Source organism: Rattus norvegicus, chromosome 9 (genome assembly GCF_021556685.1).
Source record: "Rattus norvegicus strain SHRSP/BbbUtx chromosome 9, alternate assembly SHRSP_T2T, whole genome shotgun sequence".
NCBI classification, from domain to species: domain Eukaryota; kingdom Metazoa; phylum Chordata; class Mammalia; order Rodentia; family Muridae; genus Rattus; species Rattus norvegicus.
The window spans coordinates 19305460-19377548 of record NC_141542.1 but is presented as its reverse complement, the minus strand read 5'-3'; the positions used below and the strand labels follow the sequence as shown (position 1 = coordinate 19377548).

The 72089-nt window shown below is 41.8% G+C and overlaps 2 protein-coding genes across 4 annotated transcripts in view; both read left to right on the top strand.

Moving 5' to 3' along the window:
* LOC148003412 (uncharacterized) overlaps nucleotides 1-3448 on the top strand; it is an 18884-nt gene extending 15436 nt beyond the window's left edge. For all 3 annotated transcript variants that reach the window (XM_087568638.1, XM_087568637.1, XM_087568639.1), the window contains exon 5: nucleotides 3015-3448. In XM_087568638.1, the coding sequence (XP_087424764.1) occupies nucleotides 3015-3020 (6 nt within the window). In that variant the 3' untranslated portion in view covers nucleotides 3021-3448. The remainder of the gene's footprint in view (nucleotides 1-3014) is intronic.
* Nucleotides 3449-41139: 37691 nt separating this feature from the next.
* On the top strand, nucleotides 41140-49043 carry LOC148003411 (disks large homolog 5-like). Its single transcript, XM_087568634.1, has 5 exons — nucleotides 41140-41289; nucleotides 42009-42168; nucleotides 43494-43625; nucleotides 44294-44477; nucleotides 48252-49043. The coding sequence occupies exons 1-5, from the start codon at nucleotides 41160-41162 to the stop codon at nucleotides 48255-48257; spliced, it is 612 nt and encodes a 203-aa protein (XP_087424760.1). The 5' UTR covers nucleotides 41140-41159; the 3' UTR covers nucleotides 48258-49043.
* The last annotated feature ends 23046 nt before the right edge of the window (nucleotides 49044-72089 follow it).

The following is a 72089-nucleotide window of genomic DNA, read 5'->3' as shown; positions in this document are numbered from 1 at the left end:
TATTGTACACAGTGCTGCATTTCAGAAAATTCACTGTATGTTATTTATTTAGCCTTTTACTGACTGACATTGAGGTTGTTTTTATATCACAGGAACTCTAATGTGATCAAATGTTCCTCGGAACTGACCATGAGTTACTGTCTTCTCTGGTGCTTCCAAAGACTTCTATGAAGGAAACAGGGTAGTTTTAGTGAGGGGCCTATGATGAGTCAGCATAGAGCTTGATGGAGTCTTTTCCTAGAAATTTCTCTCTTGGGGATTTGATGTTGTGTTGTTTAGGCTATCTGTGCAGAACATGTAACTTACTTATCGGACCAGCAAGTATCTGCATAGAAAGGTTTCCTGAAGTGGAAATGAGTACAGGTCAGGGCAGCACATATTGCTTGAGTCTAAGAGACTTGTACACAGCATTGTTCCCACTAATTCCTCACTCAACAGGAAATGTGCTGCATAAGAGCAAAGTTTTCATTTGTGCATGTGAGTGTGTATCTGGGTGTCTGTGTTTGTGTGTGTTTGTGTGTGTGTGTGTCTGTGTGGTGTGTGTGTGTGGGTATATGTGTGTGTGTGTGTGTGTTTGCAGTAGTGAACGTGTGTTTCCCTCTATTTCCAAGTTTCATGAGAAAAGTACTCTAAGCGTTCACTTTACATCCATGAAACATGAAATAGAGCTGCCCAGTCATTTGGCATCTCCATCTAGCTCTGTACAAGAAAAGGACACTTAAATTACTAATTTATTGTTTCCAAAAATTTCAGAACAGAATTATCTTGTGAAGTCTGGGGGAGGACTGGAAATATGTTCAAGTGAGTCATGTTTCACAGGAGTAACAAATGGTACAGGCGTAGAGCTTGCAGGTCCCTTTTTGTTATGGTGTAGAAGCAGGACAATAAAATCCTTTAGAAATGCAACCCCCAAAACGAGGACACAAAAACACCTGTAAAGTTAGATTTTCAAGTGATTAGGGGCAAAACTACTGATCTGCATTGAAATCCTTTGGAGCACATCAAAGGAATGGAGTACTGGGAGGTAAGGGCAAGGCTTCTCTAGAAAAATCCATGAGTTTATTCTGCTTCTCTGTTCTTTGTGAATTGTGAAAGCCCATTGGAAGGTTATGTCACTCACTGTGTCTTCTCCAAGGTTGCTTTTCACATTGCCTGCTACCATTTCTTTCGAGCTACCTTGGCACACTACAACTTCCCCTGGGAGTTTGGCTTGGATTTTATTCATTGAGAATTTGAGTTGCTTGGAATTGTATCGTCATCCAGAAAAAGCCCAATAGCTATGCTGTGGTGCAAGAACAGGGCAGTTTCAGGGACCCCTTTAGGTGCACAGATAATCCAAAGCGCTCCTCTATGTTATCTGTGTAGCATTCTGCAAGTGCTGTCAATCAACATCATTTTCTCTCAGTTAATTTCAGCCTCAATGGGTTAGGAGAAATGATGAGCTTCAAATGGGTCTGACAGTGTAAGAACAGGTAGCCCTATGAGAAGCCATGTTCAGAAAGTGGAACAGAAGTTTTAGTTAACCCAGTGATTCCACAACAAGGAGTAGGTATTGCCATTGCAACTGGGAGCATCAATGTTGTAGTGGTCCCAGAGTAACCTTGAAGGAGAATCTATCCAGACGTCCATCAGCCAAGGAGTAAAAGTGTACCATACGATGGAGCCCTTCCATAGATTCTGATTCAGTGTGAGATAATCCATGCAAGCTTTTACTTACTTATTCAAATTATCTTTGGAGCAATCACATTACGGGGAGAAAATTTGTTGATTTGGATCCTGGTTATGGAGATTTCCTATGATTCTAGCTTTGGGCATGAAGTCACTCAGGCTATGGTAAAGACAGCTCCGATTAGAAGAAGTTGCACACTTTGGGGAAAGTCTGAAAGAGTGAACAAGAACAAGAGTCTAGTCCACCACCAATATATGATCCTTTGCTGAGCAACAAGACAGCTCTACACAGCCTTTGGGACTTGCTAAGCCAGATTGTTAATGGAAAAAGAACCCTGACTCTATGACGGTTTATGGGAGGACAGCACATCACTGACTGAGCTGTCTATAGGCTCTGGCCACTATGTACATATCCCACTCAACATTTTTTTTTATGCCTCCAGCGAATCCTGGGGAATCTTTACATTAAGCATTAATGTTCAGGTAGGAACACAGGCTGGAAGAAGCCATTTGAATATCCTTCCCTATATAAATACCCTTTTTGGGTGGATGACCACCCCACCTGGATTTCAGCCTCAGGCAGTTAAAGATCTACTCAGAGTATTGTTCTGGTACAGTTCATGTGAATTTTGCCCATGAAACAATATATATGATCCTCTGGATTTCTTGCTATGTTCTACTCCTTTCTTCCTGTGATCTCTCCGGAAAGATCTGAGGACATTTTCTCTTCTGTCCTCTCACAAATTGCCTTACACTAGCCATAGACTTACTGGGGTGCTGTTCTGTTTCTACATCACAATCACCTTTAATGTCCATGTGTACGCTGGGAAGATTTGCATGGAGCACATTCTCAGTGATTACAGGATCTATGCAATTCCCATGGATTTGATGTGAGATGGCTTCCCTGTGTATTTGCAGACTCTGTGGTTACAAATAGAAACTAGACGGGTTCCTTCAGTGCTAACATAATCAGAAATTTCACCTCAATTCTGGGCATGTTCTCCAGAAGGAATCCACATGGTATTCTAGGTTGCTCATACCTCTCTTGAACTCAGATTCAGACATAGCTACAATGTTATTATTCAATGTCATATACCTGGACCAGTGGGAAAAAAATGCTCATTTTTCTCTTAATCCCAGTACAGTGCATAGTCCACAGTTCAAATTCTAACAGTTTGAAAGGTGAGATATAAATCCAAGCGCAGGTACTCTAGGACACTTGGGGATGCAGGGACTGACCTCAGCTGACAGGTCATGCTGGATTGTCCAACTGAATAGAGCTGATATATGAGGGAGAGCCGAATTGACAACCACTCACTAAACCTTTTTTTCCCTTGCTCTGCTAGGTCTGAAATTCTCCAGCAGAAACTCGAACATGACACAGTCCAGGACAAGATCTCCCTTGGAGAGAAGAGCTACAGGAGGAGAACTAAGTGTGCACAGCAAATACACCACTATTGCATCTCACCTGTAATGTCCATAGCAACTGTGGACTGCATTTTCCTCCTGTAGTTTGATTTCTTTGGATTGAATACACTGTATTTTCACCATGCCTCTCTCCAGCAAGTGTACACTTTTTGAGGGACTCAGAGAAGTGCTGATGCACATCAATCAAGAGCTGCTGGTCATCCAGAAAGACTGTGCACATGTAAATTTGTACTTGTCCTTGTGGGTCATCCAGAAGAGTTTCATGGAGATCAGTTCACAATATTGGACAGAATTGGGACAAAGTCTGTAATATAATTTCTACTCAGTGTTGGATGGCTTTTTCCTTAATACCCCCACTCCAACAAAACAGACCTACATCCACTCCTCTTGAAAAGATTATTACCATCACTAACTGCTTGTCTACTATGTCTCCAAGGCAAGCCACAGGCTATAAGTCTATTCTGCAAAAGGAGCAGCAAAAAATGCTTAGTGCAATTCCTCTATTTAAAGTTTGGTTAATTTTTAATTGTTTTGGTTATTTGGTTTTCCTTCTATTCATTTGAAGATTTGTTATTTATCTGTTGTTGTTGTTTTCTTCATTTGCTTTTCTATTTTGATAAGGATATAGACTGTATATATTGACTACCTGCATCTGGTTACTATCAAGTAAATTGGATGTATTCTGGTCAATAAAGGAGTAATCTCAAACTCTTCACTCTTAAGAACCTTCTTTATTGATCATTAGTGTCAACATCTGAAGTCCCACAGCTATCAGGGAGGGATGGATCTCTGCATTCTCATGGGGACTGGGCATCAAATCACTTCCCAGTCAGACTGAGATTCACAGGCATTTATACAGTCACTGTGCACTGTGTTTCCAACTCTGAATTTCAACTTCATCATGCATACATTACCCACTGTGTATGCTTGCTGTCAAATATATAGTTACCTCTAAATTATACTCTGTCGATGAGAGTTTTGACCAAATTAATAGGATAAACATTAATTTTTCTGTAACACCTCCCAGGACATATAAACATGGTATAAGGGAGTTTAAAGCCATCGGGAATCCTGCACCCAAATCCCGGGGCAGAAAATGCTGATCACCCAGGAATGCAGATAATCCTGAGACCACAGGAAAGAAAGCCACTTCTGACCAGCTCTGCCCACATCTCTGGCCCAATATTAATCTGCATGATGCCTCTGGAAACAGGAATAGAGGAGAAGTCAGTGGCAGGAACCTGCTTGGTTCAGCCTGGGCCCAGAACCTACCTGGGCCCTGAGCATATTTGAAGAAAACCAGAAGCATACAATTCTCTGTTTCCTGACTGTGGCTTTTTTTGATTCGAAGCTCAAAATACCATTTTGTTGTTGTTGATTTTTAGTTGGATATTTTTCATTTCGAATTCAAATGTTATTCCTTCCTTGTTTTCCAGAAATAAGTCTGAATACCATTGCCCTCCACCTCTGCTATAAAAGTATTCCCTTCACCAGCCATCTACTTTCCCAGCCTAGGACCAAGGGCTGCTCATTCCATTTGTGCCCAAGAAGACCATCCTCTGATACACATGCAGATGGAGCCATGGCACAGTCCCTGTATAGTGATTGGTATTGGTTTAGTCTCTGGAAACTCTGCTTGGCAGGCATGGTTGTCCTTATGGGGTTGCAAGTCCCTTCAGCTCTTTCAATCTTTCTGTAATTCCTCCAACTGAGGTCCAGTTCTCAGATCAATGGTTTGCTGCTAGCATTTGCCATTGTATTTGACATGATCTGGCTGTGCCTCTCAGGAGACATCTATATCCAGTTCCTATCAGCCTGCACTTCTTAGCTTCATCCACCTTATCTAGTTTGAGGCTGAATATGTATAGGCCACTCGTGGGGTAGACTCTGAATGGCCATTCCTCCAGGCTCTGTTCTAAACTTTGCCTCCCTATCCCTTCAATAGGGATTCTTCTTCTCCTTAAAGGAAGGAGTGAAGAATCAGCATTTTGGTCATCCTTCCTGAATTTCATTTGGTCTGTGAATCTTGGAGAACTTGAGCAATTGGGCTAAATTCCACTTATCAGTGAGTGCATACCATGTGTGTGTTTTTGTGATTGGGTTAACTCACTCAGGATGATATTTTCTGGTTCATTCTCTTTGCCTATGAATTTCATGAAGTCATTGTTTTTGATATCTCTGTAGTACTCCATTGTGTAGATGTACCACACTTTCTGTTCCCATTCCTCTGTTGAAGGGCATTTGGGATCTTTTCATTTTCTGACTATTATAAATAAGGCTGCTATGAACATGGTGGAGCATGTGCCCTGTTGTATGTTGGATCATCTTTTCGGTATATGTGCAAGAGAGGTATAGGTGGGTCCTCAGCTGGTGCAATGTCTAATTTTCTGAGGAACCTCCAGACTGATATCCAGAATGGTTGTACCAGTCTGCAATCTCACCAACAATGGAGGAATGTTCCTCTTTCTGACATCCGTGCAAGCATCTTCTGTCGCCTGAGTGTTTTATCTTAGCCATTCAGACTGGTGTGAGGTGGAATCTCAGGGTTGTTTGATTTGCATTTCCCACATAACTAAAGATGTTGAACATTTCTTTTGGTGCTTCTCAGCCACTCCATATTCCTCAGCTATAAATTCTTTGTTTAGCGCTGAACTGCAATTTTTAATAGGGTTATTAGTCTCCCTGCAGTCCAACTTCATGAGTTCTTTGTATATTTGGGATATTAGCCCTCTATCAGTTGTAGGATTATAAAGGTCTTTTCCCAATCTGTTGGTTGCTGTTTTGTCCTAACCACAGTGTCCTTTGTCTTACAGAAGCTTTGTAGCTTTATGAGGTCCCATTTGTCTATTCTTGATCGTAGAGCATAAGCCATTCGTGTTTTGTTCAGGAAATTTTTTCCAGTGTCCATGTGTTCAAGATTCTTCCCTGCTTTTGCTTCTATTAGTTTGAGTGATCTGGTTTGATGTAGAGGTCCTTGATCCACCTGGACTTAAGCTTTACACAGGGCAATAAGAAGGGGATGATTTGTACTCCTCCATATGCTCACCTCCATTTGAACCAGCACCCTTTGCTAAAAATACTATCCTTTTTCCACTGGATGCTTTTGTCTCCTTTGTCAAAAATTAAGGGACCATAGGTGTGCTGGTTCATTTCTCGGTCTGCAGTTCTATTCCACTAGTCTATCTTCCTGTCTCTGTACCAATACCATACAGTTTTATCACTAATGCTCTGTAAACTGCTTGAGTTCAGGGATGGTGATTCCCAGGGAAGTCCTTTTATTGTTGAGGATAGTTTTAGCTATCCTGCGTTACTTGTTATTCCAAATGAATTTGCAAATTGTTCTGTCTAACCCTATGAAGAATTGGAATCGAATTTTGATGGAGATTGCATTGCAACTGTAGGTCACTTTGGGAAAATGGCCATTTTTACTATCTTCATACTGCCAGCCATGAACATGGGAGATCTTTCCATTTTCTGAGATCTTCTTCAATTTCTTTCTTCATATCATGAAGTTCTTGTCACACAGATCTTTCACTTGTTTGATAAAAGTCACACTGAGGTATTTTTATATGATTTGGGACTACTATGTAAGGTGTCATTTCCCTTATTTCTTTCTCAGCTTGTTTATCTTTTGTGTAGAGGAAGGCTACTGATTTGTTTGAGTTAATTTTATACCCAACCACTTTGCTGAAGTTGTTTATCAGGCTTAGGAGTTCTCTGTTGTAACTTTTGGGGTGTCCCATGTATACTACCCTATCCTCTGCAACAGTGATATTTTGACTTCTTCCTTTCCAATCTGTATCCTTTTGACCTCTCTTTGTTGTCTGAGTTCTGGCTAATACTGGGGACAACATACAATGGAGACATCTCAGTAGCCCGCAGTAGCTTTTTGTAAAAACTGGTTGTTTCCATTTCTCCAAAACTTAGCCCTGGACAACGGCTGTATAGATTTCATTTGTGTGTGACTGCCTATCAGTTGGCCTTGGTGTGCACAATTATTGTATTATATCTGACTTTCCTACTTCTTTCTCCTTCTGCTCTGGTGAATTCTGTGAAACTAGATGTTCCTTGATGTTATGATTCTTAGACAATTGGAAATTGATGCATAGGGGCACAGCACAGCACAGCCCTAGTGGCCCATGTGCATACTGTGTATTCTCATCTTGAAAAAAATGTAATAACTGCAGAATTGTAGTTCTAGATTTGGGTTTTACTTGCAAAGACAGCTTGAAGAAAATGAGAGAAAATGAATTAGAGCCAACATTGGGACCCCAAGAAAGGAAAAAGTTATTGAAGTTAGGAAGTAAGTTTTACATAATATTATAGACTGGTTAAGGAAGTATAGAATATATAAAATAATATACTAGTAAACTAAGTCTAACTACTGGAACCCTTATGAGAGTCATTGTGTGCAAGGAACAGAACGCTAGTGGAATTAGTGTGCTAAGGGTTACCTTGATTCTTTCTGGCCACTGCCTGGCAGTTTTGCCTATGTCATTTATCATTAGAGTGTCACAGGAAAATGTAATTAGCTGACCTCAGAGCTTTGGACTCTGAAGTATAAAAGTAAATGGTTAAAGTTTAAATCATGATAAGTTTACAATTATTATTATTATATTGACCACAGGCCTGGGTATAGGGCAAGCCTGAAACTTTGGGGAACAGTTGTAATTCTTAGTTCTTGGTGGGATTTAGTCATTCTTTGCATTTGATTTGGCAATGATTATAAAAGCTCTTTTTTCTACCCGCTTTTGGATTATTAATAACTACAGAACATGTGAAGAGTAAATGAGAGATTGCATGAGGGAGTGAATGAGAGAGTAAATCACAGAGCAAATGTAAGAACAAATATGAGAGCCAGGGAGAGAGCATAAGAGGAGAATTTGAAAATGAGTGAGGAGAGAATGTGAGGTGTGTATGAAGATTGTGTGTGTGCGTGACAGGAGAGTGCACGTGCTGTGTGTGAGATATGTATGAGGTGTGTATGAAGATTGTGTGTGTGCGTGAAAGGAGAGTGCATGTGGTGTGTGTAAGATATGTATGAGGTGTGTATGAAGAGTGTGTGTGAGAATGAAAGAGTAATGAACAGACGTGTGAATGATTGTGGGAGTTTGAGAAAAGAAAACTGCAATAAAAAAGGCAGAGTGCACAAAAGAATGAGAGTGTGTGCAGCCTCAAGCTGAGAGAGAGAGAGAGAGAGAGAGATTGAGAGAGAGAGAGAGAGAGAGAGAGAGAGAGAGAGAGAATAACTTTAAGCCTTGAAGTTGCCTGTCAGTTTGTACCCAAAGAGTCGTCTGTGGATATGTAATATGTGCCTTCAAGATATTCCTGCTTCCAGGTGAGAACTCTGATCCTGTGAGAGGCCAGGAAAGGCTGACAGAATGGCTGCAACCCTGAGGGCAGAGGATAAAATATTTGGCCTAGATATCCTAATTTATCTTTTCACCTGAATCCTTATTATTAAATTTTCTTACAGGAATAGGACTACGATCCTGGTGAGGGTATTCTCTCTTGGATACTTAATCATTTCTTCGTTGTCACAGACTGTTTGAGCTTACTCCAGTCACTGGGAGTTACTCACACCTTCAAATTTGCTGAACTTTTCAGATTTCTAACATTTGTGGCAAACTGAGTGACAAAAGCAATGAATGTTGAGCACTTCACTGGGGTCCAGTGCATATGGAGCTATGGGTGTATGGATATGGTAAGTCCCTAGGAGTTACTCTAAGAAAGCAGGACTATGCTCTTAGGACGCCTGCGTGACCTCACTTCACTTTGCCAGCTTTGTGGGCTTCTACACTGCTGGTCTGAGGAGAACTAAAAACTAATGAAATAGATGTGTAGCCTCCCATTACCTTTGTCATTGTTAGGATATTAGTAGGAGAGGTTTGATTGAAATATACTCTCAAAAATATTAACAAAACCACTGCCTCTTGTGTACCATCTGGATGAAGTACCAAGTTCACAGACAGTTCTTCACAAATTCTCAAAGCCAGCAAACTGGAGCATGAAGAAAGCCAAGTCCAAGGCATTCAAAACCAGCATCCTCATCAATGACCCCAGGGAAGGCTTTGTTAAAAGAAGGGAGGTAGTGAGACAGTTGGCCCTCATACACTCAGAGAAGACTGTGCCAGGAGAATTGGGGAAGGATTGTGGGAGAGAGTAATTAAGTATCAGTAGTCAGTGAGCAGAACGTAAAGTGAAAAAGAAAAAATATATAAATAGAAATAAAATAAAGGTCTTTAACAAAATGGGACACAATGTATTGCTGAACTAACTCCACTGTGTTTACACTTGCACATGCTTTAACATCTAGAGAGACTAGATGTGATAAAGTAGGATGCCCTTGTCGTTTACATATACTATGTACACAGCAAAGATAAATGAAGTGGATAACATGTAGATCACAGATCCATTGTTCCCTCCCATCTATGTGACTCTGCTTCCCTTTATCAGGACTGTGGAGGCCTCCTCTCATCCAGGTCTCAGGGCTCAAGCAAAATGCAGTCCCCTATGATCTCTGGCCAAGTGCTCTTGTGTTCCCAAAATTACTCTGCCTCAGGCTGCAGAGGCACTGAAGGGCCAGCCTTCACCTTCAAGGTGCAACCACTCTTCTAGTCTTTCCAGGCTCTCTGTTACTCAACTGAAGGTTTCAGCAAGGGCCTTTCATCTCAATAACAGAAGCTTACCTAATCGAAAACATTGGGAAGCCATCCAACACTCCTGATTGCCTGCTTACCTGAGACCAAACTACATAGCTCTCTTCTTTATGCCTGTTTCCCTGATTAGAAAGTAAATATTGTGTTCATCTGTGGCATCGGTGGTAAGAATAAAATCCTTAACATGAATAACAGGACCATGCAGAGCATGGGCTTCACATTCTAGGTACAGAGTGAATAGCTAGAGGAAATTACCAAAGAAAACAATAAGAATCCTAACAACAATTACAGAAATTATGAAATGAAATAAAACAAAAACAAAAGCAAAAACAAAAATACCTTGTGGGTGCTGGTATTAAAGGCATGTATTAACTCTGACCAGCTTTTAGGTATTTCCAATAAAAAGCAAACAAACAAACAAACAAACAAACAAACAAACAGCCTTATTACAGTTGCAGCAGGTGCAGGAGAGAAAGCTGGGAGATATCCTGTGCTGCTGCCCCCATGCTGTGATTCTGCAGCAACAACTTCCTTGGGAATAGGAACCTGTATGCAGTGGGATCCCTTGCTGGGCCTGTCATCTCAAAAATAGGGACTTCCCTAATCCAAAACCTTGGAATCCAGTTTACTTCAGGCCAGGAATGAAGACAACCATCATTAGGGAAAGAGCAAGGGGAAAATTACATAGGAAAAAATATGTGCCTTAATCAGAAAAGATCCTCAACTTCTAAGGCCTCCACAATCTCCACCCCTCTCTTCTGAGCTGTGCATAGAGATGTTGTATAACTCCAGATGGTAGGAAAAGGCAGAGTTCTTCCCAGAAAAGTCATACATGATTTTCACCCTAACATCTGTGAGGTGAGGTGAGGTGGCATCGTATCACAGAGTCAGCTCACCCGGGATAAGGACCCAGAAGCCACAGATGACAATGCCAATGGACTCCCTCCTGAACTTATGGACACATTAAAATTGAGGTATAGCCTAACCTTAGGCCATTCCACTCCCTGCCCATCCACCTGATTTTTATGTTTGCTATGAGCAAAAGATCAGAGTGGAGCCCCAAATATCCTCATGATAGGACTTGGAAATTCAGGAAGAATGATATTGGAGAAGGGATGGCTATGTGGTTACAATGTCGTAACTGGGTTCTGACCAGGAACCTCGTCCTTAGCCAATGGAGACTTTAAGGCCGGGCCTCCTGCTTGTTCCAGTGCAGGCTAAGACTTCAGGGTCAGGCCAGCTCCTGAGACCCACACAGGGCTGCCTGCATACCCTTGTGACTGCATTAGAGCCAGAGTGCTCTCTGCCCCATCCTCTTCTCTCCTCTTTGTCACAGCCATGGTCCCCAAGAGCACTTGTCAAACACCTTTATACATCTATGTCAATCTCAAAGTCAGGTTCCCAGAGAATCAATCCCCATAGCTGACCATAAATGAGTATTCTTTGTGTGTGTGTATGTATAATGTTGTAGAACACAGAATAGGGATTCTTGGTGAAAGCTTCGTGGACATGTGTCTTTGCACTGGGATCTTTCCACATGACTTAGATATCCTTGCCATGAGGTCATTACCAGTCACCTTGCCATTTCAGTTTCGTTTTTCTTTTGGATGCTATCGCTGTTTGATGTAAGATCCAAGGCTGAACTTCCATACTGGGCTATGGTTTCAGACTTGCTTTACAGCCATGTGCCCCTCGGGTTGTTTCCTTTTGATCCTAGAGGTTGATTAATATTTCCAGCAAGGCTTCCAGTACTTGATAGGTACATGCTGTCAGAGCAGAGTTATACAGAATTCATATGCTGGCCTTCCTCTGATGGTGCTTACCTTTGCCAAGTCCTCAAACAGGGCAGCACTTGGAAAAAAAACACTGCAGGCTAAGAAATCATATATGTGGGTCTAACCCTGGCTCAGTGAAAATGAAAGAGGATTATGGTCTTGGCTTATAGGAAGTCTTATCTCAAGACTAGGGAAGGGGACTCCCAGAGAGCACTAAGCCTTCTCCTCATCCATCATAGTCTGTATAGCCTGTGGCTTTCATGTGGTCGGTGTGGTGACCTGAAAATGTTCTAGGTATTTCTGCCATGTTCTGTCTCTATACCTAGACATGACCTCAAATGTACAGTCACATTGGAAATATAAAAAGCCTTGCATCTGAATTGTGAAATTCAATGTGTGTTATATTTAAAATACCACAATAAATGAGTGGCCATTGCTACAGTAAATATTATTAGGGGTTTTCTACCCCACCGTAGATTATTTAGTTCCCAAATAAAAGACACAAAACTTTCAGATTTAGAATAAGCCTTAAAGTACTAGAGCTGGGCAGACATCAACCCTCTGTGCTATTTTTCTGCTTCCCTGTCAATAACCCCGAGGTATTGCTTGCCATGCTCTGCCTGGGCCACTCCTGTTCTAACAGGCTGGCCCTCATGGTAATACACTCACGATCCACCTACCCTATGGGGTGCTGTCTCCTTCCTTCTCCTCCATGTCTTTTCCCTCTCCTCGTGGACCCTGCCTGAGCCCCCAGGCCCAGGGATACTTTGCTCTGTCCACTCTATTCTGCCCAGCCCGTGTTGTAGGGATTTTATTAACCAATCAGGGATAACTTAGGAGGCAAAAAAAAAAATCTGGTATACATGAGGATCTCCTTGTCTTGGAGCAACCAGACCTTAGGGTACAGAATTTACCATTTGAATATACAGCAGCACAGACCAGCCCATTATAGGCCGATCTACTTTGTAGTTGGACTCAAAGCTTGGCTCTCACACCCATTAGATGTTCAACTGTGGAGAAGTTATTTTACCTTTGTGTGACTCAATTCCCTTATCTTCACAGTGAGGATGATAACGAGTGTTTAATTCACAGAGATGTCTTTGGGACTGACGAGTTAATATATCTAGTATTTAGACATTAAGCACCATCTACTTTGCATAATTAATAAAAGTCTGTTGAAAGGGCAAAGTAATAGAGCCAGAAGAACATTTTATTTGGAAATGGGGCCATATAACTACCTCTAATAACAAACTCAGAATCAGGAATGGTGGAAGACCAAGTCCAGAGAATTGTGAAATCAAGGCCACCCTGGGCTGCCTAAGAAGATCCTATCTCAAAATATCAAGACAAGTCATGGTCGTAGTAATAATAAATCAAGAAATAGCCATTGTAAAGAATTTACAAAAAGCAAAGCAGTGGAGCAGAGTGGATGCTGTGTGTCAAATCCCTCTGCTGTCCATCTCTGGGACCAAGTATGTATCAGATCAGTGATGGGAATGGGGTGCTGAGAGCCTGGAGCAAAGGGATGCTGGCTGCATGGCCACATGTGAACAGTGCTAAAGCAGGACTAAATGCTAAGAAAAAAAGCAGTATGCAAAACATGTAAATTTTAATGTCCTCCAGAAAGGCAAAACCACAATAATTTTACTGTTTGTCAAGCTGCTTGTGTCACCAAACTTCTAATATTGGTAAGGATGTGAAAAACTCTTGTGATGCAAACCAGTTGCCAATAAGAAGAGCAACCAGTGTCCTGACCAAGGTGACCTGGATGCTGTCAAATAGGCCGAGGCAGCCTGGACAGCCATCAGAGTATGTTTAACACACAGATACCTGTCATTTCAAAAGGGGGAAAATGAAGCCTGACTTTTCCCCCCACTTTATGCAAAACCAAGAATACTCCAGCATTGAGGCTTACAAATAAAAATATACCAAGAAATTTCATAGAATATATATTTCTCTTGTGTGTGCTACTGAGTGTGTGTGTGTTTGGTGTGTTTTGTGTGTGTGTATGTGTGAGTGTGTGTGTATGTGTGTGTGCTTGTGTGTTTGATGTGTGTATATGTGTGTGAGTGTATGTGTGAGTGTGTGTGAGTGTGTGTGTTTTGTATGAGTGTGTGTTTGAGTGTGTGTGTATGTGTGTGAGTGTATGTGTGAGTGTGTGTGAGTGTGTGTTTTGTGTGTGTTTTGTGTGTGAGTGTGTTTTTGTGTGTGTTTGTTTTGTGTGTGTGTGTGTGTGTGTGTCTGTCTGTCTGTCTGTCTGTCTGTCTCTGTGTCTGTGTGCACTAACGCTTCAATTATCTGCTATGGTGAACACTGTCCCCAACTCAATTTTGGAGATTAGTGTTAAGCTGTGAGTAGTATGTGGAGAGTGGTCACAAAGAACATTTAGGAGTCCTCTTCTGTTAAGTTGTCTGAGACTTCCAAATGCTGCATGTTGTGAGTGGGCCTCACATCTCAGCACACTAACTCTATTAAGTACAATTCCCGTGTGTTTTTCTTAAACAATTTTCTATGAAAATCTTTAAAAAATTTTTTCTCCCATTCATTTTTTGGGGGGCCAAGGGTCTTTGGTGTTTTTTTTTTCTTGCTTACTTTATGTCCATAGGACTTTCTGTAGCCTTTGAAGAAGTCCTAGTTAGGACACTGGATCTGTACAGTTAAGGGAATTAACCAGTTCACTGAGCACATTTTTTCTTTGTTTGGTTTCTGTTTTTCTTTTGAGATCTCACTGTGGGAGCAGAGGAAGACCTGAGGAAGTGCAGCCCTAAGTGGATGTGTGCTGTAAACCTGATATGACCATGCCTTGGACCCAAAGCCATTTATCCATGGGGAAAAGGCAAAGGCCCCCGTGCCACATGAGGCTCAGAGACATGACAATGCCTTCTCAGGATGGTGTTGATAGTGTGTACAGAAAAAGTCTACTCTACCTTTCTCCCTGGCCCCATCTGGATATTTACAGCCTGAAGACTGCTCCCTGCAGAGACTGCTCCTACTGAGATTAGCTAAATCTGCCCCTTGTCAGTTGCATATGCATAGTCCTCCCCTCCTTGTTTATCTGCATGTAATGCCCACCTCCTTGCTGCCCTGTGCAACAGCCCTGCTTCCTGGCCAGCTCTATATAATAAACATGCTGAGCTTCTGGGATGCTGCATTTTCTCCAGCTCACGGACCCAGCCTTCCCCATGTATGTGCGTCCAATGTCATTCTTCATTTCCTCCTCACCCCTGGTCAGGCCCAAGTCCCTGGAGCCACACAAAGGACTTGGCAATCTCAGTCTGCTCCACTTTGAAGGAAGTGCTTTCTAAACTGAAATCTAAAGCACACAGTGGGTAAGGCTCCCTCTCAAGTGTCTTTGGTGAGGGTTGGGGTGGGTGTGAGACCAGTTGCATTATGACTATTGCAGAAGAGTAAAGGATTCACAGTTTGCTTTTGGTGAAGGTGAGCTCCCCAAGAGGCTATCATTGCCAACGTTTTCCCAAGTCACCTTCTAGGAGGTCAACTGACTCCTAGGTGAGTCTTTGGTTACACTGCTTCAGTTTTCTGTGGCTACACTGTCCAAATGGCACCCACTGGTCACACATGGCTATTTGAGATGAACTAAACTTAGAACTAAAATCTGCCTCTTTAGTCACAGCAGGCAAACCAGGAGGCAAACAGCCAGCCAGAATCCATAGCCAGAAACACAGCAGATATAGAATATTTCTATCATCTAGAAATTTCTCCTGGACAGCAGTGGTCTAGGTTCTTGGTGTCTGGTTTTTCCTTCAGGGAGAATTATTTGCTGTACTAATATCAAAGGGTTTATTTTTAAAGCAACTTTACCAAAATATGACTTACTCACCCCCAAATTAATCCAGTTTAAGTCTACAATGTAATGGTTCCCCATAAATCTATCTGAGTTCGACGGTAGACCACGGAACAAAAGAAAGACAGTTTATGCAGTTATGCAAAATGGTATGCATCAATATTGACCACTGCAAAGTTATACTGTACTACTTTTGATTTCTTCAAACTTCAGGCCTTTTATTGATAGTTTTACAAAAATACATTATCCTAGAGTTGAGAAAATATTGTACAATATTTCATCTGGGCTTTTTATTTCATTGAGACTTTAATATTTTTGCATCTTTTACTAGTATTGTTAGATTCTTTGTAAGAGTTTTATTTTGTGGATTTTTTTGCCGATCTGGTCACTATTTGATGCCATTTCAATGTTCTCAGGATTTTGATGACAATAATACCACAATGATAAAGGGATACTCATTTTCTTGAGCCATTTACATATGTATATACACACATATATGGGAAGTTATGTATACATATTTCCATGCTATACTGTGTAGAATACAATTCTATTATACCTCAACATATACAGTGTACTCAATATGATTTCTGTGAATGTTATCAGTCATGGGGAAATATTAAGAGCCTGAATAAACATGGACAATATCTGCAGAATGCACATAAAATTGAAGATGGTATATAAGCAAAAGTGTGAAGTATATCACGTAGAGCTTTCATATCGAATGCACTTTAAAATTTTAAATATTAAAAAAATTTAAATCATCTTTACCCAGTTTCATGTTTTTTTTTTACAATGTATCTACTGGATGATTTGAATTATATATGCTGCTCAAGATCCTTTTAACAACAGTAACCTAATGCCTTACTTGTGTTTCTGATATTTCTATTCACTTGATCACTGTTCAAAAATTGTACCAAGTTATAGCTGTAATTTTTTATCACTTTAAGAATGTAAATTTCATGTGTGTGTATATACTTTTGATCCTAACTCTTTGGAGGCATAGGCAGGTGAATCTCTTTTTTGAGTCAACCTGGTCTGCATAGAAAAACCCTATCTTAAAAAAAAATCAATCAATAAATTAGCAAATAAAAAAAGAATTTAAAACACTTGAAATTAATATGAACACCACCACATCTTTAATAACAATTGATTTTTTTATTGCAGATAATTTATATAATCCATTTACAAAATGTTATATAGTGTCATATGGGAAATGAATTTCATCGTAAAACAAACCTGCTTTTCTCTTTTCATTGGTTGCTCTTAGTTAACATTTTCATACACATATATAATTTATTGTGATTATTCTCTCCCCCCACATCGTCTCATCCCCACCCGTATGACTTAAACTTATACAATCTTCTAAATTTAGGCTTTCCAAATTTAGGATTTCTCTTTTATTTATTATACATTCCTTTATTTTTCCATCTACATTTTATGATATCTTAATAAGAAACCCATTCTGTCATTAGCACTCTCTGTGCTTGGTAGGAGACATTCACATTCTTCAGTAGCTTGTCATCAGTGCAAGAAATGACATCGAGGTCTCTTTCTCTGTCTCTCTCTGGCGCTGGCTCTCTGTCTCTGTCACCCTCTCCGTCTTTCTCTGTCTCTCTGTCTCTCTGTCTCTCTCTCCATCCCCTCCCCACTTGTTTTGTTTTCTAATACAAGGTCTCACACTTTAGGCTAGCCTTGAACTCAAGGCAATCCACCTACCTCAGCCTTGTGAGTGTTGGGATTGCAGGTATACACCATCTTGCCCAGTGAATTTTGTGACTCTCGTACATCCCTTTACTATTTCTGAATTATTTTTAATATTGCTGTGACCCTTTTCTAGCTTCTAGATGTGGATACATTAACTGATTAGAAGGTTTTATTTTTAAAGATTTATTTATTTATGTACATGAGCACTCTGTGTGCGAGTGTGCCTGCATGTCAGAAGAGAGCTTCAGACAGAAGAGGGCATTGGATCCCACTACAGATAGTTGTCGGTCACCATGTGGTTGCTGGGAATTGAACATGGGTGCACTGGAGAAGCAGCGCTCTTAACCACCAAGCCATCTCTCCAGCCTGATAAAAAAGATTTTAAATTTCATTCTTTTTGTGTTTGTTTACAATCTTTCTTCTTGAGAACACTGTGATGGAATGTCCAAATGGTAATTAGTGGCGGTTGGTAGAAGGAGCCATATGTGTGATGCTGCCATATGTGTGTGGGGCTGGCAACAAGGTGCAGAGCCAAGACCCCAGCCCCGTGCCCTGAGGCTCGCCTGCTGGACCTGGGCTCTGAAGCCCCATCAGGATGCCTTCAGGTGAGGACAGCAGGTGGTGGCTTGCACCCTGCTGAGCCGGCCTAGGAGAGTGGCAAGCACAATCACCATGCCCAAGCCTCAAGCCTGGGGCAGCTGGTGAAAGACCATAAACTGGGAGCCGCGTCTCTCACTCCAATCGCGGGATGGGGTGCCCCCAGGAATCACGAGTAGCCATCTTGATGTAACAGCAGGAGGTAGCTTTTATTAACGAGATCCCCGGTATTGCGGGATCCTGGGTCGACACGTATCCCACACAGGAGACAGAGGAATCGACCCTGAGCTTCCAAACTCGGGGGTTTATATAGGGGCATTCGCGAGGTTACACATGATTGGTCATTTCAAATGGTGCACAGTTACTTTCTGCGCGAAATTACATCAGCAAGGTGTACCTGCTCTCTAGCAGCTCGGCAGGCAGGTAGGGTGGCTCATCTCACTCAGGGGGGTGAAGGATGGGGAGGGGGTGGCTATAGATGGTCAATGTCCTTGGGGCTGATAGCTGGTTTGGCAAGTCCTATCTCTAATACCCTCTCAGGCATGTCCTAACTTTTTGAAATTTTAATTCTTCATTCCCCACTTCCTTTTGGGAGTAGTTCTAATCCTAGAACTTCATGGAGAACTCAGCTTCATCTAGCATAACAGCTTGGTATTGTTGTCTTAACATGAGGATTCTAATCTGGACACTATCTAAGCCTATACACCAAGGTCATGACTAGCTTTTAGAACTTCTAAACTTATACAGACTGTGATCCCTGAAGCACAGTCCCAAGAAGTATTAGGAGTACAAACATATGTAATGTTACATCATTTGTAATGGAAATCAAGCCTATCCCACACCTATCCTGATAGAACCAAGGACAAATATGACTGAATTTCCCTCTAGGTCCCAGCTCTCAGCCCCAACAGCTAGTACACGACTGGTGAGGGCTGAGAATTGACAGCTGTCAGGGTGGTCAGCAGCACCAGGTATGTTCCTTTCCAGCGTGGCTCGAGTGTCTGGGCTCAGTGTAGCTGCAGTCTCCGACCTGGAACTGGTGGGATGTCTCAGGGGTCTCCGGGGCATAGGCTGCTGTCAGCTGTGGGCAGATTTCTTTCTGTATCACCTGTAGGTCTTTTAGTCTGGCACACAAATCATTATTACTATGGCACCATGACGTGTTGGTTCAGTAACATCATCTAATACAGTCAGGGGGGCTGAGGCCTCATATAAGATCTCAAAGGGGGTAAGGCTGAATCTGGAAGGGGTATTTCTTGCTCTGAAGAGAGCAAGAGGGAAGGAGTGTCACCCAGTCTTCGCCAGTCTCCATGGTTAATTTAATTTGGTCAGGGTCTCTTTTAAAATTTTATTTATTTACTCTACCTGTCTTGAACTTTGAGGTCTGTAGATACAATGTAATTTCCAATCGACCTCTAAATACTTGGCCACACCCTGGCTTACCTTGGCAACGAAAATAGGGCTGTTGTCTGACCAGATTACCTTGGGCACTCCAGACTGGGGAAGATTTCTTCCAGTATCTTCTTGATGATTATCGAGGCTGTCTCTTGCAGTTGTTGGCTTCACCAGGGCATCCAAGAGATGGTAAAGGCATCTGCAGCGCTGATGTGCTGGGGGGTAGAGGTTCAGCCATCCCAGATGACATTGTGTTGTCCACCATGGCAGCACCCACTTGTCTCTGACCTTCATTCATGAAGAGAACTGTTCCCGTCTGTGGACAAGGTCCTCGGCTTTCAGCAGGGGTCAATCAGCCAGTCACAGAGGTCTTTCCTCCACCCATGGGCTTCTGCCAGTACTTGACACTCGTGCTGTGGTGGCTCCAGGTCCGGATTGGGCAGCAAGGTGACCAGATTGTCCCCAACTGGTGGAGAACCTAGTCCATGGAAGCTGACCAGTGGTCCCATCTTTTGGGACACTCTATTTAAAGGCAAAACATCAGCCACTCTATCACAGTTTAAGTCCTGGATTGGGTGATAATTGTTAGTGCCCTGATTGGGTGATAATTGTTAGTGCCCGGTTGGCAGGAGTGATGTGTTCCAGGCAGAACAGGACTAAGTCACACATCTCCCAGCATCAGGTACTGGTGCACTGAGACAGGTCTTAAGCTCCACATACACAATCTGTAGATATGCATACACATGGCCTCACCCAGCCATTTTGGCCCACGCAAGCCATTTTGGAGAGCAATTTTCACATGAGAAAGGGATAGGGGCAGTCAGGGATGACTATGAACTAGTGGGTTACCCGGCCCACGCCAAGGTCCACTGTTCTTCGGGCAGTCCATAGGTATTGTTCGTTTTCAGTAGCCCCTTGCACTCAAGGTCTTTGGATATTGGCCCACTGGGGGGCATAGGAGCACAGAGCATTGGGTCCCTGTCCAGCACACTAGGACCAAGAAGCTCTCCAGTGGCCCCTCTTGTTCTTTCTTGGGCAGACCCTGACCCAGTGTCCTTTTTCTTTGCATTAGGCACACTGATCTTTAGCCAGGAATTCTCTTCTGTTGCCAGGTACTATCTTCCTAGGTTCCCTAACTACTGTGGCCAGTATAAGTTCCTCTCTCGTCTTTTATCTCTCTTTAGCTCTCTAACTTCTTCTTAACTTTCTATCTCTTCTCTTCCCTAGCTTCCTGCTCTTTTTACCTCTTTCTCTTTTAACCTTACTTTCTCTGTAACTTATACTAACTCTCAGCGACTTAGCTTAGCCCTTCAAATTTCTGTAACTTTCTCTTCATATCCTTTCCTTATCTTAGCCAGATTGGTGGGGCATTTTCCAGCCCCTCAGAGACCCACCCTTGGAGCCTGGCGGCAGACCTGGAGCACTCCCTACCTTTAGGCGTATTGAATTCAACAGGCAGAAGTGAAGGCCTTGTATCCATGTCTGGAACATTCTTTCTGGCCTCCAGTAGGATTCCGTCTTTCCTCAGTGGTAAAGAAGACCTGTAACAGTTACTAACAAGCATCTCAAATGGGATGCTGAGAAAACAAGAGAATCTTGAGAATAGAGGTCCACTGAAGAGGGCAAATAGCATTTAGTCACAAAGCTAAGCCAGGAGGCTTTCTTGGGACAAAAAAGCCTTGTGTCTGTGAAACAGAAAAGTGAGCAGAGGGGCAGCCACATCGAGAACAAAAGAGAAAGAAGAAAAGAAAAGAAAAAGCAGAAGTTGGGGATTTAGCTCAGTGGTAGAGCGCTTGCCTAGCAAGCACAAGGCCCTGGGTCGGTCCCCAGCTCCGAAAACGAAAAAAGAAAAAAAAAAGAAAAAAAAAAGAAAAAAAAAAAAGAAAAAGCAGAAGAAGCGGCCAGGGAAGGGGGCCTTAGCGCCTTTGGGCATCACCTCGGCCAGCAGAGGGCGTGCTATGACATCGGCGGGGTTTCCAATGGAGACTACAGCCTCACAGTGTCCAAGGAAGAGGCCAGTCCTGCCAGGGGACCTCGAGGCCTGGTGCTCGCGCTGACCCCTAGCCCGACCTCCGGTCTGGTCCCCAGGGACAGCAAGCAGCAAGCAGGGCGGGCTGCACCTTAAGAGGAGCATCATCAAGGTAGGTAGGAGACCCGCTCCCCTCCTTGGACTGGTTCTGCCCGCCCTCCCCCGCCCTGCGAAAGCAGTGACAGAAGGAGGCAATGCAAAGTGAGCCCATTGGGTAGGGGAAGAGAGGGTTCAGGGATGTATGGAGAGCTGAAGCAGGGATTGGAAAGCCTATGGCATTGGGAAAGAGTGGAGAGGTAATCTGGAGTGTGCATGAGAGCTGTGCTCTGACATCCCCAGAGCAAATTGGGGCTGTCACCTCTCTCCAGTTGATTTGGAATTAAATGGCCAGTACCTGCCAGGGCAGGATAGGCTTTTCAGAGGCAGCTTAGCCTGGTGGCACACTCCCTGTAATGTTTCTAATGTAAGTTAAAGGCCTGGGATCAAGGGAAAATATTTTCTAAAAACCTTAGGCAATGAATGTATTATTTAATAGATTTCTTCTGATCTACTTTGTAATTGGTTGCCCCTTGCAAGAGATTGTATTTGGAGGATGTAAAATACCCTCCTTCAATTACTCGGAGAAAGGGAACATAAACAGAGATTTCCTCTTTTTTAGCCTCCAAAGCTCTGAGAGATTACAGTTCTGCATAATTTAATTTTTTCCTACCTGCTATGAGCAGACCTTCAGATCAGCAAGTTCCTTTGGAATGGTTTTGCTTGTTTTTGTTTATTTTCCATGGTGCTGATTAGAAAGCCATGAATTGTTTTGTGAATTTTAAATTTCAAGAGGTGGCACCCAGAGTTTATGGTGGTTTCCTTCACACATTGCACTGTAGTTGCAACATAAAAAAAATACTTCTTGTGACAAGAAGTGGAAAAAGAAAGTTGATGAGCTAAGAAAAGTCGAGCCTTGAGCCAGATCAACCATTTGGCTTCCTCAAATATGGAGCAAGCATGGAATGTGGCTTTTTCAGAATCGAGGGGGTTTTTAGGATAGGGCAGTGAATACTGTCTGGTGCTAACCCGTCCCTTTTGTTGCTGACAACCCTTAGGAGACAGGTCAGAATGTGCCAACAGCACAGAGTTGGCACTGGTGGTATTTGAACTCAGAAGTGCTCAGGAACTGTGAAAGTTTCTCTGTTATCATCCTGGAGCCATCTAGTGAAATAGACCACTGTGATGCTGTGTAAGAGGCCGATGTGAGGGCTGGAGAGATGGCTCAGTGGGTAAGAGCACCAAGTGTTCTTCCAGAGGTCCTGAGTTCAAATGCCAGCAATCACATGGTAGCTCATAACCATCTGTAATGAGTACTGATGCCCTCTTCTGTTGTGTCTGAAGACAGATGCATTTTCTGACATATAAATAAATAAATCTTACAAAAGATTGTCATCTACTGCAGTTTCTATGTGGACAGGGCACAGTTGAAGGGCTTAAAGATCAAGTACATTGTCTGTCTTTAAAGATCAAGTGTATCACCTAACTTTTAAACCAAGAAATGTAGTGTCTTTTTTGCTGCTTCTGTACCTTTCAATGATGTATCTTTTCTCCTAGTATGTCGTTTGTTTCCATGATAGTTGTTTTCAAGTGTATATGATTATTGATCCTATTTGCAGAGCTATTCAATATTTCTCTTTTCATTGGTTAAATATTTGTGGTGAATTTGCATTGTGATATCAGTAAAATGCTATGTGAAAATTTTAGAGAATATACAGGTTTGGGTAATTATAATAACCTTTCCCCTCAAGTGGTGGCCTGTTTACACATTTAAAAGACTGGAATGTATTACCATCTATAGCAGGATTGATAGGGAAGCACAATGGACAGCGACAATGTTGTTCTCTTTGACAGTTGTGGGAGCCAAGAAAGAAGTGTGAGTTGCTTTTTGTGACTTACAAAATCAAGACTGAGTATCATTACGGTAGAAGCCCATGGAAAAAATAATGAAGTTTTCATACATCACCAGTTAAAGAAATGGTGCTATTGCTAATATTGAATCCTGAGTTCCAAAATTATGGTTCATTTTTTTATTCCTCAATGAGGCTTTTTATTAAGTTTTTTATTCACCATTACACCCTTAGATGCACAGTGCTAGGATCGTAGTAGGTGCTCAATAAATCTCTGACCATCGTGGAGGAGGAATGATAAGAAAGTATGTATTTTCTTTAAGTTCTGTTAGTTTTGGGAATAGGTGGTTTTAGGTTGACCAGTTATAGCTTGGTATCTTGTCCAATATAAGACAACTTGACAGAATCCCATTTCTGGCCATTATGTTCAACCTATTTTTCTCTTAATCATTCTTGAAAATCATGGAAGTAATGTGGAAAATTCATAGTACCTGCAGTATAGCAAAAGAGTCCAGTCTAGATAGGTAAGCAGTTATGTTTCTCTATCATCTGATGTCTTAAAACATTTAGATTTTAGGAATTTGGTGTTGTGTTTTCCAAAGATACATCTTATAACATACAGATAACATCGTAATAGAATAAAGGAATCTTTTGATTTAGCACAAAATTCCATAAAGCAATGACTACTGCACAGCTCTCTTGAACATATGAATTACAGAAATTATATTTCACTTTTTTAAAGAAATAACAAAAGTACTTAAGGTTGAATAAAGCCCATTGGAAAAGGTCCCTGTGGTGTTTCTCTTTGGTTTCTTGTGCTCTTTCTACAGGACAGCTTTAAGAAGTCAGGGCGGTCAGGTAGTCATTGTGGTCAGGCAGTCATGAGCAGATGGTTAAGCGATGTGCCAGGGCCCCATAGGCCAGTGAGCCTGACTGAAGAGCAGAGGCTAGGCAGTGAGCCAGGCTGAAGAGCAGAGGCTAGCCATTGAGTCTGACTGAAGAGCAGAGGTTAGCCAGTGAGCCTGACTGAAGAGCACAGGCTAACCAGTGAGCCTGACTGAAGAGCAGAGGCTAGCTAGTGAGCCTGATTGAAGAGCAGAGGCTAGCCAGTGAGCCTGACTGAAGAGCAGAGGCTAGTCAGTGAGCCAGGCTGAAGAGCAGAGGCTAGGCAGTGAGCCAGGCTGAAGAGCAGGGGCTAGCCAGTGAGCCTGACTGAAGAGCACAGGCTAGACAGTGAGCCAGGCTGAAGAACAGAGGCTAGCCAGTGAGCCAGGCTGAAGAACAGAAGCTAGCCAGTGAGCCAGGCTGAAGAGCAGGGGCTAGCCAGTGAGCCTGACTGAAGAGCAGAGGCTAGCCAGTGAGCCTGACTGAAGAGCAGAGGCTAGCCAGTGAGCCTGACTGAAGAGCACAGGCTAGCCAGTGAGCCAGGCTGAAGGCTGAAGAACAGTGATTTTAACCTTTATTTCTAAGTTCTTCAGTTTTCCTAAAAGACAAAAGTCTGCCTCCATAAAGTTTGACTAAGAAGGTTCTCCTTGCTCTCTTCTTCTTATCTCCTTTCCTCTTGGTCTTATGACACAATAATTTCCTTACTCTCAAGGCCTTACTCTCAACGCTATGCTTTACTTCTATGTTCTTCTTGAGTTCTGTTCTCTTCAGTTCAGTTCTGTCTAAAAAGCTTTCTCTCTCTTTGTCCTCAGCATTTGTATATCTTTCTGAACACAGCATCACATGGTGAAAAGTTCAGCACAAGTTTGCACAGGAATTCAAATCATAAGTTGGATAATCAGTTTACAACAGAGAATGTTTACATGCACATCCATGAAGAGTAATCATCAGGATAAATCATCACTAGCTGTCACTAGCTCTGCACATTCATGGAGAGTTAAAAGATGTAATTTTTATGAGAAAAGAATAAGTGAAATTACCTATAGGCAAATCCAGTCAATTATTTACGTTCAGTCCTTGCACCTATAGTAAATCACTCATTCCCTTTTTATGAACTTTGGTTAATTGGTTTATACCCTCTTAGGATGGGCTCTAATTTGTAGATCCTGCTTGGTATTGCAGAAGCAATTCACTCATGACACTTTAAGAATGGCAGAGTTCTCAATGCAATTTTGATTACGAGAGAAAACATAATAGCATTCTCATTATAAAAGCTTAAAATTACTCATCTAATTTTAGGAATTTTTATAGAACCATCATTAGGAATTAAGACATCATCTATTTGTCTATACATAATCACTTCAATACAATACATCTTCGTTACTCTGTGGGGATCTTCTCAAAAGAGTGGGGTAAAGAGCATGACAAATACAGAGGCAGATGCTTGCAGCCAACCATTTAGCTGAGATCAGGGTCCCCAATGGGGGAGTAAGAGAAAGGATTGAGGGAGCTGAAGGGGTTACAGCCCCATAAGAACAACAATAAGAAACACCCAGAGCTCCCAGAGCCGAAACCACCATCCAAAGAATACACATGGACAGACCCATGGCTACAGCTGCAAATGAAGAAGAGGATGGCCTTCTTGGGCACAAATGGGAGGAGAAGCCCTTGGTCTTGTCAAGGCTTGATGTTCCAGTGTAGGGGAAACCAGAACAGGGAGGCAGTTAGACCTGGGTGGTTGGGTGGGTGGTAACAACCTCATAGTAGAAGGGGGAGGGGGTTTTATAAGGGGCTTTGTGGATGGGAAACCGGGAAAAGGGATAACATTTGAAATGTAACAAAAGCCCTCTCTGGGGATGGACAGCAGCTAAGGTGCTCTGAGCCCCTACTTCCTGGCTGCCTCCCTTTGATCCCGACTCTGGTGCCAGGTGTCAGCCTGGGACTCTCCATAGGCTACTGCTGGCACTGGTCCTGGCATTCAGGGCCAAGAGCATGATGAGCAAGGAGCACATGGTTTGTCCCGATTCAGAGCAGGGAGAGTGGCTACCAGAGAACAAGCACAGCTTCCTGTATGATCATGAGGACTTCCTGGGCAAGGAGGACTCCAAGACCTTTGATAGCTAAGCTTGGACAAGAGCAGGAGAGGCTGGGGAAAATTGTTGATCCAATTGACAGTGATGGAGGTGGCCTTCTTACTACTGAAGACCTGAAAGTTTGGATCAAACAGGTATAGAAAACATACATCAACCATAATGTAGCTAAACTCTGGAAGGATTATGATAGGGACATATACGAAAAGATCTCATGGAAAGAATACAAGCAGGCCACCTATGGCTACTACCTAGTTAACCTTGCTGAATTCCAAGATGGCTCTGATCATCACAACTTTAAAAAGTTGCCTCCACGAGATGAGAGGAGGCTTAAGGTCTTGACGGTGACCTGACAGCTACTCAGGTCCAGTTCATTGCTTTTCTACACTAAGAGGATTTAGAACATATGAAGGAGATTGTAGTTCTGGAAACCCTGGAGGATATTGACAAGAACGGGGATGGTTTTGTGGACCAGGATGAGTACATTGTGGACATCTTTTTCTCACGAGGACAATTGCCCTGAGACAGACAGGGTTTTTTTTCTGGGGAGCAGTTCAATGATTTCCCAGATCTGAACAAGGATGGGAAGCTGGACTAGGATGAGATTCACCATTGGATCCTCCCCCAGGACTATGACCATGCACAGGCTGAGGCCCGGCATCTGGTGTATGAGTCAGATAAAAACAAGGAAGAGATGCTGACCAAAGAGGAGATTCTAGACAAACATGTTTGTGGGAAGCCATGCCACCAATTACAGGGAAGATCTTACCAAAAATCATGATGATCTTTGAAAGAAACTCATCCTCATGTGGCCAACAGTCACAGGCTTCCTACGGATGTTCTGGGTGATTGTTATATTTGTCAAGTATATAGCAGTTGTGTCCCTAAACAATGAGAAACATTTCTAAAGCTCAAAAAAAATCATACATTGCACCACAAACAATAATAGTAGGAGATTTTAACACCACACTTCATCAATGGACAGATCAGGGAAACAGAAATTAAACAGAGACACAGAAAGACTAACAGAAGTTATGAAACAAATGAATTTAACATATTTATAGAACATTCCACCCTAAAACGAAAGGATATACCTTCTTCTCAGCATCCCATGGTACCTGCTCCAAAATTGACCATAAAAACAGGCCTCAACAGGTACAGGAAGGTAGAAATAATCCCATGCATCCTATCAAAAAACCACGGACTAAGGCTGCTGATCAATAACAACAAGTAGGACAGAAAGCCCACATATACATGGAAGTTGAAGTCAATGACAACTTGGTCATTGGAGACATAAGAAAGAAAGTAAAGACTTCTTAGAATTTAATGAAAATGAAGATACAACATACCCAAACTTATGGGACACAATGAAAGCAGCGCTAAGAGGAAAAATCATAGCTCTGAGTGTCTGCAAAAAGAAACAAGAGAGAGCATATGTCAGCAGCTTGACAGCACACCTAAAAGCTCTAGAAAAAATTAAATAAACCCTAGAGGAGTAGAAGGCAGGAAATAATCAAACTCAGGGCTGAAATCAAACAAGAAGAAACAAAACCGAGTATCAAAAGAATCAGCAAACCCAGGAGCTGGTTCTTTGAGAAAATCAACAAGATACATAAACGCTTAGCCATACTAACCAGAGGTCACAGAGAGTGTATCCAAATTAATAAAATCAGAAATAAAAGGGAGATATAACAACAAAATCTGAAGAAATTTAAAAGATCATCAGACCCTACTACAAAAACATATATTTAACAAAACTGGAAAATGTGGAGGAAATGGACAATTTTCTGTACAGATACCAGGTACCACAGTTAAATCAGGAACAAATAAACCATTGAAACAAACCCATAACTCATTAAGACATAGAAACTGCTATTAAACATCTCCCATCCAAAAAGAGCCCAGGACCACATGGATTTAGTGCAGAATTCTATCAGACCTTCGTAGATGAATTCATACCAATACTGTCCAAACTATTCCGCAAAATAGAAACAGACAGAGCACTACCAAATTCCTTCTATGAAGCCACAATTACTCTTATACCTAAACCACACAAAGATACAACAAAGATAGAGAAATTCAGACCTTTTGCTTTATGAATATTGATCAAAAATGCTCAATAAAATTCTTGCAAACTGAATCCAAGAACACATCCAAACAATAATCCATCATGATCAAGTAGGCCTCATGGCAAGGATTCAGGGATGGTTTAATATACGGAAGTCCATCAACGAAATTCATCATATAAACAAAGTCAAAACCACATGATCATTTCATTAGATGCTGAGAAATCATTTGACAAAATTCATTACCCTTTCATTATTAAAGTCCTGGAAAGATCAGGAATTCAAGGCCTAAATCTAAATATAGGAAAATGCAAAATACATCAAACCAGTAGGTAACATCAAACTAAACTGAGAAAATTGAAGGAATCCCACTAAAATCAGGGACTAGACAAGGCTGCCTACTCTTTCCCTACTTTTTCAATGTGGTACTTAAAGTCCTAGCCATAGCAATCAAACAATGAAAGTAGGTCATTGAAAAAATTAGAAGGGATGAAGTCAAAATAGTAATATTGGAAGATGATATGATAGTCTACTTAAGCAACACCATAATTCCACCAGAGAACTACTTAACCTGATCAACAACTTCAGCAAACTGTCCGAGTATAAAATTAACTCAAACAATTCAGTAGTCTTCCTCTACTCAAAGGGTAAACAGGCTGATAAAGAAATTAAGGAAATGACACCCTTCACAATAGTCACAAATAATATAAAATAACTTGCTGTTACTTGAACCAAGCAAGTAAAAAATCTGTATGACAAGAACTTCAAATCTCTGAGGAAAGAAATTGACGAAGATCTCAGAAGATGGAAAGATCTCCGATGCTCATAGATTGGCAGGATGATTATGGTAAAAAATGGCCATTTTGCAAAAAGCAATCTACAGATTCAATTCCATCACCAATAATATTCCTACTCAATTCTTTATAAAGGTAGAAAGTGCAATTTGCCGTCATTTCGTATATCATAAAACCCAGGATAGCAAAACTATACTCAACAATAAAAGAACTTCTGGGGGAATCACCATCTCTGACCTCAAGCAGTATTACAGAGCAATAGTTTGTATGGTATTGGCATACAGACAGGCAGCTCAGTGGAACATAATTGAAGACACAGAAATGAACATTTGATCTTTGACAAAGGAGTTAAAACATCCAATGGAAGAAAGAGAGCATTTTTAACAAATGGAGCTGGTTCAACTGGAGGTCAGCATGTAGAAGGATGCAAGTTGACCCATTCTTATTACCCTGGACAAAGCTTAAGTCCCAGTGGATCAAGGACCTCCAAATCAAACCAGATACAATAAAAGTAATAAATAAAAAGTAGGGAAGAGTCTCGAAGACATAAGAACTAAGGAAAATTTCCTGAACAAAATACCAATGGCTTATGCTTTAAGATCAAGAATCGACAAATGGGGCAGCAGCTCTCTGCTCCCAGACCCGGTGAGAGAGAGACCCAACCGCCTGGTGAGGTGGGCACTCCTGAGGCTGCAGAGCGGAAGAGACCACCAACACTGCTCACCCCTGCCCACATCCCTGGCCCAAGAAGAAACTGTATAAGACCTCTGGGCTCCCGTGGGGGAGGGCCCAGGAGCGGCAGGACCCCTGCCAGAGACACCGCCGGAACCTGAAAGAAACAGACCGGATAAACAGTTCTCTGCACCCAAATCCCGTGGGAGGGAGAGCTAAACCTTCAGAGAGGCAGACAAGCCTGGGAAACCAGCAGAGACTGCTCCCTGCACACACATCTCGGACGCCAGAGGAAAAAGCCAAAGACCATCTGGAACCCTGGTGCACTGAAGCTCCCGGAAGGGGCGGCACAGGTCTTCCTGGTTGCTGCCGCTGCAGAGAGCCCCTGGGCAGCACCCCACGAGCGAACCTGAGCCTCGGGACCACAGGTAAGACCAAATTTTCTGCTGCAAGAAAGCTGCCTGAAGAGCTTGGGACACACGGAAGCAGAATTTCTCTAGGACCGGGCACGTTCTGTGTTTACCGGAAGTCCCACACCCGTGGATCCCGGCCCGCAGCAGCTCTCTGCTCCCAGACCCGGTGAGAGAGAGACCCAACCGCCTGGTCAGGTGGGCACTTCTGAGGCTGCAGAGCAGAAGAGACCACCAACACTGCTCACCCCTGCCCACATCCCTGGCCCAAGAGGAAACTGTATAAGGCCTCTGGGCTCCCGTGGGGGAGGGCCCAGGAGCGGCAGGACCCCTGCCAGAGACACCGCTGGAACCTGAAAGAAACAGACCGGATAAACAGTTCTCTGCACCCAAATCCCGTGGGAGGGAGAGCTAAACCTTCAGAGAGGCAGACAAGCCTGGGAAACCAGAAGAGACTGCTCCCTGCACACACATCTCGGACGCCAGAGGAAAAAGCCAAAGACCATCTGGAACCCTGGTGCACTGAAGCTCCCGGAAGGGGCGGCACAGGTCTTCCTGGTTGCTGCCGCTGCAGAGAGCCCCTGGGCAGCACCCCACGAGCAAACCTGAGCCTCAGGACCACAGGTAAGACCAAATTTTCTGCTGCAAGAAAGCTGCCTGGTGAACTCAAGACACAGGCCCACAGGAACAGCTGAAGACCTGTAGAGAGGAAAAACTACACACCCGAAAGCAGAACACTCTGTCCCCATAACTGACTGAAAGAGAGGAAAACAGGTCTACAGCACTCCTGACACACAGGCTTATAGGACAGTCTAGCCACTGTCAGAAATAGCAGAACAAAGTAACACTAGAGATAATCTGATGGCGAGAGGCAAGCGCCGGAACCCAAGCAACAGAAACCAAGACTACATGCCATCATCGGAGCCCAATTCTCCCACCAAAACAAACATGGAATATCCAAACACACCAGAAAAGCAAGATCTAGTTTCAAAATCATATTTGATCATGATGCTGGAGGACTTCAAGAAAGACATGAACACACTTAGGGAAGCACAGGAAAACATTAATAAACAAGTAAAAGCCTACAGAGAGGAATCGCAAAAATCCCTGAAAGAATTCCAGGAAAACACAATCAAACAGTTGAAGGAATTAAAAATGGAAATAGAAGCAATCAAGAAAGAACACATGGAAACAACCCTGGATATAGAAAACCAAAAGAAGAGACAAGGAGCTGTAGATACAAGCTTCACCAACAGAATACAAGAGATGGAAGAGAGAATCTCAGGAGCAGAAGATTCCATAGAAATCATTGACTCAACTGTCAAAGATAATGTAAAGCGGAAAAAGCTACTGGTCCAAAACATACAGGAAATCCAGGACTCAATGAGAAGATCAAACCTAAGGATAATAGGTATAGAAGAGAGTGAAGACTCCCAGCTCAAAGGACCAGTAAATATCTTCAACAAAATCATAGAAGAAAACTTCCCTAACCTAAAAAAAGAGATACCCATAGACATACAAGAAGCCTACAGAACTCCAAATAGATTGGACCAGAAAAGAAACACCTCCCGTCACATAATTGTCAAAACACCAAACGCACAAAATAAAGAAAGAATATTAAAAGCAGTAAGGGAAAAAGGTCAAGTAACATATAAAGGGAGACCTATCAGAATCACACCAGACTTCTCGCCAGAAACTATGAAGGCCAGAAGATCCTGGACTGATGTTATACAGACCCTAAGAGAACACAAATGCCAGCCCAGGTTACTGTATCCAGCAAAACTCTCAATTAACATTGATGGAGAAACCAAGATATTCCATGACAAAACCAAATTTACACAATATCTTTCTACAAATCCAGCACTACAAAGGATAATAAATGGTAAAGCCCAACATAAGGAGGCAAGCTATACCCTAGAAGAAGCAAGAAACTAATCGTCTTGGCAACAAAACAAAGAGCATGAAAGCACACAAACATAACCTCACATCCAATTATGAATATAACGGGAAGCAATAATCACTATTCCTTAATATCTCTCAATATCAATGGCCTCAACTCCCCAATAAAAAGACATAGATTAACAAACTGGATACGCAATGAGGACCCTGCTTTCTGCTGCCTACAGGAAACACACCTCAGAGACAAAGACAGACACTACCTCAGAGTGAAAGGCTGGAAAACAACTTTCCAAGCAAATGGTCAGAAGAAGCAAGCTGGAGTAGCCATTCTAATATCAAATAAAATCAATTTCCAACTAAAAGTCATCAAAAAAGATAAGGAAGGACACTTCATATTCATCAAAGGAAAAATCAACCAAGATGAACTCTCAATCCTAAATATCTATGCCCCAAATACAAGGGCACCTACATACGTAAAAGAAACCTTACTAAAGCTCAAAACACACATTGCACCTCACACAATAATAGTGGGAGATTTCAACACCCCACTCTCATCAATGGACAGATCATGGAAACAGAAATTAAACAGTGATGTAGACAGACTAAGAGAAGTCATGAGCCAAATGGACTTAACAGATATTTATAGAACATTCTATCCTAAAGCAAAAGGATATACCTTCTTCTCAGCTCCTCATGGCACTTTCTCCAAAATTGACCATATAATTGGTCAAAAAACGGACCTCAACAGGTACAGAAAGATAGAAATAATCCCATGCGTGCTATCAGACCACCACGGCCTAAAACTGGTCTTCAATAACAATAAGGGAAGAATGCCCACATATACGTGGAAATTGAACAATGCTCTACTCAATGATAACCTGGTCAAGGAAGAAATAAAGAAAGAAATTAAAAACTTTTTAGAATTTAATGAAAATGAAGATACAACATACTCAAACTTATGGGACACAATGAAAGCTGTGCTAAGAGGAAAACTCATAGCGCTGAGTGCCTGCAGAAAGAAACAGGAAAGAGCATATGTCAGCAGCTTGACAGCACACCTAAAAGCTCTAGAACAAAAAGAAGCAAATACACCCAGGAGGAGTAGAAGGCAGGAAATAATCAAACTCAGGGCTGAAATCAACCAAGTAGAAACAAAAAGGACCATAGAAAGAATCAACAGAACCAAAAGTTGGTTCTTTGAGAAAATCAACAAGATAGATAAACCCTTAGCCAGACTAACGAGAGGACACAGAGAGTGTGTCCAAATTAACAAAATCAGAAATGAAAAGGGAGACATAACTACAGATTCGGAGGAAATTCAAAAAATCATCAGATCTTACTATAAAAACCTATATTCAACAAAATTTGAAATCTTCAGGAAATGGACTATTTCCTAGACAGATACCAGGTATCGAAGTTAAATCAGGAACAGATAAACCAGTTAAACAACCCCATAACTCCTAAGGAAATAGAAGCAGTCATTAAAGGTCTCCCAACCAAAAAGAGCCCAGGTCCAGACGGGTTTAGTGCAGAATTCTATCAAACCTTCATAGAAGACCTCATACCAATATTATCCAAACTATTCCACAAAATTGAAACAGATGGAGCCCTACCGAATTCCTTCTACGAAGCCACAATTACTCTTATACCTAAACCACACAAAGACACAACAAAGAAAGAGAACTTCAGACCAATTTCCCTTATGAATATTGACCCAAAAATACTCAATAAAATTCTGGCAAACCGAATTCAAGAGCACATCAAAACAATCATCCACCATGATCAAGTAGGCTTCATCCCAGGCATGCAGGGATGGTTTAATATATGGAAAACCATCAACGTGATCCATTATATAAACAAACTGAAAGAACAGAACCACATGATCATTTCATTAGATGCTGAGAAAGCATTTGACAAAATTCAACACCCCTTCATGATAAAAGTCCTGGAAAGAATAGGAATTCAAGGCCCATACCTAAACATAGTAAAAGCCATATACAGCAAACCAGTTGCTAACATTAAACTAAATGGAGAGAAACTTGAAGCAATCCCACTAAAATCAGGGACTAGACAAGGCTGCCCACTCTCTCCCTACTTATTCAATATAGTTCTTGAAGTTCTAGCCAGAGCAATCAGACAACAAAAGGAGATCAAAGGGATACAGATCGGAAAAGAAGAGGTCAAAATATCACTATTTGCAGATGACATGATAGTATATTTAAGTGATCCCAAAAGTTCCACCAGAGAACTACTAAAGCTGATAAACAACTTCAGCAAAGTGGCTGGGTATAAAATTAACTCAAATAAATCAGTTGCCTTCCTCTATACAAAAGAGAAACAAGCCGAGAAAGAAATTAGGGAAACGACACCCTTCATAATAGACCCAAATAATATAAAGTACCTCGGTGTGACTTTAACCAAGCAAGTAAAAGATCTGTACAATAAGAACTTCAAGACACTGAGGAAAGAAATTGAAGAAGACCTCAGAAGATGGAAAGATCTCCCATGCTCATGGATTGGCAGGATTAATATAGTAAAAATGGCCATTTTACCAAAAGCAATCTACAGATTCAATGCAATCCCCATCAAAATACCAATCCAAATCTTCAAAGAGTTAGACAGAACAATTTGCAAATTCATGTGGAATAACAAAAAACCCAGGATAGCTAAAGCTATCCTCAACAATAAAAGGACTTCAGGGGGAATCACTATCCCTGAACTCAAGCAGTATTACAGAGCAATAGTGTTAAAAACTGCATGGTATTGGTACAGAGACAGACAGATAGACCAATGGAATAGAATTGAAGACCCAGAAATGAACCCACACACCTATGGTCACTTGATTTTTGACAAAGGAGCCAAAACCATCCAATGGAAAAAAGATAGCATTTTCAGCAAATGGTGCTGGTTCAACTGGAGGGCAACATGTAGAAGAATGCAGATCGATCCATGCTTATCACCCTGTACAAAGCTTAAGTCCAAGTGGATCAAGTTCCTCCACATCAAACCAGACACACTCAAACTAAGAGAAGAAAAACTAGGGAAGAATCTGGAACACATGGGCACTGGAAAAAATTGTCTGAACAAAACACCAATGGCTTATGCTCTAAGATCAAGAATGGACAAATGGGATCTCATAAAACTGCAAAGCTTCTGTAAGGCAAAGGACACTGTGGTTAGGACAAAACGGCAACCAACAGGTTGGGAAAAGATCTTTACCAATCCTACAACAGATAGAGGCCTTATATCCAAAATATACAAAGAACTCAAGAAGTTAGACCGCAGGGAAACAAATAACCCTATTAAAAAATGAGGTTCAGAGCTAAACAAAGAATTCACAGCTGAGGAATGCCGAATGGCTGAGAAACACCTAAAGAAATGTTCAACATCTTTAGTCATAAGGGAAATGCAAATCAAAACAACCCTGAGATTTCACCTCACACCAGTGCGATTGGCTAAGATCAAAAACTCAGGTGACAGCAGATGCTGGCGAGGATGTGGAGAAAGAGGAACACTCCTCCATTGTTGGTGGGATTGCAGACTGGTAAAACCATTCTGGAAATCAGTCTGGAGGTTCCTCAGAAAATTGGACATTGAACTGCCTGAGGATCCAGCTATACCTCTCTTGGGCATATACCCAAAAGATGCCTCAACATACAAAAGAGACACGTGCTCCACTATGTTCATCGCAGCCTTATTTATAATAGCCAGAAAATGGAAAGAACCCAGATGCCCTTCAACAGAGGAATGGATACAGAAAATGTGGTACATCTACACAATGGAATATTACTCAGCTATCAAAAACAACGAGTTTATGAAATTTGTAGGCAAATGGTTGGAACTGGAAAATATCATCCTGAGTGAGCTAACCCAATCACAGAAAGACATTCATGGTATGCACTCATTGATAAGTGGCTATTAGCCCAAATGCTTGAATTACCCTAGATCCCTAGAACAAACGAAACTCAAGACGGATGATCAAAATGTGAATGCTTCACTCCTTCTTTAAATGAGGAAAAAGAATACCCTTGGCAGGGAAGGGAGAGGCAAAGATTAAAACAGAGACTGAAGGAACACCCATTCAGAGCCTGCCCCACATGTGGCCCATACATATACAGCCACCCAATTAGACAAGATGGATGAAGCAAAGAAGTGCAGACCGACAGGAGCCGGATGTAGATCGCTCCTGAGAGACACAGCCAGAATACAGCAAATATGGAGGCGAATGCCAGCAGCAAACCACTGAACTGAGAATAGGTCCCCTATTGAAGGAATCAGAGAAAGAACTGGAAGAGCTTGAAGGGGCTCGAGACCCCAAAAGTACAACAATGCCAAGCAACCAGAGCTTCCAGGGACTAAGCCACTACCTAAAGACTATACATGGACTGACCCTGGACTCTGACCCCATAGGTAGCAATGAATATCCTAGTAAGAGCACCAGTGGAAGGGGAAGCCCTGGGTCCTGCTAAGACTGAACCCCCAGTGAACTAGTCTATGGGGGGTGGGCGGCAATGGGGGGAGGGTTGGGAAGGGAACACCCATAAGGAAGGGGAAGGGGGAGGGGGATGTTTGCCCGCAAACCGGGAAAGGGAATAACACTCGAAATGTATATAAGAAATACTCAAGTTAATAAAAAAAAAAAGGGAAAAAAAAAAGAATCGACAAATGGGGGAACCTCATAAAACTGACAAGCTTCTGTAAGGCAAAGGACAGTGTCATTAGGACAAAAAGGCAACCAACAGATTGGGAAAAAATCTTTACCAATCCTGCTTCTGATAGAGGGTAATATCCAAAGTATACACAAAACACAAGAAGTTAGAGTACAGAGAGCCAAACAACCCTGTTAATAAATGGGGTTCAGAGCTGAAGAAAACATTCTCAGCTGAGGAATATCGAATACCTGAAAAGCACATAAAGAAATGCTCAACATCCTTAGTCATCAGGGAAATGGAAATCAAAACAAAGCTGAGAATCCACCTCACACCAGTCAGGATGTCTAAGATCAAAAACTCAGGTGACAACAGATGCTGGTGAGGATGTGGAGAAAGAGGAACACTCCTCCATTGTTGCTGGGATGGCAAACTGGTACAAGCACTCTGGAAATCAGTCTGAAGGTTCCTCAGAAAATTGGACATTCCACTACCTGAGCACACAGCTATACCTGTCCTGGGCATATACCCAAAACATACTCCAACATAAAACAAACACACATGTTGCACTAAGTTTATAGCAGCCTTATTCATAATAGCCAGAAGCTGGCATGAACCCAGATGCCCTTCAACAGAGGAATTGATTCAAAAAATGTGGTACATCTACACAATGGAGTACCACTCAGCTATCAAAAACAATGACTACGTTCAATTCATAGGCAAATGGAAAGAACTAGAAAATATCATCCACAATGAGGTAATCAAATCACAGAAAAACACACTTGGTATGCTGTTGGGAGCGATGGCCTTGAAGCCCTCCATTATTGATGTTATTATTATGGTTAGCATTAAGTATGACTGGGTTCATGGAAAATCCCCAGCCAGCTGCAGAAGACTAACACAAATGTGGTGGTCAAGATGAATAATCATATGATAATGTGTGACGTTAAGATACCCAATGTCATGACCTGTAACCTTTCTGAAAAACCAACATCCTGCTAACTAATAGATGTGACAAACCTGTGACCTTTCTGACAACCTGTCAACATCAGCCGATTCCCTGACCACATGAATATTGTGTCCTTGGCGTGGGTAAATGTTTCTTACTTCTCTCCTTTCTCTGTTACCCTTTTTATGGTACAAATTCAGCCTTGGGGAAAAATAAAACTGTCGCCTTGATCAGACTCTTGTCTTGGAGTCCTTCGTCACGTCTCTTGTCCCCCATTCTCTTCCAGATTCTCAGCACCCCTCATTGACAGTATGCACTCATTGATACGTGGATATTGACCAAAACTTCGATTTACCCAAGATGCAATCTACAGATCTCAGGAAACTCAAGACGAAGGATGACCAAAGTGCAGATGTTCCCACTCCTTCTTAAAATGGGGAACAAAAATATCCATAGGAGGGGATATGGAGGCCAAATCTAAAGCAGAGACTGGAGGAACAGCCATTCAGAGTCTGCCCCACATGTGGCCCATATATATACAGCCACCAAAACTAGGTAAGATTGATGAAGCTAAAAAGTGCTTACTGAAAGGGACAGAATATGCATCTCCCCTGAGAGACACATCCAGGGCATGTCAAATAAAGAGGTCAGTGCTGGCAGTAAACTACTGAACTGAGAACAGGACACCCTTTATGGGAATTAGAAGAAGGATTCAAAGAGCTGAAGGGCTTGCAACCCCATAAGAACAGCAATGCCAACCAAATAAACCACTAGCAAAAGACTATACATGGACTGACCCAGGGGTCCAACTGCATATGTAGGAGAGAATATCCTTGTTGGGGCACCTGTGGAAGGGGAAGCCCTTGTTCTTAACAAGGTTGGACCCTGAGTGCGGGGGAATGTCCAGGAAGGGGTTTCTAAGTGGCATGGATTGGGGGACCATACATATGGGAGAGGGAAAGGCAGGGGAGCTTATGGACCAAAAGCTGGGAAAGGGAATAACGTTTGAATAAAACATATATATCTATTAAAAAAACTGAAATTTAAAAAAATGATACTAATACCAAAAAATAATTAAAAAAATGTGAATAAGAAAGAAATTTTAGGTTTTGGAAAAAGATGAATGCCAGGTATTTGAAAAACTGTATGACCATGGTAAACACTTTAATATACGTGAGAAATTATTTACATGTTAATGAACTGCATCTTTTTTTTAAATAGTGAATGGAAATACAGTCCCTTCCTGGCTGTGAGGCTAGGTATCCAGATGTAGTGGAATTCATTATTTGTTGAGTCCTGAATCTTTGAGTCTGCTTCTAACTCAGCTGATGCCAAGGAAACTAGGCCAAGGTGATATCTAAGCCATTGACCAAACTATCTGGACTAACAATCACAGGTGAAATTCCACCTTGTAAATGGAGGAGAGGAATAAAAGATACCTTTAAGGATTTAAAAAAGATGAAATGTACCCAAAAAAATCCAATAAAAAAGTTTAAAATAAAAATAACTTAGGAAATACAAAATACTGGGGTGCCATTCCACAATCATGATGTGTTTCTTCTTTGATAGCTTACAGGTTAATTTACTTCTCTATAACTGTTTTCTCATTTCAAAGTACGTAATGGCATCATCTGTGGAGTGGATGGTAAGAACAAAAGCTTTGCCGAAAATGAATAATCAATCCCTCCCGAGCATGTGCTTAACATTCTAAGCACAGGGAAATTTCCTGAGGGTATTAAAAAACAAAATCCAAACATAAAACAGGAACAACAACGATGTAAAAACATTCTGCACGCTGGGTATGAAGGCATGTTGCAACTTTAATCAGCTTTGTAGGTATTTCTAATAAACACACAAAGAAACAAAAATCCTATCACAGTCCTAGCAGTTGCATCCAACAAAGAGAGAGCTGTGAGGTAGTGTGTGCTGCTTCTTTCCCCAGATACCCCTGGGCCTCAGGCCTGCACCCAGTGAGCTGGACCAAGAGAAGCCAGGTTGAAATTCCTGCTGCCATGGTAGGATTCTGCAGGAACATTTCCCTTTGACAACAAGGAACCTGTGTGGAGGAGACCTCTTGGTGAGTCCTCAAGGACTCTACGTGTCATATTCTACAGGGAGGTGCCCTGTCAGGTCTTTGGCAAGGCCAGCCAGTTGTATGGGGAAGTCTCTGGTCCTGTGGCAGAGGGCAAGGAATGGCAGAAAGAATGGCAGCTCCACTGAGAGCAAAGGATAACCCTTCTAGGCCTATGACCTCCTAATTAATTTATCTTTTCACCTGATGCCCTATTCACATTTTCTTACTATCATACAACTGTGATCTTGATGAGCAGCTGGGCTCTTGTTTTCTTAATCAGTTCTTTGCTGTCACAGACGTTTTTAACTTACTCCAGCCCATGAGACTTATTCATACCTTCTGTATGCAGTAGGACCCTTGGTGGGACTGTCATCTCAAAAATAGAAAGTTCCGTAATCCAAAAGATTGGACTCCAGTTTACCTCAGGCCAGGAAAGAAGTCAGCCACCATTAGTAAAAGAGCAAGGGAAAAATTACATAGGAAAAACAAGTGGCTTAATCAGAAGAAAAGATCCTCAACTTCTAAGGCCCGCACATCTGCACCCCTCTCTTCTGAGCTTTGTATAGTGATGTTGTATAACTCCAGATTGTAGTAAAAGGCAGAGTTTTTCCCAGAAAGGTCAGACATGATTTTCACTCTTACATCTCTGAGGTGGGGTGGCATTATAGCACACATTCATGTTGAATTATTATAACACCTATGATAAGAAGACAGAATCCATATATCACAATGCCAAATAGACTCCCTCCTGAATGTATGGACCCATTAAAATTGAGGTTCAACCTGAATTCAGGCCATTCCACTCCCTTTCCATCCTCCTGATTCTTATGTTTGCTACAAGTAAAAGATCATGGTGTAGTCCCCAATATTCTCATGCCTAGACTTGTCTATTCACGAAGAATGATATTGGAGAAGTGAAGGTTATATAGTTACAATGCAGTAACACAAGGTCCAGGTTGACATTTGCTCACTGATGTCCAATTTAATTGTCTTGTTATATTTGAGAAAGGGAGGATGTCCTACATAATATATAAAACGGACAGAAATTTATTATTTTATATATGCCCTGTAGTTGATCCCTATGTTCCCAAGTAAAAGGAGTTTTTATTGCAAAAAAATAGGATTATAGACCATTGATTTTGTGAAATACATGGATATGTAAATGGAAACAATGTCAGCTGTCAAGGACTGCACAGTAAGCAAATATTTCCAGGTTTTATACACTCAGAGGTCTAGAAGAAACATATTGGCCTCCAGAAAAAGGGAAAAGCTCAGGAATCGAAATGTATGTTACATGCATTGTCTCGAGTAGTAGATTTACTTTTAAGAAAAGTCTCCCTCCTCCTTGGTCCCTAGAGATTTGGGTGCTAAGAAAAATCTGTTCTCCAAGTCAGGGTTGTAAGCAACCCTCCCCAGCAAAAGCATTGTTGACTTCTAATGAAGCAGAGAGACATATCTAGCTTTGAAATAGAGGTTGCCAAATGGTATTCCCAGTGACACATGGGAGACTGGACGAAAGGGTCCCCACAGAAATTCATCAGTGTGGGGAGAGCTGGTTAGTAGGTAGGCCATAGAACTTTCCAGTGACATCAACAGCAAGCCGTTCACTGGATACTCTATTGTATCTAAGAGCTCCCTAGAATCTTCTGTGATCTCACCAGTGTTGTGGTGACACCAACTGCCTTTGGGATATTACTTCAGTTCCCTTTGGGTTCACAAGCAGGCATGTTTCACCAGCTGCTCAGGCTATTTCGGAAGGAAAGTGTTGATCAAGGAGAGACCGCACCAGGTCAAAGGGAAGCTGACCCCCTCTCTAGTGAAACAGGAAGGAGGAAATCATTCTGGGGAAGGCTTGGTGAGTCGTGGGCAGAGTTGGGGAACATCCTCAAGGAGGTAGGTTTGAGATGTGCCTTCTAAGACTAGGCCTTACAAGCAGGAGCCTTGGGATTTTTCAAAAACAAACCAAGAGTCAGGAGTTCCTGATCTTTAATTTGAGAGAAAGCCATAAAGTTGTAAGACTTCAGTGTCTTTTCTTGAAGCTTTTTAACTGTGAGTGTCAATGATTGGCAGGAGGAGGCACTGTGAGATTAACAATGTGACCATCCATGGTTGGGAGTTGAAGCACTTCATCCTCTAGATTACTGTAGGTTACATAAGTCTCTGATGGCGAGAACAAAGAAGGATGCACCCCTAGTCATGAATTGAGTTCTCAGACACTTTGGGCTGGAATACACATGATTAGAGCTTGATGGTGCTAAGCATTATGAAGTCATTATGAACTCTAGGATTATCTGCACCACATCTGATATAACAATGTCGCAGATGTTTATGTCTCAGTCAGATTGTAACTTTCAGTGCGGGAGGTTGTGTAATAGTGTGGCACGTGTATGGCATTAGAGGTTGGGAAGAGGGACATAGCTTAAGAATCAACCTTTAAGAAAGCATTTCTGCTCTTTCAGGGATTCACCCAGTCTCTACCATTTCCCCTTCCTCAACCTCCTTTTCTGATTCAGAATGATCTATTCTGCCCATTGGTTCAAATATGCAAATTCACTTGGGTTTATCTGTCTACAGGTTTTGGTAGGAAGGCGTCATCCCAAATTGTCATCAGTAAGCAAGAGGAGTGTCTAAAGGAACTGGAGGAACTCAAATTTGAAATCCAGAAGTGTCAATTCGAGAGGGATGAACTTTATCAAAATCTGGATCTTTATATCTATGATGAGTGGGACCACAGGTAGTCATTATGCCCAGTAACCTATTCACTGTCTTGTGCTCTCTCTCTGCTACCTCAAAATTTACTCATAGCACGAGAGAGTTTCACCTCTCATCCTGGATTTTAAGGAGCTTTGGCAGGCATTTGCTTGTGAGATAAGCTAGGTGCTGTGTGTTTAGGGTCAACCTGTTTTGTACTTGACCCTGAGCCTCTTGGATTAGCATTGGTTCTGTCAACAGCTAGAAGGACCTGGTCACACTTGCTGCAACTGTGTGTGTGAATGAAATGCCTGCACGTCATCACTCTTTCCTCTGAATTTGTTCATTATACACTGATTCTATGGCACCTCCATGCATGTAGTTGGCATTCTACATGTGTTTGGATATGGGTTGGTATGTATATATGTGGAAGTATATGTGGTGTTTTACTCAGGATCAGGACGTCTGGGACCTTTGATGGGGTCTGAGGATTTCTTTGATCAACAGTTTGCAGGTCATGATAGTGATGAGTACTTGGAGGCCCACACTGATCAAAAGAGCACTTTGCTCCTTCTGTATACCTTGGTGGCACCCAGGACTCTCCTGAGGGGAGGAGGTGCTATAAATCCTCTTCCCTGTCAAACTTAGTTATGCCCTCTGGGAATTCATGTAATAATAGAAACCAAGGATTGAGTATACCTGCTTTCAAAACAAGAGAAATGTCATCACAGCTTTCTCTTGGGCCCAAAGCTGTGGCACAGACTGGAGGAATCTTCTTCCTGAACTAGTCAATTCCATCATGCTCACCTGGCCAGCTCTTGAAGGTCAGGTCCCTCCAACTGGTACCGTGGCTCTGTTGTCCTGTGCCCAGGATAATAAACTTAACCAGTACAAATACTTTGAAGGAGCAAGTATGTGGTACATACTGAGTTTGAGTAATAGAACAGTCTGATTTTACCTAATTTGTTTCACCTGCTTTGATCTTTATTTTTTATTTTTTTAACTATCCAGGGATTGTTTATTGTGACCTAGAAATGGTCACTGTGGTCTTGACAGTTGTTATTCCCAAACAGCCAGCTCTCAGGCTCTGCCCCCTCCTATATATTGAGTCTTTGCAGAACCATATCTCTCAGGATTCCAAGGAGTCCTTATTTCAAAACAAATGTTTGCTTATTTACATAGAAATATTTTCTGTGGATTGAGTCTCACTGTTGGGTTTTGGTCTGGTTTTTGACTTTGCCATTTTCTTCCCTTCCACCATTCCTTGAATTTGAAATTTTTTATTATATATTTTTATTTACCTTTCACCTAATTCTGAAATCGTGACTTCAAAACATTATTTGTTCCTTTGGCCATGACCTAACCCAGGCTGCATGTCGAATTGCCAGTACTTCAATCCGAACATGAGATGAGAATGATGGCTATGCAAATGATGACCAACTCAATAAGTGATGCCATGGAGAGGTACAAGGAGCTCATACAAGTGAACAGTTCTTACCGGTGAGTCGCTGACAGAGATGAGAACCCAGCACTAGGCAGGAAATGCTTCTGTCCTGTATGACTTTGAACAAAATCAGGGCTCTGGTTCCATGGTGTCTGACTCTTAACAAGAAGCCTGCCTCCTGGCAAGGGTCTTAGATTTGTAGCTCTTGGACTCAGTTGTCCTACATGTGAAGGGTGTAGAAGACCCTCCAATTGTTATTTTCCCCATTAAGGATCCTCTAGATAGAAAAGGTTTGCACCATGATGGGAATATCAATCAACTCTGAATCTCTAGGACTCTGACAGGAGATTTAAAGATCTGTGATCCATGAGAAACACATGGAAAGTCTATATAGCTATTGGGTCTTCTATCCTCCCTCAGAGGGGATGTGACCTCTACTTGCAGATGGTTTCAGCATACTATGGACATATGAGCTCCCTTATGGACCATTTCTTCTACCTTGATTTATATAAACCGTCTTAGTGTCAGGATTTTCAGAAGTACTTTCATTCACAGGCAATGTGTCCTCTGGATTTGACCTCCTCTAATTGGTGCTAACTTGTATACTGTGGCTCTAGTCTAGGGACTTCTGGGGATGAGGACCCTTAAAGGGATGATTGTACTTGCAAGAGTGTCAGGCAAATAGAAGCTGGCAGGCATTTACCATTTTTTGTTTCTGGTTCAGCGTGAGGCACTCCCAGCTCCTGCGTGAACAAGCTCAATTGAGGAACAATATACAGATTTTGCTGAATGAGAAGAGAAAACTGCTGGTGGAGCAGACTGAACTGCCAGCATCCTCTGTGGAGGCAAAGAGGCTCTGTGAAGAGGCCGGAATGAACATCTGTGACCCCAGTGCCAAGCAACAGCAGGTAGGGTTAGGACTCAGGGTCAGGCTGTCCTCATGTCTTACCATAAACATAGACAACCAATGTAGCTGTCTATTGAGGGATCTATGTCCTGACCTAGGTCTCATCCAAGTGTTCATTTATGTGATGGTTTACAAGGCTTTCTGTGGAGATAGCCCCTCTTCAAGAAACTGCGTGTTTGGAAAGCAAATGCTCCTGCTCTTCGAGAATCTGCAGTTTATTAAGGGAGATGGGTTGATCACACATCACAGCACTACATGCCATATGTGTGGAGGGTGCTATGTGGGAGCCCCTCTTTAGACTAGAGCAGGGCTTTGAGGGATGAAGCAAAAGCCCAGAGCCCATTTTCTTTGCAGGGGTCCTGTGAGATTCCAGGAACTAAATAGTTTAGAAGGAGGAGAGCCTGGTGGAAATGCCAAAGAAATGGTTGTCATTGTCATCTTTTGGTGGATTTGTTCTTTCTCCACCATTTTCCCTGTATATCAAGACCATCTCTTCATGCTTCCTAAATCATGGTACCTGACAGTGAAAGAGTAGCAGCATGTCAGTCCTGTTTTGTTCGAGTGTTGCTGGAGAGTTCATATCTTGACGTTATACTCTGTAGATGCTTGGAAAAGCAGGGATGTGGAAAGGTGTTCTGAAAACCTGACAATTGGCATGAGAGATTTGAGACTTCAAGAACAGAGTTATCTACCCCCATTCTCATCAAGAAGAGTGCAATCTAGGCCTTTTTGTTCCTCTCAGGAAAAATGGCTGAGTAGTGATTCTCTCTTAAAATACCTGCTTTGAATAGTCTATATTATGTTGTTCCTCCAGCATGATGGGATCTTCATTGTTTTCTGCCGACTTGCGATTTTTGGTGTGTGTGTGTGTGTGTGTGTGTGTGTGTGTGTGTGTGTGTGTCTGTTTGTGCTTGTTTGTGTGTGTGTCTGTATGGGTGTGTGATAGAGTATGTGTGTGTGAGTGTGTGTATGTGTGTGTGAGTGTGTGTATGTGTGTATGTGTGTGTGAGTGTGTGTGAGTGTGTCTGTGAGTGTGTGTTAGGGTGTGTATATGTGACTCTGTGTGTGTGTGAGTGTGTGTATGTGTGTGTGTGTGTGTGTGTGTGTCTGTTTGTGTGTACCAGCTGTGGCTCAGCATGTTTATGCTCATGTTGTGGGTTTAATTCTGGATGATTTTCCAAGTGTTTCTAGTATGGGTTCTGTCTACGGCCATACCACCCTGAACGCACCCGATCTCGTCTGATCTAGTATGGGTTCTTTTGTGTGCGTGTGTGTGTGTGTGTATGTGTGTGTGTATGTATGTGTGTGTGTGTGTGTGTTTCCCTGTGCATAATTGCACAGGTGAGTCTCTATTGCCCCGTTTCATGAGAAAAACAATCTAAGAGTTCACTTTGCCTTCATGAATATCAAATATAGCACCCCAATCACTTGGAATCTCCACCTAGCTCTGTACAGCAAAAAAACCCAAAACACGTGTAAAGTTAGATTTTCAAGTGATTAGGGAAAAATGACTGGTCTGCATCAAAATCCTTTGGAGCACATCAAAGGAATGGAGTACATGGAGGTAAGGGGGGCTGCTTTATAAAATCCATTGATTTATGATCCTTCTCTGTCCTTTGTGAATGGTGAAAGCCCACTGGAAGGTTGTGTCACTCACTGTGTCTTCTCCAAGGTTGCTTTCCACATTGCCTGCTACCATTTCTTTCCAGCTACCTTGGCACACTACAGTTTCTGCTGGGAGTTTGGCTTGGATTTTATTCATTGAGAATTTGAGTTGCTTGGAGTTGTATCATTATCCAGCAAAAGCCCCATAGCTATGCTGTGGTGCAAGAACAGGGCAGTTTCAGGAGCCCCTTTAGGTGTACAGATAATCTAAAGCGCTCCCCTATGTTATCTGTGTAGCATTCTGCAAGTGCTGTCAATCAACATCATTTTCTCTCAGTTAATTTCAGCCTTAATGGAGTTAGGAGAAATGATGAAATTCAGACGGGTCTGTTAGTGGACAATCAGAAAGGCCTGTGAGAAGCCATGTTCTTTAAGTGGAACAGAAGTCTTAGTTGACCCAGAGATCCCAGAGAAAAGAATAGGTGTGCAACTAGAGCACATCTGGGTTGTAGTGGTCCAAGGAGGGAAACTGTATGAGAGGTTGGAGCCTTTCAATGGATTATGACTCAGTGTGAGATAATCCATGTAAGCATTTATTTATTTACTCCAAATATCTGTGACACAATCACATAATAGGTAGAAACATTGTTCATTTGGATCCTGGTTATGGAGATTTCCTATGATTCTGGGGGCATAGCTTTGGGCATGAAGTCACTCAGGGTATGGTAAAGAGAGCTCCTATTAGAAGAAGCTGCACTCTATGGGGAAAGTCTGAAACAGTGAACAAGAACAGGAACACCACCAACCAACATATGATCATGTGCTGGGAAACAAGACTGCTCTACACAGCCTTGGAAACTTGCTAAGCCAGATTGGTAATAGGGAAAGAACCCTGATTCTATGTCGGTTTATGGGAGGACAGCACATCACTGACTGAGCTGTCTATAGGCTATGACCACTATGTTCATAACCCACTCAACATTTGTTTTTAGGCCTGCAGAGTATCCTGGGGATTCATTATATTAAGCATTAAAAGGGAAAGTAAACACTGCAATGTACTATGTTTATATTGTGTAAACACAAATGGCTTGTGTGTTTGCGAGTTAGTATTAGTGTGTCTGTGTGTCTGTGTGTGTGTTTGTGTGTGCACACATGCATGCATGCTTCCATTGACAGTACACTCATCTGATGACCAGAATAAGGAAGGATTAGAGGAAAGAATGCAGGGCATTCTGAAGCAGAAAGAACCGATCAACCAGGAAAGTGGCTTGGGAGGAACATTGTAGAAGCATTCTGATATTTTTGAGATCAGGCAGGAACACAGACTGGCAGAAGCCAATTGGATTTCCTGTCCCTATATAACTATCCTTTTTGGATGGCTGATCACTGACAAGGTTTTCACCTTCAGTCACCTAAAGAACTACCCAGAGTATTGTTCTGGTACAGTTTATGTCAATTTTGTCCATGACAGGATATGTATAATCCTCAGGATTTCTTTGTATTTTGTACTTCTTTCTTCCTGTTAACTCTCTGATAAGATCTGAGAACATTTTCTCTTCTGTCGTCTCACAAATTGCATTACAATAAGCATAGTCTTACAGGGGTGCTGTTATGTATCTCCATCACCATAAACTTTACTGTTCCTTGTGTATGCTGTGAGGATTTGCTGTGAGCACATTCTCAGTGATTACAGGATCTGTTCAGTGAGAATGGATTTGAAGTGAGATGGCTTCTCTGTGTATTTGCAGATTCAGTGGTTACAAATTGAACCTACGCAGGTTCCTTCAGTGCTAACATAATCAGAACTTTCACCACATTTCTGGACATATTCTCCAGAAGGAATCCACATGGTATTCTAGGTTGCTCATACCATTCTTGAACTCAGATTAAGACCCAGCTACAATGTTATTATTCAATATAATAAACCTGGACCAGTGACAAAATATGCTCATTTTTCTCTTAACCCCAGTACAGTGCATATTCCACAGTTCAAATTCTAGCAGTTTGAAAAGCTGAGATATAAAGCTGAGGTACTCTATGACACTTGGGGATGCAGGGACTGACCTCAGCTGACAGGTCATGCTGGATTGTCCAACTGAACAGAGCTGATGTAAGAGGGAGAGCTGAATTGACAACCACTCACTAAACCTTTATTCCCTTGCTCTGCTAGGTCTGAAGTTCTCCAGCAGAAACTCGAACATGACACAGACCAGGACAAGATCTCTCTTGGAGAGAAGAGCTACAGGAGGAGAACTAAGTGTGCACAGCAAATACACCACTATTGTATCTCATCTGTAATGTCCATCACAATTGTGGACTGCATTTTCCTCCTTTAGTTTAACTTCTTTGGATTGAATAGGCCTTACTTTCACCTCAGCTCTCTCCAGCAAGTGTATACTTTTGGAGGAAGTCAGAGAAGTGTTGATGCACATCAATCAAGAGCTGCTGGTCATCCAGAAAGACTGTGCACGTGAAAATTTGTACTTGTCCTGATGGGTCATCCAGAAGAGTTTCATGGAGATCAGTTCACAACATAGGACAGACTATGAAACAAAGTCTGTAATATCATTTATACTCAGTATTGATAGGCTTTTTCCTTAATACCCCCACTCCAACAAAACAGACCTACTTCCACTTCTCTTGAAAATATTATTACCATCAGTAACTGCTTGTCTACTATGTTTCCAAGGCAAGCCACAGGCTATAAGCCAATTCTGCAAAAGGAGCAGCAAAAGAATGCTTAGCGAAATTCCTCTATTTAAAGTTTGCTAGAGTTTTGATTATTTTGGTTATTTGGTTTTCCTTCTATTCATTTGAAGATTTGTTATTTATGTGTTGTTGTTGTTTTGTTCATTTTGTTTTCTATTTTGATAAGGATATAGACTGTATATATTGACTACCTGCATCTGGTTACTATCAAGTAAATGGGATGTATTCTGGTAAATAAAGGAGTAATCTCAAACTCTTCACTCTTAAGAACCTTCTTTATTGATCACTAATGTCAACATCTGAAGTCCCACAGCTATCAGGGAGGGATCGATCTCTGCATTCTCATGGGCACTGTTCATCAATCTTACTGAGATTCAAAGGCAATTATACAGTCACTGTTCACTGTGTTTCCAACTCTGTGAATTTCCACTTCATCATGCATATCGTACCCACTGTGTATGCTTGCTGTCAAATATATAGTTACCTCTAAGTTATACTCTGTGGATGAGCATGTTGAACAAATTAATGGGATAAACATTAATTTTTCTGTTATATCTCCTAGGACATATAAACATGGTATAAGGGATTTTAAAGCAATCGGAAATCCTGCACCCAAATCCCGGGGCAGAGGGTATTGAACACCCAGGAATGCAGATAATCCTGATACCACAGGAAAGAAAGCCACTTCTACCCAGCTCTTCCCATATCTCTGGCCCCATATTAATCTGCATGATGCCTCTGGAAACAGGAATAGAGGAGCAGTCAGCGGCAGGAACCTGCTTGGTTCAGCCTGGGCCCAGAACCTACCTGGGCCCTGAGCATATTTGAAGAAAACCAGAGGAATACAATTCTGTGTTTCCTAATTGTGACTTTTTTATTTGAAGCTCTAAACACCATTTTGTTGTTGTTGAATTTTAATTGGATATCTTTCATTTCCAAGTCAAATGTTATTCCTTCCTTGTTTTCCTAGAAATAAGTCTGAATACAATCGCCCGCCCCCTCTTCTATAAAGGTGTTCCCTTCACCATCCATCCACTTTCCCAGCCTAGGCAGGACCAAGGGCTGTTCATTCCATTTGTGCCCAAGAAGACCATCCTCTGATACACATGCAGATGGGGCCATGGCACAGTCCCTGTATAGTGATTGGGTAGTGGTTTAGTCTCTGGGAACTCTGTTTGGCAGGCATGGTTGTCCTTATGGGGTTGCAAGTCTTTTCAGCTCTTTCAATCTTTCTGTAATTCCTCCAACTGAGGTCCAGTTCTCAGTTCAATGGTTTGCTGCTAGCATTCACCACTGTATTTGACATGCTCTGGCTGTGCCTCTCAGGAGACATCTATATCCAGTTCCTATCAGCCTGCACTTCTTAGCTTCATCCACCTTATCTAGTTTGAGGCTGTATATGTATAGGCCACTCGTGGGGTAGACTATGAATGGCCATTCCTCCAGGCTCTGTTCTAAACTTAGCCTCCCTACCCCATCAATAGCGATTCTTCTTCTCCTTTAAAGGAAGGAGTGAAGCATCAGCATTTTGGTCATCCTTCCTGAATTTCATTTGGTCTGTGAATCTTGGGGAATTCGAGCATTTGGGTTAATATCCACTTATCAATGAGTGCATACCATGTGTGTGTTTCTGTGATTGTGTTAACTCACTCAGGATGATATGTTTTAGTTCATTCTATTTGCCTATGAAATTCATGAAGTCATTGTTTTTGATACCTCTGTAGTACTCCATTGTGTAGATGTACCACACTTTCTGTTTCCATTCCTCTGTTGAAGGGCATCTGGGATCTTTTCATTTTATGACTATTATTAATAAGGCTGCTATGAACATAGTGGAGGGTGTGCATTGTTGTATGTTGGAGCATCTTTTGGGTATATGTGCAAGAGAGGTATAGCTGGGCCTCAGCTAGTGCAATGTCTAATTTTCTGAGGAACCTCCAGACTGATATCCAGAATGGTTGTACCAGTCTGCAGTCTCACCAACAATGGAGGAGTGTTCCTCCTTCTCAAATCCCTGCAAGTATGTTCTGTCACCTGAGTGTTTTATCTTAGCCATTCAGACTGGTGTGAGGAGGAATTTCGGGGTTTTTTTGATTTCCATTTCCCTTATAACTAAAGATATTAAACATTTCTTTTGGTGCTTCTCAGCGACTCCATATTCCTCAGCTGTGAATTCTTTGTTCAGCTCTGAACCACAATTTTTAATAGGGTTATTAGTCTCCCTACAGTCCAACTGTCCAACTTCATGAGTTCTTTCTAAATTTTGGATATTAACCCTCGATCAGTTGTAGGATTGGTAAAGGTCTTTTCTCAATCTGTTGGTTTGTGTTTTGTCCTAACCACAGTGTCCTTTGCCTTACAGAAGCTTTGTACCTTTATGAGGTCCCATTTGACTATTCTTGATCGTAGAGCATAAGCCATTCATGTTTTGCTCAGGAAATTTTTCCAGTGTCCTTGTGTTCAAGATGCTTCCCCACTTTTGCTTCTATAGATTGAGTGTATCTGGTTTGATGTAGAGGTCCTTGATCCACCTGGACTTAAGCTTTGTCCAGGGCAATAAGAAGGGGATGATTTGGACTCTTCCATATGCTGACCTCCAGTGGAACCAGCACCATTTGCTGAAAATGCTATCTTTTTTCTACTGGATGCTTTTGTCTCCTTTGTCGAAAATCAAGTGACCATAGGTGTGTGGGTGCATTTCTGGGTCTGCAGTTCTATTCCACTGGTCTATCTTCCTGTCTCTGTACCAATACCATACAGTTTTTATCACTAATGCTCTGTACACTGCTTGGGTTCATGGATGGTGATTCCCAGGGAAGTCCTTTATTGTTGAGGATAGTTTTAGCTATCCTGTGTTACTTGTTATTCCAAATGAATTTGCAAATTATTTCTTCTAACCCTATGAACAATTGGATTGGAATTTTGATGGGGATTGCTTTCAATCTGTTGTTCACTTTTGGAAAAATGGCCATTTTTACTCTCTTCATCCTGCCAAGCCATGAGCATGGGAGATCTTTCGATCTTCTGAGACCTTCAATTTCTTTCTTCAGACACTGAAAGTTCTTGTCACACAGATCTTACACTTGCTTCATAAAAGTCACACTGAGGTATTTTTATATAATTTGAGACTATTAGGAAGGGTGTCATTTCCCTAATGTCTTTCTCAGCTTGTTTATCTTTTGGGTAGAGGAAGGCTACTATTTGTTTGAGTTAATTTTATACCCAGGCACTTCGCAGAAGTTGTTTATCAGGCTTAGGAGTTCTCTGGTGTAACTTTTCGGTGTCTCATGTATAGTATCCTATCCTCTACAATAATGATATTTTGATTTCTTCCTTTCCACTCTGTATCCCTTTGACCTCCCCTTGTTGTCTGATTTTCAGGCTAATGCTGGGGACAACATACAATGACAGGGATTGCCAGCAGTAGGTCGGGATGGAGACATCTCAGTAGCCTGCAGTAGCTCTTTGTAGAAACTGGTTATTTTCCATTTCCCTAACCTTATCCCTGGACAAGGGCTGTATAGATTTCATTTGTGTGTGACTGCCTATCACTTGGCCTTGGTGTGCATAATTGTTCTATCTGACTTTCTTACTTCTTTTTTTTTTACTTTTTTTTTTTATTAACTTGAGTATTTATTATATACATTTTGAGTGTTATTCCCTTTCCCGGTTTCCGGGCAAACATCCCCCTCCCCCCTCCCCTTCCTTATGGGTGTTCCCCTCCCTGCCCTCCCCCCATTGCCGCCCTACCCCCAACAGTCTAGTTCACTGTTGGTTCAGTCTTAGCAGGACCCAGGGCTTCCCCTTCCACTGGTGCTCTTACTAGGATATTCATTGCTACCTATGAGGGCAGAGTCCAAGGTCAGTCCATGTATAGTCTTTAGATAGTGGCTTAGTCCCTGGAAGCTCTGGTTGCTTGGTATTGTTGTACATATGGGGCCTCGAGCCCCTTCAAGCTCTTCCAGTTCTTTCTCTGATTCCTTCAACGGGGGTCCTATTCTCAGTTCAGTGGTTTGCTGCTGGCATTCGCCTCTGTATTTGCTGTATTTTGGCTGTGTCTCTCAGGAGCGATCTACATCCGGCTCCTGTCGGCCTGCACTTCTTTGCTTCATCCATCTTGTCTAATTGGGTGGCTGTATGTATATGGGCCACATGTGGGGCAGGCTCTGAATGGGTGTTCCTTCAGTCTCTGTTTTAATCTTTGCCTCTCTATTCCCTGCCAAGGGTATTCTTGTTCCCCTTTTAAAGAAGGAGTGAAGCATTCACATTTTGATCATCTGTCTTGAGTTTCATTTGTTCTAGGCATCTAGGGTAATTCAAGCATTTGGGCTAATAGCCACTTATCAATGAGTCCATACCATGTGTGTCTTTCTGTGATTGGGTTACTTCACTCAGGATGATATTTTCCAGTTCCAACCATTTGCCTACGAATTTCATAAAGTCATTGTTTTTGATAGCTGAGTAATATTCCATTGTGTAGATGTACCACATTTTCTGTATCCATTCCTCTGTTGAAGGGCATCTGGGTTCTTTCCAGCTTCTGGCTATTATAAATAAGGCTGCGATGAACATAGTGGAGCATATGTCTTTTTTATATGTTGGGACATCGTGTGGGTATATGCCCAAGAGAGGTATAGCTGGATCCTCAGGCAGTTCAATGTCCAATTTTCTGAGGATCCTCCAGACTGATTTCCAGAATGGTTGTATCAGTCTGCAACCCCACCAACAATGGAGGAGTGTTCCTCTTTCTCCACATCCTCACCAGCATCTGCTGTCACCTGAGTTTTTGATCTTAGCCATTCTCACTGGTGTGAGGTGAAATCTCAGGGTTGTTTTGATTTGCATTATCCTTATGACTAAAGATGTTGATCATTTCTTTAGGTGTTTCTCAGCCATTCAGCATTCCTCAGCTGTGAATTCTTTGTTTAGGTCTGAAGCCAATTTTTTAATAGGGTTTTTTGTCTCCCTGCCGTATAACTTCTTGAGTTCTTTGTATATTTTGGATATAAGGCCTCTATATGTTGTAGGATTGGTAAAGATCTTTTCCCAACCTGTTGGTTGCCGTTTTGTCCTAACCACAGTGTCCTTTGCCTTACAGAAGCTTTGCAGTTTTATGAGATCCCATTTGTCCATTCTTGATCTTAGAGCATAAGCCATTGGTGTTTTGTTCAGACAATTTTATCCAGTGCCCATGTGTTCCAGATTCTTCCCTAGTTTTTCTTCTCTTAGTTTGAGTGTGTCTGGTTTGATGTGGAGGTCCTTGATCCACTTGGACTTAAGCTTTTTACAGGGTGATAAGCATGGATTGATCTGCATTCTTCTACATGTTGACCTCCAGTTGAACCAGCACCATTTGCTGAAAATGCTATCTTTTTTCCATTGGATGGTTTTGGCTCCTTTGTCAAAAATCAAGTGCCCATAGGTGTGTGGGTTCATTTCTGGGTCTTCAATTCTATTACATTGGTCTATCTGTCTGTCTCTGTACCAATACCATGCAGTTTTTATCACTATTGCTCTGTAATACTGCTTGAGTTCAGGGATAGTGACTCCCCCTGAAGTCCTTTTATTGTTGAGGATAGTTTTAGCTATCCTGGGTTTTTGTTATTCCAGATGAATTTGCAAATTGTTCTGTCTAACTCTTTGAAGAATTGGATTGGTATTTTGATGGGGATTGCATTGAATCTGTAGATCGCTTTTGGTAAAATGGCCATTTTTACTATATTAATCCTGCCAGGCCATGAGCATGGGAGATCTTTCCATCTGTTGAGGTCTTCTTCAATTTCTTTCTTCAGTGTCTTGAAGTTCTTATTGTACAAATCTTTTACTTGCTTGGTTAAAGTCACACCGAGGTACTTTATATTATTTGGGACTATTATGAAGGGTGTCGTTTCCCTAATTTCTTTCTCGGCTTGTTTCTCTTTTGTGTAGAGGAAGGCTACTGATTTATTTGAGTTAATTTTATACCCAGCCACTTTGCTGAAGTTGTTAATCAGCTTTAGTAGTTCTTTGGTGGAACTTTTGGGATCACTTAAATATACTATCATATCATCTGCAAATAGTGATATTTTGACTTCTTCTTTTCTGATCTGTATCCCCTTGACCTCCTTTTGTTGTCTGATTGCTCTGGCAAGAACTATATTGAATAAGTAGGGAGAGAGTGGGCAGCCTTGTCTAGTCCCTGATTTTAGTGGGATTGCTTCAAGTTTCTCTCCATTTAGTTTAATGTTAGCAACTGGTTTGCTGTATATGGCTTTTACTATGTTTAGGTATGGGCCTTGAATTCCTATTCTTTCCAGGACTTTTATCATGAAGGGATGTTGAATTTTGCCAAATGCTTTCTCAGCATCTAATGAAATGATCATGTGGTTTTGTTCTTTCAGTTTGTTTATATAATGGATCACGTTGATGGTTTTCCATATATTAAACATCCCTGCATGCCTGGGATGAAGCCTACTTGATCATGGTGGATGATTGTTTTGATGTGCTCTTGGATTCGGTTTGCCAGAATTTTATTGAGTATTTTTGCGTCGATATTCATAAGGGAAATTGGTCTGAAGTTCTCTTTCTTTGTTGGGACTTTGTGTGGTTTAGGTATAAGAGTAATTGTGGCTTCATAGAAGGAATTCGGTAGTGCTCCATCTGTTTCAATTTTGTGGAATAGTTTGGATAATATTGGTATGAGGTCTTCTATGAAGGTCTGATAGAATTCTGCACTAAACCCGTCTGGACCTGGGCTCTTTTTGGTTGGGAGACCTTTAATGACTGTTTCTATTTCTTTAGGAGTTATGGGGTTGTTTAACTGGTTTATCTGTTCCTGATTTAACTTCGGTACCTGGTATTTGTCTAGGAAATTGTCCATTTCCTGCAGATTTTCAAGTTTTGTTGAATATAGGCTTTTATAGTAAGATCTGATGATTTTTTGAATTTCCTCTGAATCTGTAGTTATGTCTCCCTTTTCATTTTTGATTTTGTTAATTTGGACACACTCTCTGTGTCCTCTAGTTAGTCTGGCTAAGGGTTTATCTATCTTGTTGATTTTCTCAAAGAACCAACTTTTGGTTCTGTTGATTCTTTCTATTGTCCTTTTTGTTTCTACTTGGTTGATTTCAGCTCTGAGTTTGATTATTTCCTGCCTTCTACTCCTCCTGGGTGTATTTGCTTCTTTTTGTTCTAGAGCTTTTAGGTGTGCTTTCAAGCTGCTGACATATGCTCTTTCCTGTTTCTTTCTGCAGGCACTCAGCGCTATGATTTTTCCTCTTAGCACAGCTTTCATTGTGTCCCATAAGTTTGGGTATGTTGTACCTTCATTTTCATTAAATTCTAAAAAGTCTTTAATTTCTTTCTTTATTTCTTCCTTGACCAGGTTATCATTGAGTAGAGCATTGTTCAATTTCCACGTATATGTGGGCATTCTTCCCTTATTGTTATTGAAGACCAGTTTTAGGCCGTGGTGGTCTGATAGCACGCATGGGATTATTTCTATCTTTCTGTACCTGTTGAGGCCCGTTTTTTGACCAATTATATGGTCAATTTTGGAGAAAGTACCATGAGGAGCTGAGAAGAAGGTATATCCTTTTGCTTTAGGATAGAATGTTCTGTAAATATCTGTTAAGTCCATTTGGCTCATGACTTCTCTTAGTCTGTCTACGTCTCTGTTTAATTTCTGTTTCCATGATCTGTCCATTGATGAGAGTGGGGTGTTGAAATCTCCTACTATTATTGTGTGAGGTGCAATGTGTGTTTTGAGCTTTAGTAAGGTTTCTTTAACATATGTAGGTGCCCTTGTATTTGGGGCATAGATATTTAGGATTGAGAGTTCATCTTGGTGGATTTTTCCTTTGATGAATATGAAGTGTCCTTCCTTATCTTTTTTGATGACTTTTAGTTGAAAATTGATTTTATTTGATATTAGAATGGCTACTCCAGCTTGCTTCTTCCGACCATTTGCTTGGAAAGTTGTTTTCAAGCCTTTCACTCTGAGGTAGTGTCTGTCTTTGTCTCTGAGGTGTGTTTCCTGTAGGCAGCAGAATGCAGGGTCCTCGTTGCGTATCCAGTTTGTTAATCTATGTCTTTTTATTGGGGAGTTGAGGCCATTGATGTTGAGAGATATTAAGGAATAGTGATTATTACTTCCTGTTATATTCATATTTGGATGTGAGGTTATGCTTGTGTGCTTTTCTTCTCTTTGTTTTGTTGCCAAGACTATTAGTTTCTTGCTTCTTCTAGGGTATAGCTTGCCTCCTTATGTTGGGCTTTACCATTTATTATCCTTTGTAGTGCTGTATTTGTAGAAAGATATTGTGTAAATTTGGTTTTGTCATGGAATATCTTGGTTTCTCCATCTATGTTAATTGAAAGTTTTGCAGGATACAGTAACCTGGGCTGGCATCTGTGTTCTCTTACGGTCTGTATGACATCAGTCCAGGATCTTCTGGCCTTCATAGTTTCTGGTAAAAAGTCTGGTGTGATTCTTATAGGTCTGCCTTTATATGTTACTTCACCTTTTTCCCTTAATGCTTTTAATATTCTTTCTTTATTTTGTGCGTTTGGTGTTTTGACTATTATGTGACAGGAGGTGTTTCTTTTCTGGTCCAATCTATTTGGAGTTCTGTAGGCTTCTTGTATGCCTATGAGTATCTCTTTTTTAAGGTTAGGGAAGTTTTCCTCTATGATTTTGTTGAAGATATTTACTGATCCTTTGAGCTGGGAGTCTTCACTCTCTTCTATACCTATTATCCTTAGGTTTGATCTTCTCATTGAGTCCTGGATTTCCTGTATGTTTTGGACCAGTTGTTTTTTCTGCTTTACATTATCTTTGACAGTTGAGTCAATGATTTCTATGGAATCTTCTGCTCCTGAGATTCTCTCTTCCATCTCTTGTATTCTGTTGGTGAAGCTCGTATCTACTGCTCCTTGTCTCTTCTTTTGGTTTTCTATATCCAGGGTTGTTTCCATGTGTTTTTTCCTGATTGCTTCTATTTCCATTTTTAATTCCTTCAACTGTTTGATTGTGTTTTCCTGGAATTCTTACAGGGATTTTTGCGACTCCTCTCTGTAGGCTTCTACTTGTTTATTAATGTTTTCCTGTGTTTCCCTAAGGGAGTTCCTCACGTCTTTCTTGAAGTCCTCCAGCATCATGATCAAATATGATTTTGAAACTAGATCTTGCTTTTCTGGTGTGTTTGGATATTCCATGTTTGTTTTGATGGGAGAATTGGGCTCCGATGTTGGCATGTAGTCTTGGTTTCTGTTGCTTGGGTTCCTGTGCTTGCCTCTCGCCATCAGATTATCTCTAGTGTTACTTTGTTCTGCTATTTCTGACAGTGTCTAGACTGTCCTATAAGCCTGTGTGTCAGGAGTGCTGTAGACCTGTTTTCCTGTTTTCTTTCAGCCAGTTATGGGGACAGAGTGTTCTGCTTTCGGGTGTGTAGTTTTTCCTCTCTACAAGTCTTCAGCTGTTCCTGTGGGCCTGGGCCTGGGAGCAGAGAGCTGCTGCAGGCCGGGATCCGCGGGTGTGGGACTCCTGGTAAACACAGGAGGTGCCCGGTCCTAGAGGAATTCTGCCTCTGTGTGTCCCGAGTTCACCAGGCAGGTCTCTTGCAGCAGAAAAGTTGGTCTTACCTGTGGTCCCAAGGCTCAAGTTCGCTCGCGGGGTGCTGCCCACGAGCTCTCTGAGGCAGCAGCAACCAGGAAGATCTGTGCTGCCGTTTCTGGGGGCTTCCGTGCACCAGGGTTCCAGATGGCGTTTGGTGTTTTCCTCTGGCGTCCGAGATGTGTGTGCAGAGTACAGTCTCTTCTGGTTTCCCAGGCGTGTCTGCCGCTCTGAAGGTTTAGCTCTCCCTCCCACGGGATTTGGGTGCAGAGAACTGTTTATCCGGTAGATCCCTTCAGGTTCTGGCGGTGTCTCAGACACAGTGGTCCTGCTGCTCTTGGGCCCTCCCCCACGGGAACCCAGAGGCCTTATACAGTTTCCTCTTGGGCCAGGGATGTGGGCAGGGGTGGGCAGTGTTGGTGGTCTCTTCCGCTCTGCAGCCTCGGGAGTGTCCACGTGACCAGGCGGTGAGGTCTCTCTCCCATGGGGTCTGGGAGCAGAGAGCTGCTGCGGGCCGGGATCCGCGGGTGTGGGAATCCCAGTAAACACAGGAAGTGCCCGGTCCTAGAGGAATTCTGCCTCTGTGTGTCCTGAGTTCACCAGGCAGGTCACTTGCAGCAGAAAAGTTGGTCTTACCTGTGGTCCCGAGGCTCAAGTTCGCTCGCGGGGTGCTGCCCACGAGCTCTCTGCGGCGGCAGCAACCAGGAAGATCAACAAAAATACTTTAAACTCAACTAATTTTCCTACATGGAAAGTTATGATTTGCCCAACACCAGCCTTATGACGTCACTTTCTTTCTTGCAGAGCTGGCGTGGACTTTTCTTCGTTGTTCATTTGATTTCCTCACTGACGTGCTCTGTCCTTTGCTTTTCTCTATTGATTCATGTAGTCATTGAACAACCATTTCCAAGGGTCTACGTGTGCACTGTACCTCTATCATTTTAACGCTGATCACACACGATGGTGAACTTGCAGCTCTGCTTCCTGCTGCCTTCTTGACCCAGGGAGCACCAGCAGCCTCGACTTTCTTACTTCTTTCTCCTTCTGTTTTGGTGGATTCTGTGAAACTGGATGTTCCTTGAGGTTATGATTCTTAGACAATTGGAAATTGATGCATAGGGGCACAGCACAGCACAGCCCTAATGGCCCAGGTGCATGTTGTGTGTTCTCATCTTGGAAAAGATATAATAACTGCACAATTATAGTTCCAGATTAAGGTTTGACTTACAAAGAAACTTTAAAAAATTATTAGAAAATGAATTAAAGCCAACATTGGGACCCTAATAAAGGAAAAGGTTATTGAAGTTAGGAAATAAGTTTTACATAACATATGAGAGTGATTCCTGGATAAGGAAGTATAAAGTATATTAAATCATATACTAGAATACTAAGGCAAGGGGTTGGGGATTTAGCTCAGTGGTAGAGTGCTTGCCTAGGAAGCACAAAGCCCTGGGTTCAGTCCCCAACTCCGAAAAAAAAGAACCAAAAAAAAATACTAAGTCAAAATAGTCGGACTCTTATGAGTGACATTGTGTGCAAGAACAGAAAGCTAGTGGAGGGTTGGGGATTTGGCTCAGTTGTAGAGCGCTTGCCTAGCAAGCACAAGGCCCTGGGTTCGGTCCCCAGCTCCGGAAAAAAAAAAGAAAGAAAGAACGAAAGAAAGAAAGAAAGAAAGAAAGAAAGAAAGAAAGAATGAAAGAAAGAAAGAAAGAAAGCAAGCTAGTGGAATTACTGTGCTAAGGGTTACCTTGATTCTTTCTGGCCACTGCCTGGCAGTTTTGCCTATGTCATTTATCATTAGAGCTTCACAGGAAAATGCAATTAGCTGACCTCAGAGCTTTGGATTCTGAAGTATAAAAGAAAAGAATTAAAGTTTAAATAATGATAAGTTTACAATTATTATTATTTTGGACACAAGCCTGGGGCTAGGGAACGCTTGAAACTGTGGGGAACAATTGCAATTCTTAGTTCTTGATGGGATGTAGTTATTCTCTGAATTTGATTTGGAAATGATTACACAATGTCTTTTTTCTACCCGCTTTTGGATTATTAATAAAGGACTGGGGCAAGAGAAAGGCTACAGAACATGTGAAGAGTAAATGAGAGAGAGCATGAGGGAGTGAATGAGAGAGTACATGACAGAGCAAATGCAAGAACAAATGTGAGAGCGAATGAGAGAGCATGAGAAGAGTATGTGAAGAGTGAGTGGAGAGAGAATGTGAAGAGTGAATGAGGGAGCTAATGAGAGAGCGAGTCTGAGAACAAATGTGAGAGCCAGGGAGAGAGCATGAGGAGAGCATGTGAGAATGAGTGAGGAGAGAATGTGAGGTGTGTATGAAGATTGTGTGTGTGCGTGACAGGAGAGTGCATGTGGTGTGTGTGAGATATGTACGAGGTGTGTATGAAGACTGTGTGTGTGCGTGACAGGAGAGTGCATGTGGTGTGTGTGAGATATGTATGAGGTGTGTATGAAGATTGTGTGTGTGTGTGACAGGAGAGTGCATGTGGTGTGTGTGAGATATGTATGAGGTGTGTATGAAGAGTGTGTGTGTGCCTGAAAGGAGAGTGCATGTGGTGTGTGTGAGATATGTATGAGGTGTGTATGAAGACTGTGTGTGTGAGTGACAGGAGAGTGCATGTGGTGTGTGTGAGATATGTGTGAGGTGTGTATGAAGATTGTGTGTGTGAGAATGAAAGGGTAATGAACAGACAAGTGCATGAGAGTGGGAGTTTGAGAAAAGAAAACTGCAATAAAAAAAGCAGAGTGCACAAAAGAATGCAAAGTGTGTGCATCCTCAAGCTGTGTGTGTGTGTGTTTGTGAGAGAGAGAGAGAGAGAGAGAGAGAGAGAGAGAGAGAGAGAGAGGCTATAAGCCTTGAAGTTGCCTGTCAGTTTGTACCCAAAGAGTAGTCTGTGGATATGTATTACGCACCTCCCAGATATCCATGTTTCAAGTTGAGAACTCTGATCCTGTGAGAGGCCCAGGAAAGGCTGAAAGAATGGCTGCAACCCTGAGGCCAGAGGATAAAATTTTTGGCCTATGACCTCCTAATTTATCTTCTCACCTGAAGCCTGATTATTCAAATTTTCTTACTGGGATACAACTATGATCCTGGTGAGCATCTTGTCTCTTGGATGCTCAATCAGTTCTTCGTTGTCACAGACTGTTTGAGCTTACTCCAGTCACTGGGACTTATTCACACCTTCAATTTTCCTGAACTTTTCAGATTTCTAACATTTGTGGCAAACTGAGTGACAAAAGCAATGAATGTTGAGCACTTCGCTGGGGTCCAGTACATATGGAGCTACGGGTCTATGGATCTGGTAAATCCCTAGGAGTTACTCTAAGAAAGTAGGACAGTGCTCTTAAGACCCCTGCGTGACCTCACTTCACTTTGCCAGCTTTGTGGGCTTCTACATTGCTGCTCTGAGAAGAACTGAAAACTAAGGGAATAGATGTGTAGCCTCCCATTACCTTTGTCATTGTTAGGATATTAGTAGGATAGGTTTGATTGAAATATACTCTCAAAAATATTAACAAAACCATTGCCTCTTGTGTACCATCTGGATGAAGTACCAAGTTCACAGACAGTCCTTCACAAACTTCCGAAATCCTGCAAATTGCAGCATGAAGAAAGCCAAGTCCAAGGCATTCAAAACCAGCATCCTCACCAATGCCCCAGGAAAGGCTTTGGTAAAAGAAGGGAGGTAGTGAGACAGTTGGCCCTCATACACTCAGAGGAGACTGTGCCAGGAGAATTGGGGAAGGATTGTGGGAGAGAGTAATTAGATATCAGTAGTCAGTGAGCAGAACATAAAGTGAAAAAGAAAAAATATATAAATAGAAATAAAATAAAGGTCTTTAACAAACTGGGATACAATGTATTGCTGAACTAACTCTACTGTGTTTATATTTGCACATGCTTTAAGATCTAGAGAGACTAGATGTGATAAAGTAGGATGGCCTTGTCATTTACATATACTATGTATACAAGATAAATGAAGTGGAGAACATGCAGATCAAAATCCATTGTTCCCTCACATCTATGTGGCCCTGTTTCCCCTTATCAGGACTGTGGAGGCTCATCCAGGTGTCAGGGCTCAACCAAAATGCAGTCCCCTTTGATCTCTGGCCAAGTGCTCTTCTGTTCCCAGTAGAACTCTGCCTCAGGCTGCAGAGGCACTGAAGGGCCAGCCTTCCCCTCAGGGCACAACCACTCTTTCAGTCTTTCCAGGCTTTCTGTTACTCAACTGGAGGCTTCAGCAGAATCCTTTCATCTCAATAACAGAAGTTTACCTAATCCAAAACAATTGGAAGCCATCCTACACTCCTGATTACCTGCTTACCTGTGACGAAACAACATAGCTCTCTTGTTTATGCCTGTTTTCTTGATTTGAAAGTAAATAATGTTATCATCTGTGGTGTTGGTGGTAAGAATAAAATTCTTAACATGAATAATGGGACCAAGCAGAGCATGGGCTTCACATTCAGGTACAGAGTGAATACCTAGAGGAAATTACCAAAGAAAACAATAAGAATCCTAACAACAATTACAGAAATAATGAAATGAAATAAAACAAAAACAAAAGCAAAAACAAAAATACCTTGTGGGTGCTGGTATTAAAGGCATGTATTAACTCTCAACAGCTTTGTAGGAATTTCCAGTAAAAAGCAAGCAAGCAAACAAACAAACAAACAAACAAACAAACAAACAGCCTTATTACAGTTGCAGCAGATGCAGGAGAGAAAGCTGGGAGATATCCTGTGCTGCTGCCCCCACGCTGTGTTTCTGAAGCAACAACTTCCTTGGGAATAGGAACCTGTATGTAGTGGGATCCCTTGCTGGGCCTGTCATCCCAAAAATAGGGCTTCCCTAATTCAAACCTTGGAATCCAGTTTACTTCAGGCCAGGAATGAAGTCAACCATCATTAGTGAAAGAGCAAGGGAAAAATTACATAGGGACAAATATGTGCCTTAGTCAGAAAAGATCCTCAACTTCTAAGGCCTCCACAATCTCCACCCCTCTCTTCTGAGCTTTGCATAGAGATGTTGTATAACTCCAGATGGTAGGAAAAGGCAGAGTTCTTCCCAGAAAAGTCATACATGATTTTCACCCTGACATCTGTGAGGTGAGGTGGCATCTTATCACAGAGTCAGCACACCCGGGATAAGGACACAGAAGCCACAGATGACAATGCCAAATGGACTCCCTCCCGAACTTTTGGACCCATTAAAATTGAGGTTTAGCCTAACCTTAGGCCATTCCACGCCCTGCCCATCCGCCTGATTTTTATATTTGCTCTGAATAAATGATCAGAGTGTAGCCCCAAATATCCTCATGATTGGACTTGGAAATTCAGGAAGAATGATATTGGAGAAGGGATGGCTATGTGGTTACAATGTGGCAACTAGTTTCTGACCAGGAACCTCGTCCTTAGCCAATGGGGACTTTAAGGCCAGGCCTCCTGCTTGTTCCAGTGCAGGCTAAGACTTGAGGGTCAGGCCAGCTCCTGAGCCCCACACAGGGCTGCCTGCATACTCTCCTGACTGCATTAGAGCCAGAGTGCTCTATCCTCTTCTCTCCTCTTTGTAACAGCCATGGTCCCCAAGAGCACTTGTCAAACACCTTTATACATCTATCTCTATCTCAAAGTCAGGTTCCCAGAGAATCAATCCCCATAGCTGACCATAAATGAGGATTCACTGTGTGTGTGTATATATAATGTTTTAGAACACAGAATGGGGATTCTTGGTGAAAGCTTCGTGGACAGGTATGTTTGCTAGATGTCTTTGCACTGGGATCTTTCCACATGACTTAGATGTCCTTGCCATGAGGTCATTACTCAGCACCTTGCGGTTTCAGTTTCGTTTTTCTTTTGGATGCTAATGCTGTTTGACATAAGATCCAAGGATGAACTTCCATACTGGGCTATGGTTTCAGATTTGATTTACAACCATGTGGCCCTTGGGTTGCTTCCTTTTGATCCTAGAGGTTGATTAAAATTTCCAGCAAGGCTTCCAGTACTTGATAGGATTGTGCTACATGCTGTCAGAGCAGAGTTATACAGAATTCATATGCTGGCCTTCCTCTGATGGTGCTTACCTTTGCCAAGTCCTCAAACAGGGCAGCGCTTGGAAAAAATCACTGCCGGCAAAGAAATCATATATGTGGGTCTACCCCTGGCTCCTTGAGAAATGAAAGAGGAATATGGTCTTGGCTTACTGGAAGTCTTATCCCAAGACTAGGGAAGGGGACTCCCAGAGAGCACTAAGCCTTCTCCTCATCCATCATAGTCTGTATAGCCTGTGGCTTTCATGTGGTCAGTGTGATGACCTTAAAATGTTCTAGGTATTTCTGCCATGTTCTGTCTCTATACCTAGACATGACCTCAGGTGTACAGTCACATTGGAAACATAAAAAGCCTTGCATCTGAATTGTGAAATTCAATGTGTGTTATATTTAAAATACCACAACAATTGAGTGGCCATTGCTACAGTAAATATTATTAGGGGGTATCTACCCCACCGTAGATCATTTAGTTCCCAAATAAAAGACACGAAACTTTTAGATTCATAATAAGCCTTAAAGTACTAAAGCTGGGCACACATCAACCCTCTGTGCTATTTTTTCTGCTTCCCTGTCAATAACCCTGAGGTATTGCTTGCCATGCTCTGCCTGGGCCACTCCTGTTCTGTCAGGCTGGCCCTCATGACAATACACTCACGATCCACCTACCCTATGGGGTGCTGTCTCCTTCTTCTCCTCCCATGTCCTTTCCCTCTCCTCGTGGACCTTGCCTGAGCCCCAAGCCCAGGGAAACTTTCCTCTGTCCTCTCTCTTCTGCCCAGCCCATCTTGTAGGGATTTTATTAACCAATCAGGGATAACTTAGGAGGCAAAAAAAAAAAATCTGGTATACATGAGGATCTCCTTGTCTTGGAGCCACCAGACCTTAGGGTACAGACTTTAGCATTTGAATATACAGCAGCACAGGCCAACCCATTATAGGCCAATCTACTTTGTAGTTGGACTCAAAGCTTGGCTCTCACACACGTTAGATGTTCAACCGTGGAGAAGTTATTGTACCTTTGTGTGATTCAATTTCCTCATCTGCACAGTGAGGATGATAACGAGTGTTTAATTCACAGAGTTGTCTTTGGGACTGATGAGTTAATATATCTAGTAGTTAAACATTAAACACGATGTACTTTGCATAATTAATAAAAGTCTGTGGAAAAGGCAAAGTAATAAAGCCAGAAGAACATTTGATTTGGAAATGGGTCCATACAACTACCTCTAATAACAAACTGAGAATCAGGGAATGGTGGAAGACTAAGGCCAGAGAATTGGGAAATCAAGGCCAACCCTGAGCTGTGTAAGAAGATCGTATCTCAAAATATCAAGACAAGTCATGGTCGTAGTAATAATAAATCAAGAAATAGCCATTGTGGCGGATCCTGGCCCGCAGCAGCTCTCTGCTTCAAACCCCATGGGAGAGATACCTCACCGCCTGGTTAGGTAGACACTCCTGAGGCTGCAGAGCAGAAGAGACCACCAACACTGCCCACCCCTGCCCGCATCCCTGGCCCAAAAGGAAACTGTATACGGCCTCTGGGTTCCCGTAGAGGAGGGCCCAGGAGCACAGACCCCTGCGCCTGAGACACTGCCATAACCTGAAGGGACCTACCGGATAAACAGTTCTCTGCACCCAAATCCCATAGGAGGAAGAGATAAACCTTCAGAGAGGCAGACACGCCTGGGAAACCAGAAGAGACTGCACTCTGCACACATCTCTGATGCCAGAGGAAAACACCCCAAGAGCAAACTTGAGCCTCGGGACCACAGGTAAGACCAACTTTTCTGCTGCAAGTGACCTGCCTGGTGAACACCAGACACAGGCCCACAGGAACAGCTGAAGACCTGTAGATAGGAAAAACTACACACCCGAAAGCAGAACACTCTGTCCCCATAACTGGCTGAAAGAAAACAGGAAAACAGGTCTACAGCACTCCTGACACACAGGCTTATAGGACAGTCTAGCCACTGTCAGAAATAGCAGAACAAAGTAACACTAGAGATAATCTGATGGCGAGAGGCAAGCGCAGGAACCCAAGCAACAGAAACCAAGACTACATGGCATCATCGGAGCCCAATTCTCCCACCAAAGCAAACACGGAATATCCAAACATACCAGAAAAGCAAGATCTAGTTTCAAAACCATATTTGATCATGATGCTGGAGGACTTCAAGAAAGACATGAAGAACTCCCATAGAGAACAAGTAGAAGCCTACAGAAAGGACTCACAATAATCCCTGAAAGAATTCCAGGAAAACACAATAAAACAGTTGAAGGAATTAAAAATGGAAATAGAAGCAATCAAGAAAGAACACATGGAAACAACCCTGGATATAGAAAACCAAAAGAGGACACAAAGAGCTGTAGATATGAGCTTCACCAATAGAATACAAGAGATGGAAGAGAGAATCTCAGGAGCAGAAGATTCCATAGAAATCATCGACTCAACTGTCAAAGATAATGTAAAGCAGAAAAAGCTACTGATCCAAAACATACGGGAAATCCAGGACTCAATGAGAAGATCAAACCTAAGGATAATAGGTATAGAAGAGAGTGAAGACTCCCAGCTCAAAGAAGCAGTAAATATCTTTAACAAAATCATAGAAGAAAACTTCCCTAACCTAAAAAAAGAGATACCCATAGGCATACAAGAAGCCTACACAACTCCAAATAGATTGGACCAGAAAAGAAACACCTCTTGTCACATAATAGTCAAAACACCAAACCCACAAAATAAAGAAAGAATATTAAAAGCAGTAAGGGAAAAAGGTCAAGTAACATATAAAGGCAGACCTATCAGAATCACACCAGACTTTTTGCCAGAAACTATGAAAGCCAGAAGATCCTGGACAGATGTCATACAGACCCTAAGAGAACACAAATGCCAGCCCAGGTTAATGTATCCTGCAAAACTTTCAATTAACATAGATGGAGAAACCAAGATATTCCATAACAAAACCAAATTTACACAATATCTTTCTACAAATCCTGCACTACAAAGGATAATAAATGGTAAAGCCCAACATAAGGAGGCAAGCTATACTCTAGAAGGAGCAAGAAACTAATCATCTTGGCAACAAAACAAAGAGAAGAAAAGCACACAAACATAACCTCACATCCAAATATGAATATAACAGGAAGCAATAATCACTATTCCTTAATATCTCTCAACATCAATGGCCTCAACTCCCCAATAAAAAGACATAGATTAACAAACTGGATATGCAATGAGGACCCTACATTCTGCTGCCTACAGGAAACACACCTCAGAGAAAAAGACAGACACTACCTCAGAGTGAAAGGCTGGAAAACAACTTTCCAAGCAAATGGTTGGAAGAAGCAAGCTGGAGTAGCCATTCTAATACCAAATAAAATCAATTTTCAACTAAAATTCATCAAAAAAGATAAGGAAGGACACTTCATATTCCTCAAAGGAAAAATCCACCAAGATGAACTCTCAATCCTAAATATCTATGCCCCAAATACAAGGGCACCTACATACATAAAAGAAACCTTACTAAAGCTCAAAACACACATTGCAACTCACACAATAATAGTAGGAGATTTCAACACCCCACTTTCATCAATGGACAGATCATGGAAACAGAAAATTAAACAGAGACGTATTCAGACTAAGAGAAGTCATGAGCCAAATGGATTTAACAGATATTTATAGAACATTCTATCCTAAAGCAAAGGACATACCTTCTTCTCAGCTCCTCATGGTACTTTCTCCAAAATTGACCATATAATTGGTCAAAAAACAGGCCTCAACAGGTACAGAAACATAGAAATAATCTCATGCGTGCTATCGGAACACCACGCCCTAAAACTGGTCTTCAATAACAATAAGGGAAGAATGCCCACATATACGTGGAAATTGAACAATGCTCTACTCAATGATAACCTGGTCAAGGAAGAAATAAAGAAAGAAATTAAAGACTTTTTAGAATTTAATGAAAATGAAGGTACAACATACCCAAACTTATGGGACACAATGAAAGCTGTGCTAAGAGGAAAACTCATAGCGCTGAGTGCCTACAGAAAGAAACAGGAGAGAGCATATGTCAGCAGCTTGAAAGCACACCTAAAAGCTCTAGAACAAAAAGAAGCAAATACACCCAGGAGGAGTAGAAGGCAGGAAATAATCAAACTCAGAGCTGAAATCAACCAAGTAGAAACAAAAAGGACCATAGAAAGAATCAACAGAACCAAAAGTTGGTTCTTTGAGAAAATCCACAAGATAGATCAACCCTTAGCCAGACTAACGAGAGGACAAAGAGAGTGTGTCCAAATTAACAAAATCAAAAATGAAAAGGGAGACATAACTACAGATTCAGAGGAAATTCAAAAAATCATCAGATCTTACTATAAAAGCCTATATTCAACAAAACTTGAAAATCTGCAGGAAATAGACAATTTCCTAGACAAATACCAGGTACCGAAGTTAAATCAGGAACAGATAAACCAGTTAAAAAACCCTATAACTCCTAAGGAAATAGAAGCAGTCCTTAAAGTTCTCCCAACCAAAAAGAGCCCAGGTCCAGATGGGTTTAGTGCAGAATTCTATCGGACCTTCATAGAAGACCTCATACCAATACTATCCAAACTATTCCACAAAATTGAAACAGATGGAGCACTACTGAATTCCTTCTATGAAGCCACAATTACTCTTATACCTAAAGCACACAAAGACCCAACAAAGAAAGAGAACTTCAGACCAATTTCCCTTATGAATATCGACGCAAAAATACTCAATAAAATTCTGGCAAACTGAATCCAAGAGCACATCAAAACAATCATCCACCATGATCAAGTAGGCTTCATCCCAGGCATGCAGGGATGGTTTAATATACAGAAAACCATGAAAGAGATCCATTACATAAACAAACTGAAAGAACAAAACCACATGATCATTTCATTAGATGCTGAGAAAGCATTTGACAAAATTCAACACCCCTTCATGATGAAAGTCCTGGAAAGAATAGGAATTCAAGGCCCATACCTAAACATAGTAAAAGCCATATACAGCAAACCAGTTGCTAACATTAAACTAAATGGAGAGAAACTTGAAGCAATCCTACTAAAATCAGGGACTAGACAAGGTTGCCCACTCTCTCCCTACTTATTCAATATAGTTCTTGAAGTCCTAGCCAGAGCAACCAGACAACAAAAGGAGGTCAAGGGGATACAGATCAGAAAAGAAGAAGTCAAAATATCACTATTTGCAGATGATATGATAGTATATTTAAGTGATCCCAAAAGTTCCACCAAAGAACTACTAAAGCTGATAGACAAATTCATCAAACTGGCTAGGTATAAAATTAACTCAAATAAATCAGTAGCCTTCCTCTACACAAAAGAGAAACAAGCCGAGAAAGAAATTAGGGAAATGACACCCTTCATAATAGACAAATAATATAAAGTACCTCGGTGTGACTTTAACCAAGCAAGTAAAAGATCTGTACAATAAGAACTTCAAGACACTGAGGAAAGAAATTGAAGAAGACCTCAGAAGATGGAAAGATCTCCCATGCTCATGGATTGGCAGGATTAATATAGTAAAAATGGCCATTTTACCAAAAGCGATCCACAGATTCAATGCAATCCCCATCAAAATACCAATCCAATTCTTCAAAGAGTTAGACAGAACAATTTGCAAATTCATCTGGAATAACAAAAAACCCAGGATAGCTAAAACTATCCTCAACAATAAAAGGACTTCAGGGTGAATGACTATCCCTGAACTCAAGCAGTATTACAGAGCAATAGTGATAAAATGCAGTGAGCCGTATTGGATTTGGGCCTAGCTGCTTTGTGACTGCTTAGCTCAAGGTGGCTACTTGACTCTGGGCTGCATGGCCTCAGAGGTTTAACCTTGAAATGACTGCCATACAGACTTGAGATTGTTGAACTAAGAGCCTCTCCCAGGAAGACCCTGGGAGCAATGACAGGATGTTTCAGCCTGAGCAAAACACCGGATGTCCCTGAGCAGATTCCTAAGAAGGGTTCGACCTTTTCAAAGAACATGTCCCGGGAAGACTGTTGCCTCTTTGTTATAGGAGGATATCTTGCAGTGTAGTGATTCACCTTATATCCTTGGGCACTTCCCAAACTCCCCCACCCTAAGCTTCAGTTCCCGCTTCTATTCCTGCCTCAGAGCTTTAAATGCTGTACATTTCTCTCAATAAACGAGACCTTGACAACAGAACTTTTGCTTGGTCTCCTTCTTCTCTTCACCCCCATTTTGGCCCACAGGTAGAAAGCCTCTTCGGGACCCTGAATAACTGGGTCCCCGCTGGTGGTGACAATAAAAACTGCATGGTATTGGTACAGAGACAGACAGATAGACCAATGGAACAGAATTGAAGACCCAGAAATGAACCCACATACATATGGGCACTTGATTTTAGACAAAGGAGCCAAAACCATCCAATGGAAAAAAGATAGCATTTTCAGCAAATGGTGCTGTTTCAACTGGAGGTCAACATGTAGAAGAATGCAGATTGATCCATGTTTATCACCCTGTACAAAGCTTAAGTCCAAGTGGATCAAGGACCTCCACATCAAACCAGACACACTCAAACTAAGAGAAGAAAAACTAGGGCAGAATCTGGAACACATGGGCACGGGATAAATTTCCTGAACAAAATACCAATGGCTTATGCTCTAAGATCAAGAATCGACAAATGGGATCTCATAAAACTGCAAAGCTTCTGTAAGGCAAAGGACACTGTGGTTAGGACAAAATGGCAACCAACAGTTTCGGAAAAGATCTTTACCAATCCTACAACAGATAGAGGGCTAATATCCAAAACATACAAAGAACTCAAGAAGTTAGACCGCAGGGAGACAAATAACACTATTAAAAAATGGGATTCAGAGGTAAACAAAGAATTCACAGCTGAGGAATGCCACATGGCTGAGAAACACCTAAAGAAATGTTCTACATCTTTAGTCATAAGGGAAATGCAAATCAAAACAACCCTGACATTTCACCTCACACCAGTGAGAATGGCTAAGATCAAAAACTCAGGTGACAGCAGATGCTGGTGAGGATGTGGGGAAAGAGGAACACTCCTCCATTGTTGGTGGGATTGCAGACTGGTACAACCATTCTGGAAATCAGTCTGGAGGTTCCTCAGAAAATTGGACATTGAACTGCCTGGGGATCCAGCTATACCTCTCTTGGGCATATACCCAAAAGATGCCCCAACATATAAAAAAGACACGTGCTCCACTATGTTCATCGCATCCTTATTTATAATAGCCAGAAGCTGGAAAGAACCCAGATGCCCTTCAACAGAGGAATGGATACAGAAAATGTGGTACATCTACACAATGGAATATTACTCAGCTATCAAAAACAATGACTTTATGAAATTCGTAGGCAAATGGTTGGAACTGGAAAATATCATCCTGAGTGAGCTAACCCAATCACAGAAAAACACACATGGTATGGACTCATTGATAAGTGGCTATTAGCCTAAAATCTTGAATTACCCTAGATGCCTAGAACAAATGAAACTCAAGACGGATGATCAAAATGTGAATGCTTCACTCCTTCTTTAAAAGGGGAACAAGAATACCCTTGGCAGGGAATAGAGAGGCAAAGATTAAAACAGAGAC

Excerpts from the sequence above, each read along its gene's own strand:
- LOC148003411 (XM_087568634.1), top strand. The coding sequence starts at position 41,160 with ATGTTTCACCAGCTGCTCAGGCTATTTCGGAAGGAAAGTGTTGATCAA. Across the intron at positions 41,290-42,008 it reads ATCATTCTGGGGAAGGCTTG|GTTTTGGTAGGAAGGCGTCA; the intron begins GTGAGTCGTGGG and ends ATCTGTCTACAG. Across the intron at positions 43,626-44,293 it reads CAAGTGAACAGTTCTTACCG|CGTGAGGCACTCCCAGCTCC; the intron begins GTGAGTCGCTGA and ends TTTCTGGTTCAG.